A 68,820-nucleotide genomic window follows, 5' to 3' on the forward strand; every position below is an offset into this window, starting at 1 on the left:
CAAATAAAATGCAAAGGGCTGGGGAGAGAGCTCAGTGGAAGACTTGCCTCGCATGTGTGAATCTCTGGGTCTCACACCCAGCACCAACAGTGCATGATAGACCCAGACAGCCCAATACCTTCTCTTTACCATGTGATCAATAGAAGGGATCACTAATGACAATTCTTATTTTCCTTTTTCTTCTGAGTCTCCAAAATCTGCTCACTTGAGTCAGTTTGGGCACTGAATTTTTATCAGAAATCCTCCACTGGACTTCGATTTCATGAAATTCAACAGTGAAGTGCCCACCTAAGTCACCCAGCACACTGGAATGTTTCTAACTGTGGAGCTGAGCACCAGTTTTAAATTTTAGATTTAAAGGATTAATTTTGAAAGAAGAAAACACCTTGTGCATGTCCCCAGAGCTCCATGGCCACCCTGGGCCGAGGCTGTTTGTAGGACGGAGCAGGTGGCCGTGGCCTGGTCACAGTCCCTACAGGCAGGCAGCCCTGGTGGGTCAGCAGCTGCAGCGGGGAGGACAAGGGCTGGGTCACAGACAAGCTCCGCTCCCTGGGGTGTGGCACTGGCCGGCTGGCCTGTGGGTCCAGGCTCCCCAGGCCTCCCCTCCTCCCAGAGTCCTTTCCTGTGATCCCTCCTGGGTTCCGCCATGGACACCATCTGGATGGCAAGGCCCATCGCAAGCCCAGCCCAGGCCCAAGTCCAGGCACAGCCCCGTCTGCTGCCTAGATGACCAGAAGAAAGTCAGTGACCACCCCCTGTCCAGGAGTGCCCTCCCACAGCCATCTCTGGCCTCCACCTGCCCTGGGATAATGACCAGAGGGGCCTCTGGGCCCACCCTGCCTTGGCATCTCCCTGCCGCCGCCCTCTTTCCTGGTCCTGCGCAGCTCCGTCTGGGCCGGGCCTTGGTCCAGCAGCTCACCAGGCCCAGCGCCCACTCTCCTCACCCTCCCTCGTCAGCTCGGAGCCGCTCTCAGGGAATCCCAGGCTCCATCGGCTGAGCTCTGTGGCAGCTGCACCTGAAGCTCCTATCACGGCTGAGGACTCAGGTCTGGGCTTGCAAGCCGTCCATCCGGCCTCTCCGAGCGCTCATCTTATCTGCTGGGATCCACAGTGCCACCGGCTGACCCTGCTGGGCTCTCCACATCCCGCACAGGGTGGGGCGGGAGGAGGGCAGACCCCGCAGCAAGCCAGAGTCCCAGGCACACTCCTTGGCCCACAGCAGGGACCCCAGGCCTCAGTGCTGTCTGTGGAACAGGCAGAGGTGCCCTCGCTGTGCTGCCCACGGGCCCTCACCTGTCCACACCACCTGGGGGGCGTGTGTGCTGGGGATGAACAGGGCCGAGAGGCCCGACCCGAGAGAGACCCCGAGGGGTCAGCCCACTCCCATCAAGGAGGAGCCGTGGGCAGGAGGGCTGAGACAGCTAGTGCCGTCACGCCACAGAGGCCTCACCCCGCAGGGTGGAGTCACCATGAGGGCTGGGTGGGCTGGGGCCATGAAGTCACCATGCGGGCTGGGGGCAATGCCGTCATCATGTGGGCTGGGTGGGCTGGGCCAGTGGCCTCCCCCGGGCAGGCGGATGCTTGGTGAGCCCCCAGCCCTCCTGGACCTTCAGCCTAGCTAAGGCGGGTTGTGGGGGGGCCTTGCCTCCGCCATGAGTCTGCTGGGATTCTAGAAGGAGCCTGCCCCCCAGGGAAGTCCCCGAGGGCTGTGAGCCTCTGACCACAGAGGCTCAGGCCCAGGAAGTCAGCCTCGGGCGTGGCTTCCCGCTGCCCCAGCCTGGGGCGGTGGCTGTCACAGATGTGGTGGGACCTGCAGTCCCTGCAAGCTGAGACCAACCAGGAAGCAGGAAGCGTCTCGACCGCCCCAGGGCAGCAACTTCCCTGGCTTCCTGGCCCAGTAACTTTCCAGTCCCCACCGTCCTCTCCTGGGGCAGGAAGGGCATTCAGACGCACTCCTGCCCAATCAGCAGCCAGGGCCACCCACCGCGGGCCATCAGCTCAGGCGCCTTCGCCCCCAGCCCACACAGTGACGCCCCTTCCCTTCCCCTCAGGTCAGGTGTGTGCCTGGCCACCTATAAGCAGCACCTCTGAGGTGGGGAAGGTCCCAGGATGGGTCTCAAGGGGACAGGGACTCAGGTTCCTGAACACAGGGTAAGAGGGCGGCAAGAAGAGCCGTGCTTCGTGCAGGGTCTCAGGGGAGGCTCAGAGACCCTTGGTGGGGTCCTGGGAGGCAGGAGGTCTGGCAATGAGTGCCCTGGCCACCTCTTGGCCTGGGGCTGAGGACTCAGCATGGAGCGGGCTGTGCTGTGAGCTAGCCCGTACCACACCCCAAAGCCCCAGCCCAGGCGGCAGACACGTTCCTTCTCCTCTGGGGCCCAAGGCCGTAATTCACTCCCCTCCCCTGGGACAGGACAGCCGGTGAGGTACACCCTGCCCGGCAGCTACTGCCCAACCTCCAGATGAGCTTGCAGGGCCAAGGGCTTGCCCATGACAGCCGCTGGGCCTGGGCAGTAATAACCGACAGTGCCCAGGGCAGAAGAGGCCTGGTGCCCGCCCCCACCCCCTCTTCCAACGGCTTGGTTTCCTGGCAATTCTGCGTTTGAAAATATTTTATAGGAAAGCTCTTTTATTATTCAAATATGTCACTATCAAAAAAGGGAAATGACCAACCAAACCCTCCTGCCAGTTTCCCCATAAAGAGCAGGTCACGCCCCAGAACTTGGTCTACAAAGACTGGAACCAGCCCTCCGGTCTAGACAGAGGGGAAGAGGTCCCCAGCTCCAGCGGGAGGACCCTGGTGTCCACAGCCCTGTGTCAGCAGGGAGCTTCAGCAGGCCCCAGCCTGCAGGAGCCACGGCATGTGGGGCTGAGCCCACAGCGAGGCCCAGGGCAGGCAGATGGGTCAGTGTGCTCCAAGGCTCATTGCTATCCAGAACCGCCCGGGCAGAGGCCTCTGCTCTCCTCCCAGGAAAGAGGGCAAAGAAGGGCTGAGCGGGAGCCCGCCCTAGGAGCCCGTCGGTGGAGAGCACCTTCCCTTTGCAGGAACTGCCCTGGGTGTGTAGCAGCTCGGAAAGGGCAGCTGGCTGTAGAGGCCACAGGGGCACAGGAGACGCGGTCCCAGGGTGCTGAGTGTCCCCACGGTGCCCAGGCCCAGCATGACCCACTTCTGGGGCCAAGGATTGTTCCCTCCTCAGTGGCAGGCACTCACGCCATCAGACACCACACTGTCACCTTTAGCTTGCAGGTCAATATCGTCTGGACCAAACCAGCACTGGAGGTGGAAGGCTGTCCTGGGCGGCTGCCTTCCTCAGGCTGGGGCAAGGCCAGCCGGGTGGCTGCTGGACCTGGCTTCCTTGCTGGGCCCTGCCGAGGGCAGCCGTGCCAGGGGGCCACCTGGGGCACCTGGACAGCCTGAGCAGGATGCACACCTGCTGCCGGGGCGTCTGACTGTGACGCTGGACTGTGACGTGGGAGCTTGGACGGGGTGAGAGGACAGGCCTCGGTGACACGGAGCAGCCACAGGCTCTGACGCCTCACCTGCCAGCCTGGCAGGACCCGCTGCCCAGGACCTCGCCCTCACAGGCTCCTCGAGCGGGATGAGGCTTTGCGCGACACAGCAACAGAGGACGTGTGGGCCACGTGGGGCTCAGGCACAGTGGGTGCTGGGTGGCGCTGGGACCCCGGCAGCCCTCCCACCTTCCTGTATGGGTGCCCCCCCCTCCACGGCCCCCTCCTGACACCTCAAACCCAGGTGGGGTTCCTCAGGACTGTGACCAGCTGGCAGGGCTCGGGCTGGAAGAGAGGAGCGGGTCCTGCCCGCGTCCCCCACGGCGGTTCTGCTGATGTGCGTCTTGCTTGTTGGAGTCCCTCAGTCCAGCCCATGGCTTTACGAGCGGAGAAACTGAGGCTCCGAGGAGGGCTGTGACTTGCCCAGGCCTGTGGACCTCAGAGGCTGAGCAAGGACACAGCCTGAGGCTCCGACTTCGCAGCCCCCTTCCAGCAGCTGCAGGAACCCCCTTGCCTGCGCCAAGCTCCAGCTGGCTCTCTCCACCCAGGCCTGGCACATGCCCCCTCCTGCTGATCATCCAGGGTATAGGGTCTGAGACTGGCCAGGCAGCTTTCAGGGTTGGCAGGACCCAAGTGCTTCCTCCTGATGCTGGGCTGCCAGGCAGAAGCTGCAGGAAAACCAGCATCTCCCACTCAGACCTACCCACCCCCCATGGTTCCCTCCCCGTCTCCTGCTTACCAACCCCATACAGAGGCCCCAGCCCTGCTCTAGATAAATGCCACCTAATGCCACAGATAGGCTCCTTCCTGATCTCCAGTATTGACCATTCCCCAAGCCCAGGGCTTGAGTCCTGCTGCTGACCCACATGCACCTCTGGTGTTCAGAGGTACAGAAGAGCTTCTATGCCTGACCCAGAAGCTCTCTGACCTCTTTCCCTCCCTACCACCTCTGATCCAAGCAAGTGCTGGCCCCTATCTCCGGGATATCTCTGTGTCTGCTGAATTCTCCCGTCACTCCCAGCCCCGTCACCACTCTCCAGGTCTCTTTGGAGCCATTCTGGTCTTCTGCCCCCACCAGGCCCTCCACAAGAGGGACTTGGCAAGATCTCCTAAGAATACACAATGACTCATGTCACAGTGCATCCTCTCAATGGCTCTGCATTGTTCTACAGGAAAAGTTCAAACTCTTTACTATGTTCTTGGAGGAGGGCTGTCATGGTCAGGAGGTCAGGACCATACATCATTACCATCATCATGGTCATGACTGTGATCACCACCACTATCACCACCAGCACCACCATGACCATCATCACCACCACCAACTTTATGACCATCACTACCACCATCATCCCCACTACCACCATCATCCCCACTACCACCAACATGACCACCACCATCATGACCATAGCCACCACCACCACCACCATCACCACCACCATCATGATGTCATCACCACCAACATGACCACCATCACCACTACCACCACCACCACCACCATGACCATCATCACCACCACCAACTTCACGACCTTCACCACCACCACCATCATGACCACCACCACCATGACCATCATCACCACTACCACCACCATGACCATCATCACCACCACCAACTTCATGACCTTCACCACCACCACCACCACCACCATGACCATCATCACCACCACCAACTTCATGACCTTCACCACCACCACCATCATCACCATCACCATCATGACCACCACCACCAACTTCATGACCTTCACCACCACCACCATCACCACCACCACCATCATGACCATCATCACCAACTTCATGACCTTCACCACCACCACCATCATCACCATCACCATCATGACCACCACCACCAACTTCATGACCTTCACCACCACCACCATCACCACCACCACCACCATGACCATCATCACCAACTTCATGACCTTCACCACCACCACCATCATCACCATCACCATCATGACCACCACCACCAACTTCATGACCTTCACCACCACCACCATCACCACCACCACCATCATGACCACCACCACCAACTTCATGACCTTCACCACCACCACCACCATCACCACCACCACCATGAACATCATCACCACCATCAACTTCATGACCTTCACCACCACCACCATCATGACCACCACCATCATGACGTTATCACCACCACCATGACCACCACCATCATGACATCACCACCATGACGTCATCACCGCCATCATCACCACCACCATTGGGATGTCACCACCACCATCATCACCACCACCACCATCATGACGTCATCACCACCTCATCACCATCCTCATCATCTGCCCATAAAGCAAGAGTTTCAGCTTCATGGAAGCAAACCTGGGTACTTAAGCTCATCCCGTAGAAGTGGCTGCAGGGACACTGGAAGCAGGATGCCCTGGACACCCTTAGGTTCCATCGAGGAACACCGCCTGGATAGAAGGTAACAGAGCCTCCCAGGCCACTTGAGACAATAATGAGGGCAATGAAGAAGCACTGAAGGACACTCTGGGGGTTTTCCATTTCCCTGATCTGAAGCAACCGGCTGAGTCATTGCTTGCTAGGAGCTGGGCTAACTGGCCCAAGTGCGGGCCCCACCTGGCTCAGCCAAGTATGAAGCCTGCTGTCCGGAGCCTCACCTGGCGCAATGCCCACACCAGTTCTCAGTTGCCCAGGGCGAGAACCAGGCGCAGGTGACCCTCGATCCCCAGCAAGGTCCACAGTGGCCAGAGAGCGGGAGTCAGCCCGGCCTTACCTGGCCCCCCTTGCTCTGCTCCTGCAGTTGGGGCCACCTCTGCCGGCCCTCAGGCCTGTGCTCCTGCTGCTCCCTCATGCTAGAGCACACTCTGGCCGTCCACAGCGTGACCCCTGTCTCTGCCTCAGCCCTGCCCAGCAGGCCGCATTCACTCCCCCTCTCCAGGCTCTCCCGCCTGCCTGCGGCACAGGGTCGCTTTTCTCTGAGATCTTCCCCAAACTCCATGGGAGATCCACGTTCCCAGAGCTAGGACCACCTACTGCAGGGTTCCCTGGACATTCTGATAGACCATCGCCACACCGTGTTACCTGCCGGGCCTGGCGTGGCCTTTTCACGTGTTATCTGTTTCTCCCAACAGTCCTCTGAGATCAATGATTCTAATAACTTCATTTTAAAGCTGAAACCCTGAGACCTTTGCCCGAGGTCACACAGCAGATATTTCACAAGGACAATAATCTGACCCAGGTCTGCTAATCCAGAGCCTGAGCTCTTAGCAGCTGTACACACTGCCCAGCCTGCAACAGACTCAAGACTCGTGCCTACTGCAGGCATTTTAAATCCGTCTTTAAAATCAGGCATGATTCATACAGTTAGGGGCTCCTGTGGGTGGGCTGGTTCTTTGGTGATGGCCTCTTTCCCTTGGTGAGACGCCCTTGAGGCTCATCTCTGTGGGTCAGAATCTCCTTCCTTTTGACGTCTGAATGCTATTCCACCAGTGGGTGACCGGCTTGCTCACCCTGCAGCCCCAGGAGGTGCTTGGACGGGTTCCACCTCTTGGCCGCTGTGAATGCAGCCTGCCAGCGTCTCCTTGGCCACCCGCAGTTCTTTTGCATATGTCCCCAGGCGCAGGACTGCTGGATGACACAGTGGCTCTATTTTTAGTTTTCTGAGGAACTGCTTTTCCACACAGCCACACCGCGTAACAGTCCCACAGCCGGGTGCACAGGTGTCCTCTGGGAGTCCAGAAACAGACCCCCAAAACATGGCACCAGGAGCAAAGTCAGACAAGACTGCCCAACTAAAAGGGTTCCGCCCAGCAAAGGAGCCATCGGCCGAGCAAAGAGGGGAGCTGTGGACTCCAGCACACGGAGAGGCACCTGCACACCACGGCAGCCAGACACGACCCCGCCCCAGGCCACTGGATGCTCGGGTCCCAGGGGGAAAACCCACCACTGCCCATCTGATAACGCGTGTCCAAGACGTTCGAGGAACTCTAACAACCCGCAGGCTGGGGAATAAAGAGCCCACTGAAAAGTGGACAAAGGAGCCTCCACAGACACTTCTCAGAGGAGGACACACCATGGCCAGCAGGCGGATGAAGAAGGACATTTCCACTCATCTGGGAGATGCAAATCAACACCAGGATGAGCAGCCTCTCCTCTGTGGGGTGGCGACTCTCAGAGAGACAAGAAGCCAGTGTTGGCGAGGTGTGCAGAAGAGGGGCCCGGCAGGCGCTGGGGATGGAAATCAGCACAGTCCTTATGGAAAACACCAGGGAGGTTCCTCAAGAGACCAGACAGAACAGCCTGGCCATCCAGCTCCTCTGCTCCTGGGTGGACATCCAAAGGCACAGCAGCTGCCACCTGGAAGGGCCACCTGCAGGGGCAGCGGTCAAGAGGGAATTCAACCGTGGCCAAGGGAAACGCAGGTGCCCAGGGATAAGCAGCTGTGGTCCCACACAGTGGAGTACCTCTCAGCCTTGAAAGGCAAGGAACCCTGTCCTTCCAGAGATGCAAATGGACCTGGTGCAATGAGCCAGACGCAGAAAGGCTCTACATGGTCTCTAAGCAAGTCAGACTCCCAAACAGCGGAGTGGCAACCAGAGGCTGGGGGTGGGGGAGTGAAGGTCAAGGGTACAGCTAAGATGGGGAAGTCCCGGGATCTTGAGGGCAGCAGCAGCAAGGCTGTCTCAATGCCAGGGCACCCTATGCTGGGAACTCACCAGGGGGGCAGTCCCAACCTTCTCACCACGCCAAGAGGCATGCAAAGCATCAGATATGCTAATCAGCTTGGCTCAGTTCATCCGTGTGCATACATGTGAAAGCATCGTGATGCACACTTGCAAACACAGTTCATTTTACTTGCCAACTTCGAGAATCAATTCAGTAAAAAAAAAGAGTCCCCAGCCAGGCACAGTGGCACACACCCATGATCTCAGTGGCTCAGGAGGTTGAGGCAGGAGGATCGCAAGTTCAAAGCCAGCCTCAGCAAAAGTGAGGCACTGAGCAACTCAGTGAGACTCTGTCTCTAAATAAAATACAAAATAGGGCTGGGGGTGTGCCTCAGTGGGTGAGTGCCCCTGAGTTCAAATCCTGGTGCCAAAAAAAAAAAAAGAGTCCCCAGAAGATAGAGAGGGAGGGGGAGGTCATGGTCTCCCCAGATTCAAGCTGGAGAGCGCTGAGAGGGGCCCTGGACACTCACCAGCACAGGGCCTCCTGGCTGCCAGCCCACACCACCTCAAGCAGGGAGGACAATCAGTCCTGAGCCAGGAACAGGCTTCTCCTGGAGGTTCCTGGGGTCCAGCCAGGGTGAGGGAGGCTCCCAGGGCAGGGCCTGGGCTCAGCTCAGGGGCGGAGGGCAACCATGGGCCTGGGGCCTCGATGGTGGCTGGGACCACCAGAAGCCAGAGCCAGGGCCTGGCACGAAGGAACCCCCTCAGGAGGGAGCCTGACAGGGAGCAGCCAGCCCAGCCCAGCAGGGCGTGTGGCCAGGAGCTGTCCCCGCCCCATGCCCTCTGCCCACTCTGGAGATGCCAGGACTTCCCTGTGTCCCCTCCTCCTGGGGAGGGGGTGGAGTGGGGTTCTAGACGGGGCGCAGGGGCAGCCTCCAGCTGACACAAACCTGGGGAGGGAGGGAGGGAAAGGCCAGCTCTGGCAGGGAGTGGGGTTCAGACAGGCAGGGTCGGGCCTGGGGGCTGGCAGGTTGCAGGACAGCTTCCTCCCTCTGGCCTGCTGATGGATCCCACCCCAGAGATCCCAGCCGTGACCAGGCCTGGAGAAGACTGAGGTGCCCCGGGAGGCGGCTCTGGTGACAAAGGCATGCAGAGCATCCCTGCCTTAGGACTGGGTCCACCCTACGAGGCATTTCTCTGCCAGTGGGTCTTTAAGACAGGACCATACCAGCCTCACCTGCAGAGCACGTCAGAAAGCCAGCCCTCACCGCAGAGGCCCTCACCGCAGAGGCCCTCCCCAGCCTCTCCTGCTCGGGCTGGCAGCCGGCTGTGGGAGTCCATGCACCTCTGCCTCCTGAGCGCCCTCCTGCAGGCGGCTGGCTGGCAGCGGCACTGGACTGGGCTGGGCTGTAACAGCAGGCTGCTCTCCCTAAAGGCCCACACCACCTGAGCCCAGGGGCCTCCACCAGCTCGGTCCAGCCCCCGAGGCAGTTCCCAAGAGAATCCCACGGCAGCCTGTGCTGGCCAAGGAGATGGCAACGAGCGTCCACACGGGGCCTCCAGGGAGGGTGGCCACCAAGACCTAAGCATGGAAGACGTAGACAGGCGTGGAGGGAGGCCCACCTGTCACTGACCACAGACGTAAGTGCCCAGGGCTCAGCACGGGGAGCCTGGAGACCAGGAAACCAGCCTCCCTGCCCTTGCTCCCTCCACAGGCCACCATGAAGGCTCTTCCTTTACAAATCCCTTTTATGCTGTTACAATGTTGTTTTTGCAATAAATAAAATTCCAGGGATAAAAGAAAAGAGGCAGAGAGGGAGATGTATGAGAGACAGAAAGATAGGGACAGAGGGAGGGAGGGGGAGAGAGAGGGAGGGGGAGGGAGGGAGGGAGGAGGGAGGGAGACAGGGCCTGCATGCACCAGCTGTCCCAGACAGGGAAGAAGGGGCCCTGGAGGAAGGAGGAAGGTCAGCTCCTGCCACCCCCCCAGAGGCCCAGCAGCAGGAGAGAGATTACAAATGGGGCTGGGGTCTGAGCAGAGAACCAGGAAGAGTCTGGGTCTCCCTGGGAGCTGTGAGGGGCGCCAGGTGTGGAGAGTGGAGGGGCCATGGTGAGCTGTGGGGGCACGGCTGTGTTCCCAGCTGGTGTGGAATGGGATCACTTATTAAGTGCTTCCTGTGCAGGTCTGTGTCAGGCCTGGGACATGGCCAGGAACCACCGTGGAGCTGACGTTCCTGAGGAGCGGGCCACACACACACACAGACCTCATGAGGGACAGGTGGGCAGACAATGGACAAGGGCAAGCTGTTTGGTGACCCCTGGCCTGGGTGGGGCCAGACTGCCTCCCAGGAAAGCCGCGTGCCAGCCTGGAGGGTTCGGGCTTAGGGAAGGGCGCTGGGTGCCCGGAGGCTGGGAGTGGCCCAAGTGGGAGCAGGTAGAAAGAGCAGCCCTGGCCCAAGGACCACGCACAGACAGCCTTCAAGTGACAGTGACAAGGCCACGTGCTGCTGCCTGTTGCCTAGTTCCACTCCTTTCTGCTCTGTAGCTGCGGCTTGAACAGCTGAGGCAGGAGATCCACTGGTACCAACGGGCGAGGGTGGCACCAGCGGGCGAGGGTGGCACCAGCGGGCGAGGGTGGCACCAGCGGGCGAGGGTGGCGGAGGGAACTCCAGCGAGCAGTGGAGAGCACAGCACCGCACGGAAGGGAAGCTCTCGGGAGCTCACGCAGGCGAGGCACCCCGTGCAGAGGATGCACCATGCTGAGGCCGGCACTTGAGCCAGGGTCACTGGCCCTCGGGGAGCAAGTCAGGCCCCAGGAGGAAGCCCTGGGCCTCGGCCTGATCTGGGGAGATCCAAGACCCTCGACACCCAGGCCCATGAAGGTCGTCTGCCAGTCTCCAAGGGGGAACTTGGAGGAAGCCTGGCTCAGACGTGGGTGGGACACAGATGGCCACAGGAACCTGGGTGTGGGACGGTCCCCCAGTGGGTGCTGGGGAGAGGAGAGGAGCACCCTAGACTGGCACTGCAGCTCCTGCCCTAGAGGCTGCAGAGACAGAAGCCAAAGCAGAAGCAGAACTTGAGGGCCAGGGAGACAGCGCCAAGCAGCTGCGCTGGAACTGTGTGGGTGGGACAATGGAAAGGGTCCTCAGCAGAGCAGTCGGAGTTAATGGCACTTGGGATGGGGGCTGAGGCATGGCTGGATGGAGCTGCAGCAGCTCTGGGGAGAGGATGAGGTTGCTGCCCCTCAGGGGCAGGACAGGGTGACCTCAGAAGGCAAACCCCACTGCTCCAGCCAGAAGCATCTGGAAGCCAGGGAAAAGCACTTCTGTGGAATCAGGAGCTGCAGTGGCCTAGAGGAGTGGCCTGGCCCCGGCCCACCCTGATGAGGGGCAGTAGGGGAAGAGACAGCAAGAGCCAGCTGCAGACGCTGGCCCTCCTGAGTGCCTAGAGGAGGCCCGGCCACGGCCACGCAGCCCCAAGTGCCCCTGGGTCCTGGCAAAGCCCCAAGCCACCCTACTTCCTGTGGATGGAACAAGACTTCTATGGTCAGGAAATTAAGCCGGCTGTCCAAATCCCTTCTGGATCTTCAAATCCCTTCAGGGAATCCAGGTCTCTCAGCGAGACAGAAAATCACTTTTCTCCTCTGGACGGGAAAATGAGCACCCTGCATCTTCCAAACGGGGAGGGCCCGGCCAGTCGAGGGTGCCAGCCTCATGCACTGTCAAGACCAGAAGACAGCCCAGTCTCTGGGGCTCACTCACTGCCATTCACACCTAGACCACCCACCTGGGCTCGCCGGCCCATTGGGCAGCACCTCCAGGTCAGATTAAGTAGGCACAAGCTGGGCATGGTCCTGGTGTCCTCCAGGGTCCCTGTGCCCTGTGGACAGCCCACACTTCTCCTGAAGGCTCCCAGAGACCAGAGGGCTCTCTCGCCCGAAGCCCCCTCCGCTCCCCAGTGTCCCTGCAGCCATCCAGAGTAGGCCTCAGGCAGTCAGGTCACACACAGCCAGGGAACTTCTAAAGGGCAGCGCTGGCCCAACATGTCTCCTGGGACAGGGGGCTGGGGAATAGGGGAAAGTGCTCCCGCTCCCTGGCCAAGTCCCTCAGCTGTGGCCCTCCAGGACTTGCTCTGGGAAGTGGGAGCTGAGCGGAGAAGGTGGTAAGGGCTGGGCCTGAGAGGCAGGGAGGGCCTGGCCACTGCCATTGGCAGGTCAGCAGAGCCAAGCAGGAAGAGATGCCCAACAGGGCTGTGGGTAGTCACAGTGATCTGAGTGTTTGTATCTGATGCTTCTTCCAAGAACCCCCCAGTGCAGCAGGACCCTGCCGGTCTCAAAGCCATTACAGGTGGGTGGGCTAGAAGAGCCAGCTCTAGGCCTGACAGAGCCTGCCCGCCCTTCGGCTGCCCACGACTGCAGGGTGTACTGGACACTAATGCATCCTTACCTAACCTGAGGACTCTCTGGAACTCAAGGGCCCAGCCAATGGGTCTTCAACCATCTCCACCCCAGGCCAGCAGGCGGAGATGGGCAAGCCAGGGCGGTTCTGGATGCCCTCAAGCTGGCAACGACATTGCCTCTTTGTAAAAGTCAAGCAGTCAGACCACACAAGTGGCTCACCAGAAAAATTCAAATCACCCTCTGAGGGAACCCGCCGTAGGCCCTGGGAGTGCTTGGCAGTGCCAGAGCTCTGGGGCAGCAGGAACCAGGGCTGGCAGGTTCTGCAGGGCTGCAGCTTGAGGCTGGAGCCACAGAGCCACCAGTGGGCAGTGGCCTTCTCCCCTCTCCCCGGAACATAGGGTGCCCTCAGTGCCTTCGAATCCCATCTCAGGGCTCAAGGAAGTCCAGACTCCAACTATTTTTTACCCCAAGTCTAATCTGCATCAAGCTTTGACACTGAGGAGTCAGCTGTGGCTTCTCAAGTGAGGTGATGCTGAAGCCTGACCTATTGCCCACAGAATAAGCTGGACCCCCCTGCTGTGAACAGTGGTCTCTGTTCTCCCAGTCAAAGCGTCCACAGTGCCCTGAAGAGGGCAGCCTGGCCAGCAGCTAACAGCAGGATGTTCACATGGAGTCCTCTGCAGGGGTACACCTGGTGAGCCCAGCACCAGCCCTGTGGAAGAACGGTGAGACCTAGTGCTCTGGAGCCCGACGGGTAGCTGCTTTACGTGGTGGCAAGTTCTCTGGAAACCACAAAGGTCTGGTCACACTCCATTTCCCAGGGTCAACTCGCCAGGAGACAGCACAAGCACAGGCGGGGGAGGTTCTTGCAGCTCTCGCTGCTCAGGCCCTCCACAGCACTAAAGCAGAACCGGCTGGGGTCCCCACAGCTCCCTTCACACCCGAGGTTCAGCAGAGTGGCATGGACAGAGTGTGGAGAGGAGGACAGTGTGCACAGAGGGCTTTGTGTGGCCTGCACAATGCCCAGTCCTGGGGGAGGCACAGGAGAGGACAGCCCAGCCAAGCTAATGGAGCAGGATGTAGGTCATGGAACAGTGCTTCAGCCACGCCCTGTTCCAGTGGGGCTTCCCCAGGACAGAATCACGATGTTGAAGACATAAAGTGCCTTCACATCCGGGAATCTTGCTGCCAAAGATTCTCACAGCCACCCATGTCCCTCCTTACCCAGCAGTCTTAATTCCTCAAAGAAGTTTGGATAACTCTGGGCTGAATTTTTTCCTGATTTCTAGCTTCTCTTCTCTGGCGGTCCCTATACCTGCTGTCAGCCCAGCGCTGGTCTGTTCTGGGGTGGTCATTCCTTACTGGACACAGAATTTGATAGACTAAAGCATGACCCATGCACTCTCCAGGTGCTCCAGGAGCCTGGTCCCTTTTCACCTTCTATAAGTCAAAAAAGGAAAAATGGGGACAGTCTCAAATGCTTTGACTGATGCATTTCCAGATTCACCAACAGACACAAGCACTGAGCACTGCGTCTCCAATAAAGCACTAACACGGTTGGCCCTCAGGCGCCGACCTCAGAGACCAGGAGTGCTGTCAGCTTTTACAGATGTCACCTTTGCAGTTTCCAGACTAGGGCCAAGGACCCAGGCCATTCTGGCTCAGCCACCAACCTGGTTGTCCCAGTCCTGGGGAAACTGTCTCTTCACTTCACTTCTGTCCTGAGATAAATCTTCCTGGAAGTGACAGTGTCCGTGAGCCAGCAGGAGCCTGTGCAGAAAGGACATGCGTGACTGCAAATGCCCACTTCTCAGTTCCTTGGAGGCACCTCCAAGAGAACAGTGACATCAGAGAACAGTGACCAGCCATGAAAGGTAAAGTCCTGCTCTAAGATGCCCAGAGATGCCCAGTGCGTAGCAACATCCCCACGAGTCCACAGGGAGCCCTGGGACTCGGGTTCTTTCCTTTCTTCTAATTATTTCCTCTCCAAAAGAACCCCGCCGGGATAGATCTTATTGAGTTCAGAATGTTCCAGGGCACATAATCAGCCTGCCCTGTTCCAAGTTGCCGCAGTGCTCTGTGGCTGACCTCCTGTGGGCCTCCTCCCTGTTCCTCCCAATTCCTCCACTGTAAGACAGAAGGCAAAGCAGCCTCTTGAAAGGAGGACACCATTGGACCTCACAGTGCCACACATTCTGTCCCCGGAGGCATGTGGGTTTGGAGGGTGCCCCTAGGGCTCCTCAAGGTACGTGGGTGCCAGGGTTAGCCTTGAGGACAGGACAGGGCCTGTGTTTTGCATGAATCGGCCTGAAATGTTTGCTGTGGACTTACCTTTAAGATGGTGCAAGGAATCCTGGGAAATATCTGGTGGGGTCTGAGGTCAGCCTGGGGCTCAGGCCCTCAGCAGGCAGCAGTATTTGGTGAGAATTTAATACCCTTTTGTTTTCTTTTATCTATTTTTATAGGACCTGTCTGTAATTGACACTGAGTTGCCTTCTTTAAAATAAACCTACCCTTTTAATAAAATACAAGTGGTTTAAAGGAAAAAATTTGTCCAAATAAAAATTTCAGGGGATATAATCCAAAACTAAGCTGAGGAAACACTGAGTCCAGCCCTGCCTCTGACGTGGGAGCCCTTCCTCAGCATCACATCACAGGAGGCGAACTCCTCCCAGGGCTCCTGACAGGGAGCTCACCACCTCTGAGGCTTCTCCGGTCGGCCGTGGGGCTCCACACCTGAGCAGGTCCTTGCAACTGGGGAGACATTTGCAGGTGGCTCCCGCTCTCTCCAGGTGCACCCCACCTCCCCTTTCAGGTGGAAGAGCCTGGCCCCTGCAGTTCGTCGACCTTTACCAGGGTCCAGAACAAAGGTTGGTTGGTTTCTTCTCTTGCAGGGCTGTGCCTGGAGCAGCTGGACCTCACCTCAATTCTGGGAGTGAGGACTGGCACACAGATAGGCTGGGCCCTGTGGAAATTAGCAGGGACCCACAGGACCAGGTGCCAGTGGGCACTCGCCATGCCTGCCGCAGGAAGGAAGACCCTTTGTTAACTAACGGGGCAGGCAGACATTCCCAAGTCCCTGCACCTGCTTCTCTTTTGTGCAGTGACACCCCCACAGGGCCCTGCCTTACCCTCCCGGTTGGGGAGCTGGAGGCTCCTGTGCGCCTCACTGCCCCGACCTTGTCTGCTCATTCCCTCACCCAGCTCATCTCAGGAGTCACAATCCTGTGCAGAGTCGCTTTCTTTCTCTTTCTTTGCAGTGCTGAGGATCCAACCCAGGCCCCCACCCCTGACAAACAAGGGCTCTTGAGCTGAGCCAGCCACACTCCCAGACCAGGGGTGACTTTTATAGACGTCTTCCTACATAAATTTGCCAAAACCAAAAAGGAGAAACTTTTGGAGCGCTATTTCCATCGGCGGCGGACACCTGGCAACTCCACATCCTGTTCTTATGCAACAGCCTCCCTTTTCATTCGGGGCAGTTTCAACCTTCTGTGTGGACGCGCTGTCGTTGCCCCCACTCACAGAGAGGACACTGAGGCCCAGAGGGGTTCTGTGAGGTGTTCGAGGTCGCAGCAGGGAACCACTGGTAGGAATGCAACAGGGCGCACGTCATGGGAATGCATCCGGTACCCTCCCTTCCACGTCAGCGCTAATGTCAAAAGCAACAACGTTTTATGGAAAAAGCTGTGGGCAGGAACCGTGGTCTCCCCGGGAGAGGGTGCGTAGGAGCGTCCTAGGCCGGCCGAGGGGCCGCGCGCCTGTGGGACCTGGGAGCCGGCGGTGACCTTCGCGGGGCCGCCCACTTCCCGAAGCCGGTGGCCTTTTGGACGAGCTGGGAGAGAAACCGTGGCTTCCCTTGGTTCCGCAACGCGCTCCGCGAAACTCAGAGCCACAGCCTCTGGTCCTGCCCCCGCCCCGCCTCCGCCTCCGCCTCCGCCCGCCGGCCCCGCCCCGCGACCCAACGAGCGCGCGCTCCCGCAGCTGTCAGCTCAGGGCCCGGCCCCGTCCGGACCGCGCTGCCATTGGCCAGCGTGGTGAGGCCCGGCGGCCTCCGCGGCGGGGGCGGCCCCGAGCGATGAATGAAGCGGGAGTGGGCAGCGCGCTGCGCTCAGAGCGCGGAGCGCAGCGCGGCGGCCGGGCCCACAGGACGGTGAGTGCCCTGGGGGCGGGAGCGGGCTCCGCGGTGGGGCGCGGCCCAGGTGCGCAGGGACTAGACCCGCTGACGTCAGGAGCACGGCAGGTGCAGGCGGAGGCCGGGCGGGACCCAGCCAGATCGAGGCAGCGTTAGTCCCGAGAGAGAGGTGTGGGATGCTGGCGGGCGGCAGGCCCGGGCATCCCCAGTGCGCCCCGAGCTCCTCCTCCGGGGGAGGCAGAACCGAGGGGAACCGGACGCAAAATTCGCCCTTCTCTCCGCGGCTTCCCAGGCAGGAAGCCCCGAGTCTTGGAAGGCGGGAGGAGGGTGAAGGGGTCCCCCGCTGCCGCGGTGCGTAAGGAAAAGTGGGTGGTGGTTGGGGGCTTAGAGCCGATTGGAGAGCGGAGCTGGTGATCTGGGCAAGTGGCTGCGAGCCCACGCAGGTGTAGACCCGGTGGGTCAGGCCGGGGACAGATGCGACTGCCCAGGGCTTCAGGGTAGCAGCGGGTCACCCACCTGCACCGGATGCTGCTGCGAGGCTAGGAGGAAATCGTCAGGCACAGAAGTTTCTCGTGGGGCTGTGTCCAGGGAGGGGAGGAGGAGTGGGATGGTTCCCACAGCCGGCACCCTGGTGCAGCTCTTGGTTCCCCTGGCCCGGGAGGATGCAAACCGGGGTGCCAGCCGCCCACCGGTGCTCCGTGCGCACATTTGGCCGGGGACCAGGAAACCCGTGACAAATCAGACGCCCCGGATTTCCACCTCCTCGGGGAGACCGGCCCCAGCTCACCAGGTCTCTGAGAGAAGGGGAGGGACCAGCGTGATCCCGCTTTGAGGACGGGGTTCTTCCCGCCTCTGACTCCATGTGGCTCAGTGTGGCCCTGTGAGGCCCGGTGTGGCGTGGGTGGCCTCCCTCCTTCGTGGCCAAGGGGTGTACTTCCCTCTGCAGACTTGGAACCCCAGTAGTTTTCCACAGCGATGGGGCTGCTTTCCATGGCTGATCCTGAAGCGTGTGCTCAGAACTTAGCTCACCTCTGCCTAGTCGGAAGCTGGCTCTTCCCAGCTCTGACAAGTTCCTCTGCACTTGGGGCAGATGGACTTCAGAGGGGAGAGCACCTGGGCCTCCTGGCTCCAGAATCTTGGTCATACCATCACTGACAGCAGGTGGCTGTCCCCTGCACAGGGAGGTGCTCTGTGCTGTTCTGGGCCCCTGCAGCGGGCATTGTTCACACTCCTACTGCCCAGGGAGCCTGCAGGCACCAGGATGCCCAAGGGGTGAGGTGAGATGTTGGCCCAGCTTGCCTACCTCCATGTTAGTCTCTGATCACTCAGGGGGTAGACCAGTACCCAGGGCACCCAGGGAGGGCTCACAGTTAAGGGGACATCGCGTTTGGCTAGGCCAGTCTGTGACCTAAGGAAGCAGGAGGAAGGGTGTCTCTCAGGGAGGGAGGCCACACATGTGCTGCGGAGGGGGCCAGGGCAGGAGCCTCTTGATTGCCATCTGGAGCCAGCTCAGCCTGACTGCCCTGCGTCAGGAATTGTCTTGCTTTCCCGCTGGGCAAGGCCAGCAGGTACTGCCTGGAAAATCTTCATGGGCTGTTCCCCTCCAAGGGAGTTATGACCTAATTGTGCCTCACTGGGCGGGGCCCTGAAGCAGGTGCTGGGCAAGTCCCAACCAGATCCCTGCCCACCACTGCGGAGGGCAGGGCAGGCAGGATGAGGGCAGTGTGGTGTGAGAGGACCTAGCAGCAGGCAGTAGACGCCCAGTGGCTGAGCTCTCACGTCCAGATGCAGAGGCTTCCTGCTCACTGTGAGATCAGAGTTCACTTGCGGAGCTTAGTATTGGGCCTGCACGGCCTGGGTCTAGAAGTGTCTGCGAATGTTACTCTGTCACCCAGGTGGTCCTACTGAGTCCATATAATTTTATGACTTCATAGACTCAGAGGACTGAGTTGTCCCTGAGTTCTCCCCAGATGGTAGGAGATGGGCCCCAGGAGGGGCAATGTGAGCCTGTGCTGTGGACAGGAGGGGTAGGTGGGGAGCCGTGCTGGCACACGCCTGCTCCTCCATGGCTGTGTCCAGTGGAGTGTGGACAAGGGCCACCATTGGACAGTTCTTGAAACCCTCTTGCTGTTTTGTTCTGGGACTTGTTGCTTGTCTGGGCTTAGTGTGGTCTTGGTGACCACAGTGGGGGCAGAACCCTGGTCCACCACAGCAAGTAATCAGAGAGGCCCTCAGGGGCTGTGCCCTTGGAGGTGCGGCAGGGGGAAGGCACCAGCAGCCCACGGGTCAGGGAGCACGGGAAATGGGCTCACTGGATCTTGGGTTGCATCCTCCTGGGGGGTCATGGCTGAGGGAACAGGAGGTGAGGGCAGGGAGCTGGGGCCTGGGGACCTCCTTCCCCTCTGTCAGCCTGCAGCCACTGTCCTCAGATGCCAAGGCCTCTGGCTTTCCTGGACACCCCTTCCTTCCCCTGGACAACCAGGGTGCAGCTTCCTTCCCTCCAGCGTCACGCAGAATCAGCATCTCAGACCACATTTCTGGGGGAGGGCGAGTGCTTTTCAAACCCCCTGCCGGCCTCAGCCAGGGCTTCGCCTGTTAGTGCCAGAGACCCCAGACTCCAGGGCACTTCCACTGTCTCCTCTCCACCCCACCAGCCCAGGCTTCTTCTGAGGCCCCTCTCGCCCACCCAGGCCTGCCTTTCCCTGTGGTTTCATCTGGAAGGTCCTGGGTATCTGAGGTATCGCCCTTGGATGTGAGCCAGAGTGCCCGGACCAGAAGGCCTCCCTTCCCCACCTGCTGAAGGCCACTGGATGTTGTCCTTGGAGTCCATCCCTCAGGAGACCCATGGGCTTAAGAAGACATCTGAAAACAAAGTGACCCAGCTCTGCCAGGCGGGTTCCTTATCTGCACAAAGCCTGGTCCTGCAGAACCCAGGAGAGCCATGAAAACCATGGGGCTGTGAACCCCCACCTTCAGGGAAACCCGGTCATGGCCAGCACTTACATGCTTACTAACAATGGCAGTGCTGCAGTGGGAGCCAGACGTGAGGACAATGCAAGCCACTCGTGTCCCTAGCCATCAAATGAGCTGGGAGGCAGGTGTGGGGACAGGCGGGGGGCCCAGGTGTGCCAGTTCCTGGGTTAGGAACTGATATGTTCCTCATGAGCCCCAGTGGTGCCCAGGCCCATGGGTGTAGAGGGGCTAGACCCTCGCCCTCATGATGTTGTGCCACATTGCAGGGGTAAACTGAGGCCCAGATAGGTCAGTGGCCTGCCTAAGGTGGGAGCACCTGCGTGGTGTGCAGACAGCCTCTGCCTGTCCTCCAGGTCCATGAGTGGTCAGGAAGCAGAGGAGGGACAATGTGCTGGCTTCCCTCAGCTAGTCCCGTCCTCCCCACACTCCCAGGTGCAGTGGGAGGAGCTGGGGGGGGCAGGTCCTCTGGAGCCAGCCCTGTGCCCCAGCATGGGCTCTGCGTCATATGTCCTTCCCTGCTGGCCTTATGCAAAGCAGCTGGCTTCCTGCACCTCACCTGCTGTGGTCACCAGGTGTGCATGCTGGGCTGTGCCAGGTGTGCAGCAGCCTTGAACCCTCCCCGTGCCTGCCCTGGAAGTACCTTGAGCCCTTTCTTGGATGTGGAAGTGCCTCCCCTCACCGCCCAGGAAAGACACCAGGGTGGTTCCGGAGGCAAGAAAACTGTGTTTGGTTCTCCTGAGGGCTGGTGACAGGGCAGGGCAGCACAGGGAGCCAGCTACAGGTCGTTGGCTGAGGCTGGTGCCTAAAGAGAGGAGAAATGGAACCTGTGGTTCTGTCCTGGTCACCAAGGCCCAGGTGGGTCTAGGAACCAGGCCTGGAGCATCCCCAGACATGGAAGGTTCCAGGCCTCCCTGGGCCATCGGGCGGGCAGGGAGTCAGGAGCAAGCACCAGCACTGTGCCAGGTTGAGGGCTACCCTGGGGAGGCCATGTCCTTCATGCCGGCTGCAAGTGGAGGCTTTGCAGGCTCCCCATCTGGTGGCCACCCGCAGGGGCCACTGGCTTCTCACAGGGCTTTCCTGAGGGAGTCACTGAGTTCTTTCCTAGACACTGGCCAGACACAGAGGAAGGTCAGCACTTGCTACCCCTGAGACACAGTGCGGGAGACTCAGCAGGGACCTGTGGACTCCCGCAGCCCCCTCATGAAAAAGCAGGCACAGACACGTGTGTACCCCAGAGCCCCCCGTGAGCCACTGGCCGCAGGCTCCAAGACACGCACCAGGCCCCAGCTAATCATCTTGGCCTAATCTGTCAGGGCTCCTCCTGTCCCGCCAGCTGTCCTGGTCAGAGCTGGGGCAGGCCGAGGGGCGCCCATGCCTCTCCAGAGAGCGAGTGCCCTGCATTCTCCCTCTACCCGAGGAGTGGAGTTTAGTCTGTGCTCTGCTCAGGCCAAGGAGGCCACCCGAGGCACCATGCCAGGTGCTTCCAGCTTTGGCTTTTTCCCTTGGGATGAAGGGCGCGGAGCTGTGGGAGATAGTGGGGCCCAGAGGCCAGCAGCGCCCCAGGGACCTTACTGCACAGAGCATCAGTGGTGGCTCCCAGTTTGGGCACATGAGCAGGCTCCACCCAGGCTCCCTGCTACTGGCTGCTCAGTGGCCACACATGGCAGAAGTCCCAGCAGAGAGTTTGTCCTAGGGACAGGGCAGTGGAGAGTGTACCCAGCTTAGCAGGGGCCATGGACCCACCTCCCACAACGGGCTGCATGTCACAGGGTCTGTGTGCCAGGAAGGTGCCAGCCAGCGTGGGCCCCGTGGGCTGTTCGTAAGTGTGATGGTGCTGGGTGTGCTGTCAGAGGCTCGTCCCCGGTGGGGACCAGGGCGAACTCCCAGTCCTACCTGCTCTCCACAGCCGGGGCTGTTGGGACCCAAGGCACAAGCAGGCTGCAGCCAGGTGCAGGGGCTATGGGACCCTTTTGGGGGACCACATTCTAGAGGGCCTGAACCCCAGTGTCCAGCATGCAACAAAGGAGCAGAGTGACCACTGCATAGGTTAAGACAGCATGTGGGAGAAGAACAACCAGCTGGACACACATAAAGGGACTTGTAAAGACCTGGCTCAGCAATTATAGAGACCAGCAAGTCCTGGGAGTTTAGACAGCCCCCGGAGGCCCAGGACAGCTGGCAGCATAGCTCCAGCCCAGAGGTGGGCAGCAGCGGCTCCCAGCAGGGGCCCCTCATGTGTAGCCTTCTGTTTTGGGCAGCTCCCACAGACCACTTGCAGTCACCTATGTTGAGAGGGTGGCCTGCTGGACCCTGTCCAGAATCAAATGCATCTCAGCCAGAACACCTTCACAGAGACACCCAAATTGGTGTCACACAAATGTCTGGGCACCCATGGCCCAGCCAGGCTGATGCACAGTAGCCCAGGGGCTAGCGGCCCAGCTCCAAGACCACTGCGCTTGGCCTCAGAAAGCAGGTGCCTCTGCAAAGGCCACAGGGAGACCCAGGCTTCAGTGCAGGGGGCTTTCTGGATGAGAGTTCCACAGGACAGGGACACCGGTAGGAGCTGCTGACCCTCCCCCGTGGGTGTGGTCTCCTCCCCCGATGGCTGCCCATCCCCTGGGCCCAGGTCTCCCTCTTGCTGTCCCCAGCTGCCCGGCTGCAGCCCTCTCCTTGCTCAGGCCCCCATCAGCATCAGCCCGGCCTATAACTCAGGCCCCATGAGAAGCAGTATCACCTCAGCTCACCTGTGCTGGCCACAGAGCAGGTGTCGTCCATCTGCGCACTGACCACCCTGCTCCACGTGGCCAGCTTTATGATGAGGGGGCAGTCCTGAGATCTCCATGGCCCTTTGAGGGAAGCCTTTGGGAGAGGCAGGTCCTTTGAATGGGGGTCGAGGGTCAAGGTGGGCTGCATCCCCCAGCCCAGTACCATCTTGAGGGATGCTGCCAGGTGCCCAGAGCACATTAGTGCTGGGAGCCTGGGGGGCTGGGGCGCATCTGCTGCTGTTGTGGGTTAGCAGACCCAAAGCTGGCAGCCCTTTGTCCAATCCCATTCCAACAGGAGAAAAGTTATGGGCCCGCTTGTGCGAGTGTGCACACACAGACTCATGTACACGTGCACATACTCGCTGGCCCTAGAGGACACAGTTCACAAGGGTCAGCCCGACCCAAGCCCAGCTGCAGTGTCTGCCCTCCGCAGAGGGGCTGGGCCAGGGGCCAGGGGCCTCACACAGCCATGGCACCCTCCTTGGCTCACCAGGTTTCCACAAAGGGCCCAAGACCGAGACGAGAGCCAGCGGACACATGTGCTGCCTGCACTTGGTGACCTGAGCTCACCTCCAAGGAAGGCCACGGCAGGATCCGCTATGGCTTCCCAGAAGTTGGCAGATCCCAGGAAGAAGCTTGCTTTTCAGGGGCCAGGCCCTGCCCCAGGCCTCACCAGCATTGTCTTGAGGAAGCCTGTGGCCACAAGACAAGGTGGGGCTGGCCACGTCTGCCCAGCCGTGTCTGGCCACTCTGTCACTGTGTGGTCACCGCGGCTGTGGCCTTCATTTCCTGAATGGGGCTGGTGTCTGCAGTGGAAAGATGCCTCAGGACTCGAGGCCTATGCCATGTGTCCAGTGCGGCTCCTTCAAGTCCAGACCAAGGCAGATGAGCAGGGCAGCTCCCTCTGGCTTGGTCACTCAACAGGGCCACATCCCTGGTGCCAGGCATCTGTGGGAGACCTTGGGAAGGCCAGGGCTTGGCAGAGTCCCCTACCACTCATCCACCCTGCTGGTGGAGGACACAAGCCAGGTCCCTGCAGGGGCTGTGGTTCTGCCCATCAGCAGCAGGACTCAGCCTCCTTTGAGGGGACCGCTACTCGTAAAAAAAAAAAAAAAAAAGAGGCTCGAGCAGAGCGTCCAGTCTTGGGAGAACAGGCTGGACTGAGGCAGGACAGGCTGCAGGTGACACAGGCATGCTCCTCGGCCCAGCCACCAGAGGCCTGAGCACTCAGAGCTGAGCACTCATCCCCTCAGGGATGCTGTGCAGGCCCAATGGTGGACACCTCCAAATGGCCACAGAATGCTTTTCACTGGCCTTCCTAAAAGGAGCAGGTTGTAAGCCCAGAAGGTCCCTGGCTAGTATTTAAAATAGGACTTTAAAGCACTCACTTGACTGTGGGGGCGGAGTCTAGTTCTAGGCCGACCTTCGCACACTTGGGTCAGGGTTCTCAGCTCAAGGTGAAGTTGAGCCCGGAGCAGGGCCACCACAGCCTTCTGCAGGATGGCTTCTTTCTTGAGCAGGAAGTTCTTGGGTTTTTTTGTGGCCACTGCTAGTCACAGGAGCTCTGTGGCCTGACTTCCTCCATAGCCTGCAGACTGGTCCTTGGGTCACCTATGTTGTGCCACAGCCACCCCAAGGCCAGGGCTGAGCAGGCTCAGTAGGCGTGGGACAAGCCCAAAGCCCACGCTGGAGTTGGCGTTGGAAAGCAAAGCCACAGGTCCCCCCCCAGAGTTTTGGGGGACCTCGTGCCACCTCCATTCTTCTCTCCATCCTGAGCCTGCTGGTAGCCCACAGTGTCTGGGCTGGTGCATGGCCCTCCCTGCCACCCTGCCCCGTCCAGCCCTGGCTCCAGCATGCCCTCTGCCCTGACCCCTGCAGCACTGAATGCGCTCACTGGCTTCCCTGGCTGATTGCTGGGTGGCTTGGCGCTGCAGGCGACCACCTGTGGCTCCTCTGGGAGGCTTGTTATTTCCGCTGTGTAAACGCGGCCCCCCTCCTTCCTTCTGGCACTGCCCTGAGGGCTGAACTGGCAGCCAGCTTGCAGAGAGATGTTGGCACTAGGAGAAAAAACCCTGGCCTGGTCACCGGCACTGAGAACAGGCCCCCGGGGATGACTGTGGTCAAATAGTTGCTGTTCTTGGCATCGAAACACAGCTGCCAATGCCCAGCAGTGCCCATTTCCAGTGTCAGCGCGGGGCCTGTGCGCACACGCCTGCCACGGTCAGGGTTCTCTCAATACTGCCTCGTAAGAAAGTCGTGGTTCCTCACACTCCAAAGCCGGCCGCCCGGATCAGGGCCTGATTGCTGCTCTCTGGCTTTGGACAAACCATGCACCCCCTTGGAGAGCTAGGCCAGGCCTGGTACAGTCGGCACCCACCAGATGTCACCAGCCAGAGGGCTTCTTCAAAGTCTGTGGCATTCCGTGCCCTTGAGAGGCAGGAGATGAGTGGGCCTTTGGGTTGGCACTTGTGGCCTCTGGCTGTGTCACTTGTGAGATGTGTGGGCTGAGGGACCAGCATTGGCAGAGGAGGTGGAGGGGGCCCGGGCGCCCAGCCCTGGGGTGCACTGCAGGAGAGGGCATCTTGTGGGGCCCGGAAGGGAGTGAGGGAGGCCATACTGTTTGGTCTCTGCCAGCCTAGAAGCAACCCCCAGTCCTGGCAAGACCCCACTCTGGCTCTGGGGCTAGTCCCTGGGCCTGTCCCTGGGCCTGTCCCTGGTTTGCCTAAAGTTCTACCCTTTATTTAAAGTATAACAAAGCCAGGAATTTGTTGTCCCCAGTGCTGGAGGAGATTTGTCAGTAAAGGCCATCCTAGCCAGGCCTCCAGAAGCACCCCAGCGCCCATGGCCCACAGCATGTCTGTGAGCTGCCACTCTGCCCTCCCAGTGCACTCTGGGCCGCCCCAGGCTCGTCACCCCCTGGGTCCTGGAGGCTCCAAGGCACCTCCTTGCCCCTTATGGCAGCCTGAGGTCCCTGGGACTCCTGGGGCCACTGTAATGAAGACTCCAGATGGTGGGGAGGGGAGGGGAGTGGGACAGACAGCAGAACCTTGTTGTCTCCCGCTGCTGGGCTCAAGTCCAGGATGGAGGGTCTCAGCACTGGGTCCCCCGAAGCCGCAAGGAGCAGCTGCCCCGTCTTGGCCTGTGGCCTGCGTGTGTTCTCACGGCCTCCTCCCCCCAGCAGACTGGTGTCCAACCTTCCCTCCTGCAAGGACCTGGTCAAATGGAATTCCCTCCTGAAGGCCCAGTGTCCACACGTGGTCCTGCTCCGAGGTCCTGGGGCAGCAGCATATCTTCTCTCGGGGCTGAGCAGGAGGCCAGGCAGGCCCAGGAGCCACATGCTGGAGGCCAGGGTCCCCTGAGCCGTGGTGTGCTCTGCCTTGGCTTGTTTCTGGAGGGAAGCCCGCAACAGGCCTTGTACCCTGGAGAGTAGCTGCCACCTGTGCTCCTGGGAGGACTTGGGCCTGGGGGAACCTGTGCCCCTGGACTTGGGCACCTCCCTTCCTGGGTGGCATGGGAGAGTGAGGAGCCTGTGAGCCCAGGGCACACACACGTGGGGGTGCTCCTGCAAGGAGGGCTGAGCCGGGCAGCGGGCTTCCACAGAGCTGAGTGCCGCTCCAAGCATTTCGGAAGACCCACCCTGTAGCACAGGCAGTTGCTGTGACCTTGGCGTAGCCTGTCCCCAGTGTGCAGGGCTCCTGGGGTCTCAGAGGCCCATCTCGGTCCCCATGCCTCGGAGACCTGGAGCCACATGATTGCTCTGTGCCACAGGGCACAAGGGCCACCCATGCATGAACCTCAGGAAGAATCGGGCTGGGCTGGCGTCTGCTGCTCACCCTGGCTGGGTCCATCGGGACGCTGCACCAGCAGGCGGCAAAGGCAGTTTGTGTGCAAGAAGAGCTCTGTGGGCGGGGAGCACGGGTCCGCTGTCCCTGTGCAGTCCTGCCGTGTCCCACTCACTCCCACCTCGAGGCCTCCACCTGGCACTTTGCCCACAGCCTCAGCCCTGCAGGCTCCTCTCCCAGGACACAGCCTCTTCCTGCGGTGCTCACAGGAGCACTGGAATGGCGACCTGGCAGGACATGGGACCAGGCAGGATGCCCCAAGGTTGGGTCTGCTCAGAGGCCACCCTGGATTTGGGAAGGGTCAGGGAAGGCTCCTGTGATGGGACGCCAGCGTGTTCCGGAGGGCCAGGTTTGCTAACTAGCACCTCTTCCCACAGGATCAACCTGGTCACTGGATTTCCGCTCAGCCACTTGGCCTGCGACTGTCTCAGGGACCTACTGAAGCCCTCGCCCTGGGGCAGGATGCCACAGCATGTCACGGTGGACAAGGGCTTCCTTTCCATGCCGCAGCTCCTTTTTCCCAGCATGCCCTCGGCCACTGAAAATGGGATTGACCCCACCCTGCCTGGCATCACTCCCGTCTCCCTGTGCTCCACCCACAGCCCCCTGGACTCCTGCGGCCAGCTCTTGTGTGAGCCCAGGGCTGAGAAGCACAGCAGCCTGGGGTCCCGTGAGGTGCACTACGTCTCTGTCTCCGAGGGTCCCCAGGACACAGAGTGTGGCTGGCGGGCCTTCGCACCCCGGTGCCTGCAGGTCTTCAACACACCCAAGGGCCTCCTCTTCTTCCTGTGCGTGGCCTCCTTCCTGCAGGGTATGACCGTGAACGGCTTCATCAACACGGTCATCACCTCCATCGAGCGCCGCTTCGACCTGCACAGCTACCAGAGCGGGCTCATCGCCAGCAGCTACGACATCGCTGCCTGCCTCTGCCTCACCTTCGTCAGCTACTTTGGGGGCAACGGGCACAAGCCCCGCTGGCTGGGCTGGGGCGTGCTGGTGCTGGGCAGCGGCTCGCTGGTGTTCGCACTGCCCCACTTCACTGCCGGCCACTACGAGGTGGAGGTAGATGAAGGGGCCAGGACGTGCCCGGCCAACCAGAGCGTGGTGTGTGCGGACAGCACCTCAGGCCTGTCCCGCTACCGGCTGGTCTTCATGCTGGGCCAGTTCCTGCACGGCATGGGTGCCACGCCCCTCTACACGCTGGGTGTCACCTACCTGGATGAGAACGTCAAGTCCAGCTACTCGCCCGTCTACATCGGTGAGTGGGCTGGCTGAGGGGCCAGGGTGGGCGCGAGAGGCCAGGATGGCGTTAGCAGAGTGAGGACAGCCAGTCCTGAGCCAGCACCTGTGGAGAGTAGTGAGGGTCTAGCCCTTCATGGCTCCCTGGTTCTTTTGGCCCCAGAGCCCCACCTGGTATGGCAGCCAGTGGTGGCTTCACCCAAGTGCCACGAGGCATGAGGGATGCTTGCCCCCATTACAAGGCCCCCAGCAGGGGCTCCAGGCCACGGGACCTGAGAACCCAGCCAAGGCTCCACATGGGGTCTGCACACCTCGTGGGGCTCCCTTAGGCATGGATGGGGCCCAGCAGGGAAGAGCCCTGTGGGCAGGTGAGGAGGGCAGGCCCCGCCCTGCCAGTCTCCCCCAAGCCCACCCCTGCTCGGCTCGGCCCCATGGGCGGGAAGTAGAGGAAGGGAACCAGGAGAGTCAGGACTTGAGACAAAGTGGCCCAGCTCCTGGGTTCTGCAGCCGCCCGGGACTGGCGTGTTCCCCACCCTGCCCAGGTGGGCCCTCTGCTGGGACCCCGACTGCAGCCTCCAGCTGTCCCTGTGTTGGGACAGTGGACCCAGTCCCCTCCCACGCCTGAGCCTCGCTCTGCCCACCTGGCCTGCTTTTTCATGTCCCCCTCTGGGACCTGGCTTTCCCAGGAGGGGCAGCTTAGAGATGATCTCAGCAGCTGGGTGGCACTTTGGGGACCAGGCTTCCTCAGCCACCCAGAGGTTGCCACCCTGGGTGCCAGGCAGGCTGGGGCTGCATTACTCCACCAGTGGATGCCTGCCTGGCTGGCCCTCCCAAACCCTAGTTGGGGGCTGGGCCCTTCCTGCACCTGGGCAAGGCCGTGGCTGCCGCCCTCACCTACAAAGTGGGTCCTGGGCACATCTGCCCTCATGGGGAGTCTAGGTTCACCTTGGGGCATCTTGAGAAGGTGATATTGCCCAGGTGTCAGGCCTGGCTCAGGCTGTGGACGGACCTGGCCCACGGGCCATGGTGGACAGCAGGTGCAAACACACGGTGTAGGCCCCTGGGAGTGCCCAGGGTGGCTCCTGAGCCCCCAGCTCTTGTCCCCCCAGCCATCTTCTACACCGCGGCCATCTTGGGCCCTGCTGCTGGCTATCTGGTGGGAGGTGCCATGCTGAACGTGTATACGGAGTTGGGCCAACGGTGAGTGACCTGGGTCCCTGCACAGAGCCAGAGCGGGGGGAGCTGGGGACGGCCTTGCTAGGGACTCGGGGGTCTGTGGGCGGCTCTGGGAGCCCGGCCTGGGGGAGGTGGGGCAGGGGGCTTCCCTGTGCCCCACCTGCTGGGTCCAGCCCCTTTCTGCTGCCAGCCCAGGGTGCTCTGTGCCCTCTGTTTCCCGAATCTTGTCTGTGATGGTAGTTTTATAACTAAAGCAGGAGAGTTGGGCACCATGGCCACACCTGTCATTCCCGCCCCTTGGAAGCTGAGGCAGGAGAATCTCAAATTCCAGGACAGCCGGAAACTTAGTGAGACCCTGTCTCAAAAAAATGAGGATGGGGGCTGGGGACGTGATTCCTTGTTTTAATGCCCAATACCAAACAATAATTTTTTTTAAGCTGGAGGGTGAGAAAGCAAGAACGGTGGGGAGAAAGAGATGGGGATGGAAGGGAAGGGGGAGGCCCACCCTTGCCACCCAGGGCCACAGGGCTCTAGGTGGCTCCAGTCCTTTGTCCTGTCCACAGAGGGCACATGTGTCTCGGGCGCCAGTATCCCTTGGGACTCTGCCGATGGCACCTGTTGGGGCCTCTAGAGCTCTGTCCTTCCAGAAGCTCTAGAGGTAGGGTAAGGTGACACATTGAGTGTGACTGGACAGTGCAGGGCCTGGAGGGGCCGGGGCTCATGTCCCCTCGTCTGACACTTAGCTCCCTGTGCAAAAAGGTGGGAGGCAGAGCAGGTCCCCCCCAGGGCAGCCATGGTGTCTCCTGTTGGACAGAGCAGAGAGGCTGCCTGAGGCTTCCTCACTCTGCTGGGTGCCCATGTCCCTCTGCCCCTCCACAGGCCACCCTGCTCCCGCTCCTCCCAGCCTGGGGCTCCAGGGCTGCTGCTTCCCGTGCACTGTAATTGCATGTTCTGTGCAGGTCACAGTCACCTGTGCAGGGGTCTCTGCGGAGCTTAGTGCACTCCAGCTGAGCCCTCTGGAGCCCAGGGGTGCTATCTGTCCCCCTCTGTGCTGGCTTGGGTGTGGGACACTCTGCTGTTGCTTGGAGAGCCCTCCCCTCCTGGGCCCCTTGGGACTGGGCCGCAGACCCCCTTTCCAGGTCCTGAGTGCAGGTTGTACCTGGAGCCAGCTGTCCCAGGGGATGTCCAAGCCAGCGAGTGGCCAGCTTTCAGTCTGCAGCGGATGGCAGCTGCAGTGTGTGGGCCTCTATTGACCATGTGTGGAGGGACTCTGGGGGTCTGCAGAGGAGGAGCCAGTCAGTCACCTGGCCTGTGTGTAGTGGGGAGGGTACCACTGAACCAGTTGGTGACCTTGATGCCATCACCCTCCGACAGGACAGAGCTGACCACAGAGAGCCCGCAGTGGGTTGGTGCCTGGTGGATCGGCTTCCTGGGTGCTGGGGCTGCAGCCTTCCTCATCGCCATCCCTATCCTCGGCTACCCCCGGCGGCTACCAGGTGGGTTTACCCCCTTGCCTCCCCATCCACTTCCTCCTCCAGGTCCTTCTGACTGCTGGGGAGCAAGGGGGGTCTCAGCGTCCTGATCCAACCTCCTGTTGGGAGGAGGGACGTGCTGCAGGCTGGGCAGGCTAGTCAGCCGTAGCTGTGGCCTCCTTCCGTGGCCTCCTCCCACCGCCCCTGGCCACGCAGCAGCCTGTCCTGCCCAGGGCAGGCCCTTGGTGCTCCCACTGGCCCCAGGTAGCCCCAGGTGGCACTGGGTTTCTGGGGGACTGTCTGCCCTCCGAGGAGTTGCTGCGAAGGTGTCAGAGGAGGTGCCCCCAGACCTGGGGTGGAGCAGCAGTCAGGGTCGGCCCACAGAGCCTGTGCCCTCTGGGAGCTGCGGCCACCTGCTGACTCTCCCTCCAGGCTCCCAGCGCTACGTGGCCATGAGGGCAGCAGAAGCACAGCAGAGAGAGCGCGGCCACGAGGCAGCGAGCAACCCGGCCCGCGGGAGGACCATCCGAGACCTGCCCCTGTAAGGCCCTGGGGAGCACGGCCTGGTCCTCAAGACCCCCAGAGGCCCTCCTGGGCCACGTGGTGACCCCTCAGCCCCTCAGCCTCTTTCATGACCCACCCACCCCAAAACATGGGCAAAGATTAGGCAGAGCCTCCTGGGCCAGGGTCACGCCCTGAGTGAGGGCTGCGGCACCATGGCTCCCTTACTAGGGGCCGGGGCCTCAGCCCACACCCAAGGACACCCCGTGGCACCTTGCAGCCCGTAGAGAGCCTACTCCATACCAGCAAGGTTCCCTGTGGCCTGTGTGCCCCAGGGGTCTCCAGGAAGCTGCGTCGGGCCCCAAGACCCCCTGAAAGCCCTGTCCCACAGCCTGGGCCCTGCTGCTTGGCCAGGTGATGGGGATCACCTGCAGGTGGCCCTGGTTCTGTGGGACACTGCTGCCACCCTCCTGGCCACCAGCCCACCTCCCCCCACAGTCACTTCCTCGGCTCCTGTCCTCACCCCACCCCCTCCTCCTTCTCTGTGGTCTGGCTTCATTGTCTTTGTGCATAAAGGGACAAGGCCTGAGCTGCTGGGGCCTCAGAGGGACAGTGGGGAGCTGTGGACCCCTGGTACCCAGGGTCTTCATCTCGCAGGACTCTGTATTCCATGAGGCTCTCCACAGGGAAGGGGGAGCTGTCCACTGAGGAGGGGTGACCCATGGCATGGCCAAGCAGGCCCCATAGACGGGGGTGCTAGAGCAGCCACGCCAGGCCAGGTATGCTCCCCACTCCCAGCAATGATGGCTCAGAGCCAACGGCCGACAGCCAGTTTAGCACAGAGCAGTGGGCCTCATCCAGGGTGGACATGGGCCCCATGGGCCTCTTCAGTGCGTCAGGGCTAGTTTCCTAGAGCAGCCATGGTGGGAACTCCAGGAGCACACTCTCCCCTGAGGTCACAGCTGGTTCTCTGGAAAATTCAACACGAGAGTCTGCCCAGCAGCCTGCGGCTGGATGAAGAGACAGGATGTCTGCATTCCTCCGCACAGAGCACTGCTCCCCAGCCAGGCCCCCCACGGCCAGGCAGGCCTGGGCAACTCTCAGGGCATCACCACCCACTCTCAGTCCCTGAGCACCAGGACCAGCCAGTGCCCTGCACCCACCAGGACCTGCAGGACCAGCCTGTATCCCCACACCCACTGGGATCTGCAAGACCAGCCCATGCCCTGTGCCCACCTGGACCTGCAAGACCAGCCTGTGCCCCACACCCACCAGGACCTGGAACCAGCCCATGCCCTGTGCCTATCGGGACCTTCAAGACCAGCCTGTGCCCTGTGCCTGCCTGAACCTGCAAGACTAGCCCATGCCCCGAGCCCACCAGGACCTAAAGAATCAGCCTATGTCCTGTGCCCACCAGGACCTGAAGGATGGCCTATGCCCTGTGCCCATTGGGACCTGCAGGGCTCCCATGCCCCATGCCCACCGGGACCTGCAAGACCAGTCTGTGCCCTGTGCCCACCTGGACCTGCAGGACTAGCTGTGCCCCGTGCCCACCTGGACCTGTAGGACCAGCCTGTGCCCTGTGCCCACCTGGACCTGCAGGACCAGCCGTGCCCCATGCCCACCTGGATCTACAAGACCAGCCTGTGCCCTGTGCCCACCTGGACCTGCAGGACCAGCCATGCCCCATGCCCACCTGGATCTACAAGACCAGCCTGTGCCCCGTGCCCACCTGGACCTACAGGACTAGCCATGCCCCATGCCCACCTGGATCTACAAGACCAGCCTGTGCCCCGTGCCCACTGGACCTGCAGGACCAGCCATGCCCCGTACCCACCTGGACCTGCAGGACCAGCCTATGCCCCATGCCCACCTGAACCTGCAGGACCAGCCTGTGCCCTGTGCCCACCTGGACCTGCAGGACCAGCCGTGCCCCATGCCCACCTGGACCTGCAGGACCAGCCTGTGCCCCGTGCCCACCTGGACCTGCTCTGGGACGGGGTCTCTTGAGCACTCTCTTCTTCCCCGTGTTGAGCCCTGGGAGCTCAGTAGCTGACGGAGAGAAGCCTTTTTCACCCTGAAGTCATACAATCTTGAAGTCTGGCGAGCTCCTGTTCCACATGGAAGGAGCCCTGCCAGTGCTGCTGGGGCCTGCCTGGCACCTGCGCCACCCCCTCGCCTGCCTGGACTCCGAGAGGTGCCTGCTGGCAGAGTCGGCTCCGAGGCGACGGCGGCTACGCAGTGCACACCTCCTTCTCAGAAGCAATTTTTGTCCTGCGTCCTCGTAACAGGGGCCTTCGGGTGTCAGAGTTGAGCATCGCCTTGACACAGGCTCGGGCAGGGTGCTTCGCCTGTCCTGCTGAGACAGGAGCCACAGGACCACGGAGCCCTGGGCGCCCTGGGACCCTGAGAGGATGCACAGAGCGGCTCATGCAGGAGCGTCCTCAAGGGCCAGCGTGCACGCAGAGGGTTCACAACCACCTTCCCTAGGGCTCTCCGGAAGTTGCTTTCTCGTCAAAAAACGGGAGAGAGCCTACCCTGCTGTGAGCCGGAGACGGTGCTGTGCCCTGTCCAGGAGACCAGTGGCATCTGGGAACAGGGAGGGACCCCATGAGGCTACTGAGACAGCTGGGCATTTGACTGCAGTCCCGCCAAGCCCCACTGCTGGGGCGGATCCGCCCCCGCCCTCTCAAGTGCCTTGTGTTGCTCGGCTGAAGCCTTCAGTCAGCAGTCAGCTCAGCGGCCTCCTCGGGGCACCCTGCTCTCACCCTGGCCCAGGGGGGCAGACTGAGGTGCCTCCCCACTGGGAAGCTGTTGGGGGACATGCACCTGCCCAGGTGCCTCGGGTGCCAGACAGATGGAAGCCGCGAATAGAGGCCCTGTCCTCCCGCATCCTCAGACAGATCCACCGTGGCATCAGCAGGCTGTGTCAGCCCTAGGGCCTGACTTCACCCCACCCCTCCATGGCCACTGTCCCCATGCGCAAGCCAGAGAGGTTGGGAGCTGGCCAAGCCCACCCAGGGCTCCTTGAAGGGCCTACTTCCCGTCCCCAGAGGCTCCCTGCCCCTTCTCCCAGGTCTGGAGGCTGAGACCTCTTGGCAACCCCATGCCCTGTCCTGGGCCCACCCAGCCTGGACTTGGTGACCACTGACTCCCTGTCATTCTCTAGGCCCCTCTGCTGGTTGTGGTGGGCACCACCAGCGGGCACTTGAGCAGTGTCTGGTCACTCAGATCTCCTTGTGGGGTGGCCAGAAATGTGGCCTTGACAGAGCCAGGGTTCTTGCCCGATCAGTTTCAGCAGCTTTCAGGATGAGAGGGTCAGAGGGGCCCTCTACCTTCCAAGCCGAGTCTTATGCCCATTCCTGGCTTCTATGGAATAAATGTGGGGTGCCCCCTCACTGCACTGCACTCCACTGCCCCTCAGAACTGGGGCACGTGGTGCTCAGGGGGGTGGGCAATGGCTTTAGGGTGGATCTGGCCAACTCTGACCCTCTGACTCCTCTCTGGTTTCCATTCCCCCTTCCCTGTCTAGCTCTATATGGCTCCTCCTGAAGAACCCCACATTCATCCTGCTCTGCCTGGCAGGGGCTACCGAGGCCACACTCATCGCCGCCATGTCCACGTTCGGGCCCAAGTTCCTCGAGGCCCAGTTCAGCCTGAGTGCCTCAGAAGCTGCCACCTTGTTTGGTGAGGATCTCGGGGTGCTCTGCAGAAGGGACCCTGCTTCTCCACTAGTCAGGAAGCAAGTGTCCAGGGAGCCTGGTGGAAGGACCATGTCCCTCGGAGTGGGCAGCGCTCCAGGCCAGCGGGTGGGGTGGGCTCCACCAGTTCACCACCCAGGCCACTTTGCTATTTGTCACAGATGGGGTCCGGGGCTGTCTGTCCCTGTGAACCGGGCACTGGTGTCCCCAGGCTTCTTGGTGGAAGCCTAGACCGCTCAGTGGCGAGGCAGCTGGCCTCCAGGGCCTGTGGGGGTGCTCAGGCCTCCCTCAGCGGTGCTCACAGGCACCCTGGGCTGGCAGCTGCCCCAGCCCCATGGACCCCACACAGGGCAGCAGGTGCCCCAGGTGCGGTGCAGCATGGGCAAGGGTCAGCATGCTGGCCTACTGGCCAGGTCCCCATGTGCAGGGCCCAGAGAGGGCATCAGACTTGGGACCCCTCCCCAGACACCACTCCTCACCTGGCCCCACTGGGCTTATCCTACGTGCCCAGACCCACCCGGTCACTCCCTCAAGCCCCTCTCCCACTCCCACACGCCCTCCTCTCTCTCCTGCCCCCACCGCGGGCCTGGGTCATGTAGCCAAGGGCTGAGTTGGCCCCAAGGCCTCCTGGTGCACCTCTCAGCATGGAGGCCATGTGCCCAGCAACCCCAGCCTCCCATCAGACGCAGTCCAGGTTGGCCTGTAGGCTCGGCGGGGCCCAGGGTGACGAGAGCTGCCCTGGGCTACGCCCTCAGACCCTGCACAGAGGCTCTGCCCAGGCAGCAGCTGGGAGCTCAGCCAGTCCCAGCACTGCCCGGCCTGTCTCAGTTTCCCTGCCCACAAGTGGAGGCCAGGACCTGGGCCCTGCCTGACCCTCCCGTTCCCCAGGGTACCTGGTGGTGCCGGCGGGTGGTGGAGGCACGCTCCTGGGCGGCTACTTCGTGAACAGGTTCAAGCTCCGCGGTTCTGGGACCGTCCGGTTCTGCCTGCTGTGCACCCTGATCAGCCTGCTGTCCTTCTTGGTCTTCCTCACACACTGCCCCAATGTGCCCGTGGCGGGCGTGACGGCTGGCTATGGTGGAAGGTGAGACCCAGCAGCAGGTGCCACACCAATGGGCACTGGTGTCCCCCGATGGCTTCCCTAGGGCAGGAAAGGGTGAGGATGGCCCTGGCAGAGCGTCCACTGCACCGCCCACCAGGTCCTGGCTCTGTCCCCTGAAGTGTCACATGCTCTGGGCCTCAGTCTCCTCTGCAGGGGGTGGAGTAGTGCCAGCTCACAGGGCCCTGTGCTGACAGGAGTGTGGTGGGCTCGCCCTGGGGAGGGGATGCCAGGGCCCTGTCCCTCGGGGTCAGTGGGGTGAGATGCTCGCACACGGCCCACACCTGCGCCCAGCCTTTGTCTCCGGGAGCCCTTGAGCTGACGTCCTGGAGCCTGCCGAGTGGCCTAGGCCCCAAGGTGCCCTCCCCACACAGGGCTCTCCATGGAGGAAGTGAGGAGGCCGGTCCTCAGGTGCCACCAAGACTCTTTATTAGTTGGGGACAGAGGAAAGGTGGAGCAAGCGTGCACCATGCTGGGCCTGGTGCTGCTTCGCGATGGCGGGAAGCCTGGGTGCACGGCCTGCGTGGGGCGAGATGAGGCCAGGCAGTTGTGCCTGATGTTCTTTCCTAATACCCTGGGGCCCCTCAGGGAAAGGGAGGCCAGACAGAGAGGGTCAGCGCACTGACGCCAGCCCCCTGGGAGAACCGGAGGCACCTAGCTGATCAGCGACTCACAGGTCGCTCAGGGTGGCACAGACCTGTGGGCGTGTGGCCTGCTCTGGGTTGCCCTGGGCCATGGGCACCTGGCCCCAGCCTCCCTCCCACTGCCCTGGTCTCCCCGCAGCCTCCTGCCCAGAGGCCACCTGAACCTTACAGCCGCCTGCAACGCTGTCTGCCGCTGCCGGCCCGAGCACTACAGCCCCGTGTGCGGCTCCGACGGCACCCAGTACTTCTCCCCCTGCCACGCAGGCTGCCCCGCCGCCGAGACAGGCCCAGGTGGCCAGAAGGTAAGTGGCCACTGCCCCACCCCAGCCCTGGGACTGGGAGGCCCAGGCCTGCTCCCTACCACCAGTGCTGCCGTTGGCTCCTCAGGTGTACCGAGGCTGCAGCTGTGTCCCCCCGAGCGTCTCTGTGGAGCCTGGCCACGCCGCTGAGGGGAAGTGCCCCTCCGCCTGCCCCAGCAAGCCTCTGCTCCTGGCCCTCGTGTTCCTGGTGATCCTCTTCACCTTCCTCAGCAGCATCCCCGCGCTGACCGCCACGCTGCGGTGAGTAGGTCACCTGCCCTCAGACCCCGGCCAGTGCTGGAGTGACACCACCCAGGGAGGTGGCAGCCTGGCGGGTGTGGCTTGGGTGCAGCCACACTTGTGTGTGTGGACACTGCGGTTCTCCATTGCAGGTGCGTCTGTGACCAGCAGAGATCCTTTGCCTTGGGAATCCAGTGGATCCTAGTCAGGACCCTAGGTACCCTGCAACCCTAGAGTGCATGTACCCTGTACGCTGTTCACTGCCCAAGGGCCCACCTGGGTGACTTCTCCCTAAGCTGGGCCGCCTGGCATGACACGGCTAGCAAGGACCCTTTCTCTCACTGACCACTAGAGGGAGTCCTTGGTCTTCTTTTGCCCAGAGGGTTGCCTCCCTCATTAACACAAAGTCCCCCTGCTTGGAGATGGGGCACTCCCGACCCTGTGCCAGTCTGCAGAGAATGGGCCACTTGCGCCCCTTTCGCCCCTGACAACACCAAGGGCAGAGTTGCCTTGCCCAGAGCCCACACACGTTGGTCTCCACTGCCCCCAGTCCCCTGCCGGGTGCTAATCCAGCCCTGTCCACAGGCAGCATCCCAGGGCCCATTGCCTTCGGCTGGGTGATTGACAGGGCCTGCCTGCTCTGGCAGGACCAGTGTGGCCAGCAGGGCTCCTGCTTCGTGTACCAGAACGCGGCCATGAGCCAGTACATGCTCATCGCAGGGCTCACATACAAGGTAAGGAGGCCCAGGACTACAGCAGAGGGCCCAGGGTGGTTCCCCCCAGCGAGCTAGGGCTCAGGCCAGTCCGTGTATCCAGCTCTTGCCTCCACAGACCTTCCCACAGCTGGTTTTCAAAGGAGTGTCTTCCCCATCCCACAAGCTGGGGCTGGAGGACCAGCGTACTGTGGAGGGAGTCCTGGCCAGGAGTCAAGGGCAGCCGCCCCTGGACTGCAATGCGCTCCCAGGCCAGGCCTCATGGGTGAAGTCCCTCATGTCCCAGCCTGACCCTCTTTCTTCTGCTCTTAAGAGAGCTCCCTGTCGGCACTGGGGCTCCCTGGGGGGCAGCGCAGTATTGGTGGGTCCTCCCTGAGGTACAGAACACTGAGCCTCCAACCTGCCTCCGGGTCTGGGTTGAGGCAGGGAGTCTTGGCCCCTGAGGATTCTCAGCCACCTGTGGTTTTCCTCTTGGGATTAGCATAAAAATAGCCAAGTCAGAGGGGATTGTGCAGCTCTGCAGAAGAGCAGGGTTAGCTCCAGGGCACTGCCCTGCACTGCTCCTGCTGCCAGGGTGCCCCAGGGCTCTGCAGCAGACAGGCCCTGGGTGGGCCTCGGATGGTGTGTGGGGGGTGCAGACAGACTCCAGGGAACACTGGCCTTGGGCCACTAGAAACAGCCCTCCCAAGTGCTGTCTCAGGCCTGCAGCCCGGGGGGGTGCCCAGGAAGCGCAGTGGGTGATCCCCTGAGGGTGTGCCCACCCGTGATTGCACTCTGCACATGGCCCCTCACACCTGGCAAAGTCCCTGTGGCCCCAGGCGTCAGGCAAGGAAGCCCAGCTCCACCCCGACACAGAATAGAGGCCCTGCATGGGTCACTGCCCCTGCAAGGTCCTACAGACCAGCCCCAACAGCAGGACACCTCCATCAGGGCTCTGAGGCCAGAGTGTGAGGTGCCAGCAGAGCAGCCAGCAGCTGTCGCCTGGGCTCAGGGAGAGCCGCCCACCTCTGTGCAGCAGGTCTGGGTGCAGATGCCTGCCCCGCACCCCCAGCCTCCAGCGCCCTCCCCTCGTGCACCAGTCTCCTATGGGGACACCAGTGATTGAATTTAGGGCCACTTAAATCCAGGACACCTAGTCTTAGATCCCTCAGTTAATAACCTCTGCTAAGACCCTCTTCTAAGTCCCCCCACATGTCTGGGTTGGGACCTGCACATGTCCTTTGGGGGACACTGCCTACGCCCTCTGCAATACTCCCTGGCCCCATCCTCTGCCTCCCCTCACTTCTGCCTCCCCTCACTGACAGGTGGGAGTCACCCGGGAACCCTCTCTCCAGAGGGGGTTGGGCTCTAGGGTCCTTGAGAGGGGCAGCAGCCAGGTCCAGCAGGCCCCTGCTGTCTGTCCCACAGGTTCTGGGCTTCCTCTCCTTCGCGGCCGCCTGCTTCCTGTACAAGTCCCCGTCGGGATCTTCTGACGGCACGGAAGCCTCCCTGCCCAGCCACTCCTCCGCCTCCGAGAGCCCCACAGAGCCCCAGCAGCAGAGCAACCTCTGACGTCCCCTCGGAAGGGCCAGCACTAAACCCCCAACCTGGATCCTGGCCTCCTAGGGTTCCCCAGCTTCGACCCAGCAACGGCTGGGGGATCACAGCCTCCGAGGCAGGAGGCTGTCCGAGGTGGGCCTGGTGTCCAAGCTGGGCCTTCAGGACGGCACACCCCGTGGGTGGCTGGCCTGGCCCTGACTTCCTGCCTCTTCCGAAGCCTGGAGTACCTGTGGGCTGTGCCAGGGTGCCCCTACTGGACCTGTCGCCTGAGCTGCTGTCACCGCCTGTCCTCGAGCTGTGGCCTCTGCACTGGAGGGGGAGAAACTTGTGTAAATATGTTTGTGGACCCACATTTTGCATAAAGCACATTTATAGATGTTTCATACCTGGTCACAGGGGGTCCGTCAGGGCCAACTCCCGTGGCGTGAAACCTGCAGGGAGAGGCCAGTAGTCAGCCAGGAGTGCTGCTCTGTCCCCTTCAAACTGTGCATATGTAAATACATTTTAATATTTAAAGCTTACATCCTGTACCAGAGTTTTATTCCATGAATCTGCAAGGGTTGGTGGCTTTGTCCATTCTTCATGTAGTTCTGTGTTGCAGGCTGTCCCTGGCACTGGCCAGGCCCACAGTGCCCTGCTGGGCACCCTCCTTTCCCCTGCAACCTGAGAACAAAGCCACAGCGGCCAGACTCCACCTCAGGGCCCACCGTGGACAGGCCCACACCGCCTGCCTCCCCACCCACAGATGACCTGCCCCATCTGTGCGTGCCCAGAGTTAGGGGGCAGACGCTGCTAACAAGGAGGGCTACACGTCTGTGTCCCGTGTGACACACGGTGCGAGGGAGCCCACAGGGCCCTCCGGTGTGCAGGACCACAGCACTCCCGACAGACAGAGGAGACAGTGGGCTCTGCCATTTCGGGGAGGCTGTCAAGGGAGGCCTGGGGGCGAAGGGCCCCACGGCTGCTGCTAGGAACCTACCCAGCGAAAGCACGGCTCTCCTCACAGAGTTCTTGCCTACTGCATGCCCACCTTCTCCTCCCACAAACCAGACAGAGGACAGATGCTCCCTGAGTCAGCTACACCCCAGGGTCCACTTCTGCACCCTGGAAACCAGGCCTCAGGAGCGTGGATAGGCGGGTGGGGAATCACATCTTTAGGGCAGAGCAAGACAAGGAGGGCCAAGGAGCCCCAGGATGCGCAGGTCCAGGCCACATCACTCTCCAAGGAGGGTGCCTAGGACAGACACTGGAGCACGTTCCCCAGCACACCAGCTCCCACTTAGACTCTGGCTGGCCTGAGCCAAAAGACATGGAAACAAATGCATGAATATGTTCTTAAATTTATGTGGCACACAAATACTTGGAAGTGGTGCACTCCATGTACCTCTCCCTGGTCATCAGCAGGGCTGAACCATGACCTGGGTTCATGCGCAGAGGCCTCACCTCAGGGTGTGTTTGGAGATGGGCCTCTGAGAGGGCCTTAGATCTGTGGTCAGCCTCCTCACAGGGAGGCTCCAGGGCAGCGGCTCGTCCTGCCGTGTGAGCCCGAGAAGCTGCAGCTCTGGGGACACAGTACACCTGTGCCCTGAGTGGCCAAGTGCAGGCAGCAGCTTTTCTCCCTGGCTCCTCCTCCAGAGCCACTTGGCCACTTCCTGTGTGTTCCCTGGGGCCAGGCCTCATGCTCCTGACCCACAGTCACTCTTCACTTGCCCAGGACACAGTGACACCACCGTTCTGTCCAGCCACCCTCCCAAGCGCAGGTTACCTTTCCACTTAGACAGATTTTAACACAAATAGCTCACGTGCTCTCACTGGGGCTCAGGCTACATGTCCACTTGAGGATGTCTGGCTGCCCCTAAATTTTGGGGTCCTGGAGTCTCCCTAGCCTCATCTTATGTACCCCACACAGTCCAGGCCACACTGCCCCAGGTCCCATGGGATTCCCACAGAGCCCACCTCAGCCTCTGTCCAGGAACCCAGCTCCGTCTGCAAGCCCTCATCCAACATCCAGGCTGACCATGGTCCACAGCCTGGCCAGGTCACCTGCTCCTCCAGGGACACCTCCAGCTCTCGCCCCTGGGAAGGCCAGAGGCAGAGGCCTTGGGCATGCCAGGATGTTCTACTGAGCTGTGCTCTGTCTTCCCAGCTTGAGGCTGTTGGATCCCCAATTGGAGGATCCCCAGCAAAGGTGACCTCATGCTCCTACCCCCAAAGGGCACATGGAACCACCCTGGCCAAAACAAATGAGTATTTTCTGAAGATGATTCTGGCCAGGTGCCCAGAGCTCTGGCTGTGAGCTCTGAGCAGGGGCCAGGTCCTGGCTCTTAGTGGGCACCCAGTGCAGGAGCATTGGGCAGGACCACAGTTACTACCAGTGGGCACCAGGGGGCAGGACAGGCCTGGCCTGAGCCTGCCAGCAGGGACAGAGTCCCCTCCACAGCCAGGGCTCCTCCCATCCCAGTGGGAGCTGGCAGCCTGGTTCCCTCCCCCAGCCTCCCCAGAGGTGTTTCTGCACTAAGCTGGATGGGGCCTTCCCCAAGTTCTGGGCCAGCCCCTCCTTTCTAGGAAGTGGGCAGGGCCTGTGACCAGCTGTGAGCCAGAAACCAATGGGCTCCCTGGCCACAGAAACCACAGCTGAGAATCAGTGCTGGTCCTATTCAGAGCCCACGTGGTGACCAGGAAGGTCACCCAGGTCAGAAGGCCGCTTGGCTGGACTCCCTGGAAGGAGCCTGGGGAAGCAAGTCCTGTCCAGGGAAATCCCCAAGCAGAAACTAGACACTCAGCTCCCTGGCATCCTCTCCCTGAGGGAGAAGCCCCTGACCTGGCCCCACAGGGTGGACCACCTGCAGAAGCTGCCCTGCCTCCAGCTCCCTCTTCCATTCCTTTCCTCCCATCTCTGCCCTTGACAGGGTCTGGGCCCCTCCAACCAGAGTGTTGGCTTAAAAAAAAAAAAAAAAAACAGATTTATTAACATGCATATCACATGGCACACAAGCCTGCCACTCCAGGAGCACAGTCCCTCAGGTTCTGGGTGTCTGTGGTTGCAGGACCACCGCACATCTGCTGGAACATTCTCAGGGCTCCACAAAGACACTGGAACCCTGTGCCCTGGCCCTGCTAGCCCCCAACCACTCAGCTGGGCTCTCCACTGCTATGAAGTCTTCCTAGAATGATAAGACTTCCTGCCAGAGAAAAAAAGCTTCCTAAAAAGAATGAGAACTTCCTAGAACAGATGAGGACTTCCTGTCAGTGAATGAAGACATCCTAGATCAGATGAGAACTTCCTGTCAGTGGATGAGAAATTCCTGTCAGTGAATGAAGACATCCTAGATCAGATAAGGACTTCCTGTCAGTGGATGAGGACTTCCTGTCAGAGGATGAGAACTTTCTAGAACAGATGAGGGCTTCCTGTCAGTGAATGAGGACTTCCTGTCAGTGGATGAGGACTTCCTGTCAGTGGATGAGAACTTTCTAGAACAGATGAGGACTTCCTGTCAGTGGATGAGGACTTCCTGTCAGTGGATGAGGACTTCTTATCAATAGATGAGGACTTCCTGTCAGTGGATGAGGACTTCCTGTCAGTGGATGAGAACTTTCTAGAACAGATGAGGACTTCCTGTCAGTGGGTGAGGACTTCTTATCAATAGATGAGGACTTCCTGTCAGTGGATGAGGACTTCCTGTCAGTGGATGAGAACTTTCTAGAACAGATGAGGACTTCCTGTCAGTGGATGAGGACTTCTTATCAATAGATGAGGACTTCCTGTCAGTGGATGAGGACTTCCTATCAGAGGATGAGAACTTTCTAGAACAGATGAGGGCTTCCTGTCAGTGAATGAGGACTTCCTGTCAGTGGATGAGGACTTCCTGTCAGTGGATGAGAATTTTCTAGAACAGATGAGGACTTCCTGTCAGTGGATGAGGACTTCCTATCAATAGATGAGGACTTCCTGTCAGTTGATGAGGACTTCCTGTCAGTGGATGAGGACTTCTTATCAATAGACGAGGACTTCCTGTCAGTGGATGAGGACTTCCTGTCAGTGGATGAGAACTTTCTAGAACAGATGAGGACTTCCTGTCAGTGGATGAGGACTTCCTGTCAGTGGATGAAGACTTCCTAGAACCTATGAGGACTTCACATCAATAGATGAGGGCTTTCTGTCAGCTTAGTGGCTCCTCCCTGATTGCAGGGCTTCTGAGGCAAGTGGGTGGCAGATGGCTTCCTCCCTTTCCATGGCTGAGTAGTTGCACTAGAAGACAGACCACTTGTGCTCCCCCACTGTTTTACGGAGAGGAGGAGTCCCTTGGCTCCCCCAGCTGCCTCAAAGCCAAACTGCCATTTGAGCTGCCTCAAAGCCATTAGTGCCACCCTGGAATTAGGACAAGGCCCTCCATGGGACTCAGGCACACCAGGGGCCTCTCAGGGGGAGGGTGGCAGGAGGGTCAGAACACCAGGCCGTCCTCCTGTACAGGGTGCTTCTCCAGCAGCATGGCCCTGGGGGGCTTTTAGGCCCTGGGCAGACCTGGAGGGCCTGGGGGGTGACTAACCTACCCCTGCCTCAGTTTCCCCACTGATGCAACAGCCTCAGCTTCATCCTGGTTGCTGAAGCCTGGAGCAGCTGGTTTACAGCCAGCATAGAGCAAGTGTGCATTGCACAACTAAGGTCCCCATTGTCCTGTTGGACAGGAAGGGGATTGAGGCAGACGGCAGTGACGCCTGCCCTGGCTTGACCTTGGAGGGGTCTCTGGTGACCCCGGCAAAGGCTGTGGCTGAAGGCCTCTGATACTTGCCAACCCCCACCGAGCTCAAGTCTCCAGAGCAGGCAGCAGCCCCACCCAGTCATTGATTCCCTCAAGAGCAATTTAGGACTTTCCAGGATTAATTGCAGCAGTGGGTAGCTGGGCCATCGCCACACCTGGAAGTCACTAATTAGGAGCCTAATTGGCCTCAGGTCCTCCACTTCTCACCCAGGGCTGGTTTGCAGTTAATGACTGTGTCCAGAAAGCACGACACAATAATGACGATTGGTACTTACACCTCCAAGGCCCAGGAGTGCACCAGAGGGCTCTTCTGACTCCAAAGCAATCTAGACCACCTAAACCAGGATGCTCGGAGCAGTGGGGGCTGCCTGGGGGACAGACTGAGGGGAGGGAGGCAGCTGGAGGTGGTGGAGGTGGGTGGCCTGGAGGGCTGGGAGGTGGCCTGGGGCGCTGGCAGTCTGCTCTGCCTGCTGTGGCCCATCAGTAGGTCCTCTCTCATTCTGTCTTGTTTTGTTCTTAAGGAAGAAGAGTGAATTTAGGAAGCTGTAAACACAGTCGGTGACTTACAGATTGTTCTCCTCTAATTGGGTTTATGCCAGGGCCGTGATGGATGTCCACAGCACGCATTCCAGAACGCTGGCCCCGGAGGGCGAGCTGCCTGTCCTCTGGGGAAACAGCGCTTGTTGCCCACGTTCCAACGCTGGCCGCTGGCCGAGAGAAAGGGCAGCGAGGAGGGCAGTGGAGGCTGTAGCAGGGATTCCCCACCTGGGAGACCCCAGCAGACTGTGGGAGTGAGCAGACGCCTTGTTGGGCAGACAGGGAGAGCCCCTCCCCCAGGAGCCCAGCCCCAACCCATCGCCTCCCCTCCTCACTGTCCTCTCTCTCCCCTGCTTTTCCCCTCCTCTCCCCCTCCCTCTCCCCCCTCCTCCTGCCTCACTCTCCTCCTCCTACCCCTTCCCCTTCCCATTCAGGAAGCCCTCCTCCAGAAAACTGCTTTCCCTCCCCTCCCCCTCCCTCTTCTCCCCCTCCCCCTCCCCTTCCCTCCTCTCTCCCTCTCCCTCCCCTCCCCCTCCCCTTCCCTCCTCTCTCCCTCTCCCTCCCCTCCCCCTCCCTCCCCTCCTCCCCCCTCCCCCTCAGTCTCCCCTCTCCCCTCCTCCATCTCCCCTCCCCTCCCCTCCCCCTCTCCTCCCCTCCCCCTCTCCTCCCCTCCCCTCCCTCCCCTCCCCCTCTCCTCCCCTCCCCCTCTCCTCCCCTCCCCTCCCTCACCTCCTCCTCCTCTCCCCCTCAATCTCCCCTCTCCCCTCCTCCATCTCCCCTCCCCCTCCCCTCCCCCTCCATCTCCCCTCCTTCCCTCCTTCCCCTCCTCCCCTCTCCCTCTGAGCTCCAATTCCTGGCCCATGCTGCCCCCACAGCCTCTCTCCACTTCTGTGGCTGGGAAGGAAGGTTCTTGGATCTGAGCTACTGAACTGAGAAGACGTGGGGAAGGTGCCTTGCGGGCAGGAGGGCTTTGGGCTCAGAGGCTCGGGCTGTAAACCAGGGATCTCAGCCACACTCTGGGCAGAGTGACCTTCATCTAGGGAGCAGAGCAGAGACTGCAGGGGCCACAGAGCTCCAGGCTCTGCTGCTGTCCCAGTGGTGGCTGAAGGTCCTGTTCTCCAGCATCTGAGATCAGAGAACCACAGCAGAAGGGGCCGCAGCAGTCCTGCCCGAGGGCCCTGGCCTGGCCTGGCCCTGCACACCTGTCCGCCTGCATGCTCCACATCCAAATCTTTGCTTCATTTTGTTTTTCTTCTTTCTTTTTAAAATATTTTCTTATAAGATAAAAGAACAAAGAAGCTGCCTTTCTTGGCCGTCCCTTACCCTTTAGTCTGAGTTACTGTGCAGCTATTTCACCAGAGCCCATGGGGTGTGCAGGGAGAGGAAAGAGAGCTTCAGACTCAGGGCACCACGGAGCACAGGCAGCTGGACAGGGTCCCACACAGAAGCTGGACTCTGAGGGCTCGTGCCAGCTCACGCTCACAGGGCCCCAAAGGTCCAGGATGGCCAAGCCTGGACAGCCAAGCACCCATGGCTCCTCGACTGACTGCACGGGGTCTGGGGGCTGATTGGGGAGGGAGTGTGGGCATCACCAGGGCCACCCAGCAGGACACTGACCCCTGGAGGAGCTGAGCACTGACCCTGGCCATGAGCCAGTCGGGGCCATGAGATGGCAGAGGAGAGCTACATACAGGGCAGTGTCTTGGGGTGACAGTGCCACCCCTGCTCTGGTGTCATCTCTCCACTGGCCCTGTCCTCAAGGGCAGGCAGGGTCTAAGTCGCTCACAGGCCCTCGCCAGGGAGGACACTCCTGGACACAGAAGGAGCACACCTGCTTCCCCTGGCCTCCACAGTGCTGCTAGGCCAGGAGGCCAACCTGGCACTGGCCCCCAGGGTCCTCCTGGCCCTTGGGAGCCCTGAACAGGTGGCAGGGCTGAGGCACTGGGTAGCCCACCAGGGCTGTGACGGCTCTCAGCTGCCCACCCCACTCTGTCCCCCTCACCTGGGCGGCTACAGCCCAGGCCCTCCTAGAAGGGGCTGACTCCTCACCTCACACCAGCCGGGTGCTGGAGGCTCCGGGGCAGCAGGGACCTGCGTCCCGGAGGCAGGGGATGACATGGGGCAGGGCATCAGTGACTCGGGGCCTTGCTGGGAGGTCCTCCCCACAGCCACCACCAGTGTGCTTCCCACACACTTGGTGTGGGGTTCATCTGTGTGCCCGGCACACCCCATTCTGCACTCCTGACCCGCACTCCAGGCCCTGGATCCCCGGGAGCCCAGCCTGTACACACAGCAGGCCCAGCTCTGCTTCTGCTCTGGGGTCGCAGGGGGCTCCCCGGCTGGCCTGCTTGTCAGCTTCAGGCTCTGGAAGTGGAAAGGGCCAGCCCCATGGGTTTGGTGTCAGCAGGTTCCAGATCAGACGTGCAGGTCTGTGGTCTGGGGTCCTGGCAACGCCCAGAGGATCAGGGAGGACCCAGTCAACCCTGCCCTGCTTAGGCTGCCTTGGAACCAGCAGGGCTGGGCCTGAGGGAGGGGCTACCCTGTGGAGGGCACGCACAGCAGCCTCCTGCTCTTAGAAGGACAGGGAAGACGACTGGGGCAATGGCGGGCGGGGAGTAGGGATCTGCCCTGTCCTGAGAGACTCTAATGACGCCCTAAGGCGCAAGTCAGCGGGTGCCTGAACACGTACAGCAGTTTGAAAACCAGCGTCACCAAAAGACTCATTTCACCCCAAATCCCTGGCCTTTACCAGTCTTTCCCTGCATGCAAGGACCCTGAAGGACCCGGTCAGGCCTTTAGCTGTCTGGGTAGTCCCTGGGTGCTGGACTCCTCCCACACATGGCCTTCCCCTCACATCCATCTCTCTCTGATTCTGGGGGCCTAGGGCGGATGGGAGGAGAAGGCCCCGAGTCACTGATGCCCTGCCCCATGTCATCCCCACCCACACTCGGGGAGGAGCCAGGGGAGGAGGCAGGGCCTGGGGACCTTGCCCACTCCCTGCAGGGAGCTGAAATCCCACCACCAAGGAACAAAGGGAGCCTGCTGTCCCTGAACACTTCACAGTCCTCACTGTCCTGCTGCAGAGTCACAGGGAGAGAAGCTGTGAGGGGAGATTAGTCCTGCACCCTGCAGGAGCCACATAGCCAGGATTTTGGAGGATCCTCAGGAATGACAGGGCCTCCAGCTCAGGGGAAGGGTCCCTCCAGCTGAGGCAGGGGAAGCGTTTGCTCTGCCCCCTTCACTGGGGGAAGGGGCAGGCAGAGTGCGAGGGGTGAGGCCAGGGCTGAGTCCACTTGGACACTCCGCAACTCCTGCCTTCTCTGCTCAGCGGTAGTGATTCCAAATCACAGCCTAACAGTCAGGAACCCGTCAACCCGGTGGCAGGTTCAGAGGCAGTTCAAAGTCGGCCTCAGGTCAATTTCCTCGGGTGTTGAGCTGGAGGAGCCCCATGCCCCTAGCTCCTGGCCTCCAACATGGACAGTGGGGCCTCAGGGGCAGCCACAGCCTGCGGCCCTAGGCAGGGAGGGCTGTTCAGAGCCACTCAGAGCTGGAATGCCCCACAGATCTGGACTGCTCTGGAAGGCACAGCGCTAAGGCCTTGGGATTATGTTTCTTGAAGCCATTTCTCCAGTGCCTGGCTGTGTAGGCAGATCGATGGGAGTCAGCAACTTGCTATCAGGAAGCTAATCATTAGCTGTCGCAGGAAGGAGCAAATTATCTCCACTCGGCTCCCCCCGGCCCGAAGCAGCTCAGGAACAGAATGAATGCCTCTATTATCAGGCCTCGGGATTTCCAGAGAAGACGAGAACGGGCCGGGAGGCTGCCAGAGTGTCCAGCTGGTCACAGAGGATGGAGCCCTGACCCGCTACCTGACTGCCATCCCGGGGCCCATACATCTCAGGACAAGGGCCAAGTGCCGTCAGACACCTGCTCTTGCTCAGGTGCATGGTCACCGTGTTTGGCCCCAGGGACAGGAGCCAGTTGGAGGAGAAGCAGGGCTCAGGAGCCTCTCTCCACCCCAGCTCAACCCCAGACCACGGGAACTGACCACAGCAGCAGGGGCTTCTCCTCCCAGCAAGTGCAGCAGAGGGGCTCTGCCTGGCCACCTGGGTGCTGTCCAGGGCCATGGGAATGTGGCCTCTGGCTGCCAGAGGCCTGGAGGACGGAGCCAGTGCACCCCAAGTCCTGCAGACAGGCCCTCCCTCGGGAGCAGAAATCCTCTTGACGCAGCAGGAGGGGCAGGAGGGGCAGGCAGCCGGGATCTGGGTGGGTGAAACCCCCAGACGTGGCTCCTGGTCTGAGCGCCGCTGTCCAGGCAGCGCTGTTGGCCTGTCGTGAAGGTCAATGGAGGAACAGCCACTTCCCCTCCGTGGCAGGTTGTTAAACAAAAGTGGCATTTGGAAAAAGATTACAGAGCCAGGCTGGATCGAGTCCCGGATTATTCACTCAAGATGCGGGAGCTCGGCCTCCTCAGAAGGAAAACAAAAGATATGAATCTCGGTGCCATGCAGATGGTGCCTATTCAATGCATGGGGGAGATGATGCTGCATGTGTGCACCCCTGGGCAGGGTGGTAGGGCAGTGGGCTGAGCTCTGCACCCACAGTGGAGCTGATGTGCTGAGGGTGTGAGGGTGTGATCTCTGGGTGCAGCTGGCCAGCCAAGTGGTCACTTAGGTGGAAGCACCGTCCCCTTAAGCCCACGTTCCTTTCTCCCTCAGGGTGATATTCTAAGAGCCAGACTGAAGGGCTGTCTGGTGCACTCAGACCCCCCTGGGAGGCAGCCAGCTGGCACCTCCCAGAGTGACACCGCCAGGGGCAGGTACTGCAGCCCCAGCTTGTGGGACGGAGCACGCCTCCCAGGGCAGGGGCCAGGAGGGGCCACGTCGGCCCCCCCCAGCCTTGCAAGGGGCTTTGTGCACACACTGTGTTCCCAGGTGGAAGGCAGATGCCTGTTGTCCCAAGCCACCTAGTTCGGGGTCATTTGTCGTGGTTCACATGGAGAACTTGGAAGTTGACCACCGGTAGCCCCTAACCCCTGGTGGACGCTGGCCTGCTCTGCCACCAACCCCTCCATTGGTCTGAACACCTGGGGTCTCTACTTGGCGGCCACCTTGGCCGAGCCTCCCTGAAACCTTGAGGTTCTTGAGGGTTTAGATTCCCTCCAGTGCAGCAGCTGGGTGCTCGTCACACAGACTCTGGTGGCCTTCCTGGGCCCTTAGCTCTAGCTCTGGACAGGCTGTGTGCCAGTGGGTCACCAAGGTTCTCAGAGGGGACGAGAGGAGGGCAGCAAGGACACGGACAACCATGAAGCCTGCCTCAGCCTCACTCTAGAGAGGCCTGGGGAGCAAATGCTTGGAGCCTGTCTGTCTCGAGGGGACAGCGTGGGCCTCTGAGCTGTCCACACGGTTAGCCCAGGGCTGCAGATCCCAGGCAGGTCCAGCGGGCACCCTGGGAGGGGAGCTCCAGGGCAGCCCTGTGCTGGTCTGGGCTGTGCCCCGAGCCTGTGCTAGGCAGGACCTCAGATGTGCCCACTCCCCATCCTGTGACATCCAGTGTGATCGGGGCACCACCTCAAGGCCGGCCATGAAGAGGACAGACCCCACTGCCACCCAACCCAAAGTGGGCCAGCTGGTGGCCTCCAGTCCAGTCCAATCCTGGCACGACCTGCCTGGAGTGGGCGCAGGCCTCGGGATGGGGTGTCCCTGTGTCTGTCCCCTCGGGGCTCATGGATAGCAGTAAACCGGCCCCTCCACTCTGACGACTGGCCACAAACCGGGATCAATTAATCTGCTGGAGCGGCTCACAGAACTCAGACACCTACACTTACTGGTCTGTCATAAAGGAGCTGGGAAAGACACAGGTGACCAGCCAGGTGGAGCCATGTGCGGCATGCGGGTGGGCGGGCAGAGCTCAGCGTCTCCCTGAGGGGCAGAGAGCAGGGCACGCCACCCCTGGCACAGGATGCCACCACCAGCTGCCATCCAAGCCCATGCTCCTGGGCTCTCGAGATGGATCAGGCCACCAGGCACTGGTGGTCAGCTTGAACTTCAGCCCTCTGGTCATATGATTGTCGCTGGTGGCCAGGGCCCACCCAGAGTCACCTCACAGAACCCAGGAGCTCCTGCCACCCAGGAAATCACAGAGTTCTTGGGGCCCTGTGTGGGGAACTGGGTTCAAAGACCAAATATCAAATGGAATGCTCTCCTGGATGCTGACGGTGGCCAGGTGGGAGAGGGAGTGTGTGCCCTGAGCAAGGACAAACCCAGCCCCCCCGGGGGCTCGCCATCCTGCTACCTTAGCTAACGAATTAATCTGTAGTTCTGGGGATCGAACCAGGGCCTGGGCCTGCTGGGCTACGGCTGCGCCCCCAGCCACACCCCAGCCCCAGCTGCACCTGAAACAGAGAGGAGGGCAGTCAGCAGCTCAGCCGCAGTTACACTCGCTCACCTGTAGGAGGTGCACCCCGAGGGAGGCTCCAGGTCTCCTCACCCCCTTCACCTGGGGACTTGAGAGAAGAGAGGGTCCTGCCACCAGGGTCCAGGGGATAACTGGGACAGGCTGTGCCCCAGCCAGTCCTCAGGAAGCCTCAGCCCTATGTCACTCTAGGAATTATCCTGGGGGTAGAGGTCACAGGAAGAAAGAGGGGTCTCCGGAGAGCACAGCGTCCAGGAAGACCTGTGGTCCAGAATCACGGGGTCTCCGCAACGAACTTACTGTGTGTCCCTTCAGATCCACAGGCTGCAGCCCCCAGGGTGAGGGTCAGGAGGTGGCCCTGGGGGAGGTGTTCAGGTCCTGAGGAGGTAGTATCTGACAGCCCTTGTGAAAGGGGCTGGTGCCCTTTCAAAAGAGGCTCCAGGGAATTCCCTTGTCCCTCCCACAGGGTGAGGACACAGATGGCACCATCCCTGAGTCAGAGTGGCCCTCTCCAGACACCAAACCCAGGGCCACCGCTGCCACAGCCTTAGCCTTCAGATCTCCAGGACAGTGAGGGGTGACTGTCACAGCACCACGGCTTTGGCGTCATGTGGCAGAAACCTGAGTGGACTGAGAAGACCCCCCTTCACCCTGCAGACCTCAGGCTCCTGCCACCACTAACAGGTGCCACCAGTAGGAAGCCAGAGAGGATGTCTGGTGGGGGGACACCAGGAGTCCTCCAGACACTGCAGTGGGAGCTGAGGGGAGGCTGAGAGATGGAGTCTTCAACAGGGACTCGGGGTGAAGGGTGGGGGGACATGGGGAGCACATGGGCCCTGCTGCAGCCCAGCCCTCCAGAGCCCAGATGGTGTGGCCTGCTTGGAGTCCACTCGCCTGCCTGGCTGCTGCAGACCCTCTGGTCTCCCGAGGCTCCCATGGGTGGTGGGATGGACAGCGGGCACAGAGTTACCGGCCCTCGGCCCTCTTGCCCCTGGGGTCTGTCCATTTCCAGGTTTCACTCTGGGAATTCTCACAAAGCCACTAGAAAGCGGGAGACCTTCCTACTTACATATGTAAGCAGCTGGAATTCATGGGTGCAGACTCAGGAGTGGTGGCAACTCCTGGAGACGTGTTTGTTCAACTCCAACCTCCCCTAGAAAAGTGAAAGGTCAGGGAGAGAGAAGGTGCCGAAGCCACCTCTCCTGCCGAAGGACACCACAGGCAGGAAGGCCCAGGGCTGCAAGACAGCTCAGGTGGGGTGGCAGTAGGAGAATGATGGGGGTCCCTCAGTCCCTCCCAGCCAGCATGTGGGGAATCTGGACTCAGACCAGCGATCTGTGAGACTGTGTAGTCTCCAGAATCCAGGAGCTGCCCATTGCCACTGAGACCAAGAGGAAGACAGCATCAGCAGACTGACCAACTGCCCAGCGTGGCCACAAGCACACCCGGGACGCTCACCGAAGCCAGGCTCCATGTGAGAAGCATCAGCCCACGCCTCCCTCCTGGGACTGAGCTCAGGAGCACTGCTTCTTTGCAGACTGAACCCAAGGAAGGTGTCCCTCTGTGCAGGACACACCATTAGGTTGACTTCTCCTAAGAGCAAATCAAGTGCTGGGCAGGGGTGGAGCTCAAGAGTTGGAGCATGAGACTGGTCAACACCAGGCCCTGTGCTTGATCCCCTAAAAGAGAAAGAAAGAAAGTGCTTTTTCCCTGGGGCTCAGGGACCTCTTCCAGCGTGACAGGGGCCGGGCTGCCCCTGCTTGGACAGTGCTCAGCCTCGCTGGCTCTGGCAAGCTGCTCTGCTGAAGGCATCTGGGAAAGGGCATGGGGGACCATGTCGTTGGGAGGGCCAAGTGGTGGCTGAAGCAATGGGGACCTCACTGTCTGGCCCCCATCCTGACACCTCCCCATCTGCTGCTAAAGGTGGGGGTCCATCCTGACAGCCTGGTGGGCAGTGCAGGGCAGGCTGGAGTCAGCCTTCTTCAAGCACGCCCCCTGGGAATAGACCCTGCACTCCCCGTGTGGAGCTGGGGGTCAGGAGGCTCTGTCCTCCACACTGGCCCAGCCCTCCCACCTGGGGCTGTGCCCCCTCCAGGCTTCTAGTCAGGTCCACTCCTAGTCAGGTCCACCCAACTCCCCAGCCCCATTCTCTGCCCCCCAGGATGCAGGTCCACTTGAAGCTCCAATGTAGGGGCTTCTCTGCTGCCTCCAGGCGCCTTGGGTCACCAACACTGACCACACTTGGTAGTGCTGGACAGACGGGGGGTGGGCAGTGGGGAGCCAGGCCTCCAGCAGGGCACTGAAGTGCCCAGAAGCGAGTTCTCAGTGGAGTCTGCAGCAGCAGGAAGGACCTGGAACCCAGCCGCCCTCCTGCCTTGTGAGGGGGGCCTGCTCCCAGCCAAGTGACCGCCAAACCAGCCTCCAGGTGTACAGCAGCTGCGGCCACCTGGACCTCTGGCTCCTCAGTCCCTGTCCCTGGCGAGCCTGCCCCTAGGAGTCCCTCCCTCTGTCCCCCCTGCACCAGAGCCTGGGCACCTGTCCTGGGGAGAGAAGCAGGAGACCTGCTGGCCAGGAGGGGCAGTGACCAGGGCTGGGGCCCTGAGCCTGGCAGCTGGGAGCAAGAGGTCTGAGGCCAGCTGCCCACCGCACACTCCTCCCACCTGGCCAGCCCTTCCCATGCCCTCGTTCATCCTGTCACTGAACCAGGCTATCCAGACACAGCCAAGAACAGAATTGGGGGTGCTCTGCACTCCTCGGGGCTCCCCTGTGGCTTCCACCTGCCGCACACTCACAGAGCCGGAGGGACTTCTGGGAAGAGCCTGGTTTATGGGACAGGCCCCTGGAGGGCAGCCTGGACCTTTACTGCCCACAGTCACTGCCCACCATCCCCACTAGTCCCCTCCCTGAGCACTTTCCCTGCTGACCCGTGAGTGGTGAGGAAGAAAATGGACGCCACAGGGGCCTGCCCCTCTGAGGCCCTGCCATGTCTGTGAGGCACGAGGCAGATTGCTTGACCTCTGGAGCTGAACACCGTGGGCAGGCGTGTGGAACAGACTCCTCACGATGGACCATGTAGAGGCTGGAGGCAAATTCCCAGAGCTCCAGCCAGGGCCGGGGCTCCCAAGTGGAAAGAACAGAAGGGTCAGCGGGCAGGGCTGCAGGGACACTCCTCCCTCCCCACTCTGGGCACAGCTTTCACGGCAAGGTGGATGCCCAGTCCTGAGAGAGAAAGAACAGGGCATCCTCAGGGGGTCCCCAAGCAGGAGCAGAGGGCTTGGAGGGCCTGCGCCCACCAACTGGCACCTCTGCAGCCCTGGTGGGGGCCCAGCACATCACTGCTGTAGCACGCACTCACCCGCACACGCACGAGTGCACACGCAGACCACAAGGACGGCACCAGGGCACTGGGCAGGAGAAGCACCAGCTGCCCCAAAAGTGCTCTGTCCGCTCCACACACGCCCACCTGCCCGCCAGGCGCCAATCCTGATGAGCCTCCAGGCAGGGCCTGGGGACCAGGAAACTGGGGAACTCCATGCCAGGGTGCCCCAGGAAAAGTGCTCTGTGGGGTGGGGAGGGCTTGGCTTCCTGCAGATGGCAGAGACACTTGTTGATAAGTGTTGGACAACTGTGAGGCAGACCATCGGGCAGAGGGGGCTTGGCAGAAATAGAGATTTAGACGCCCTGCTTCAGAACAGTCAGTGACGCTGAGCCTCCTCAGGGCAGGGACTAGAAGGTTCTGGGCATTTGGGCACGAGAGGGAAGGGGGCCCTGGAGACTGGATGGGAAGGAGAGGCACCCAGCTGCCAGCCACATAGGAACCGCGCCATCTGCCCCACCCAGACAGGGAAACTGAGGCTCAGCTGACTTCTTTCCCTTGCCCAGAACCCAGGGTCAGGGCGTGGTGGAGCCAAGACTCAAAGACCCTCCTACCCCATCCATGGCTCCAGGACCCTCACACCCCTGTCATAATATTTGTGCTAAGTTGCCTTGACGATTTTTAAACCCCTGGCCTTGGGGCACCTGTCCCTTGCAGGCACCATGAACTCACATGGCCACCCCGCTCCCCTCCTGACTCTTCCACCAGAACACAGCTCACATTTCCAGAGAGCTGGCCAATGGCAGAGCACAGACTGGGAGTACGAGGGGCAGGGATGCTGATATCAAGGCTCAGCAGGCCTGGAGCTCGACCTCTGGATCCGACAGCCGGGAGATGCTGTGAGCACAGGCAGGTGCCAGGCAGAGGGCCCCTCCTCCTCTCACACAGGCACATGTGTTGCTCTATTTTTAAGATTCCTTCTTGGAAGGCAGCAGTCCTGGAACATGTGCGATTTCCATGTTGTGGGAGCTCAACTCTGAAATATGCACATTGCATCCCTGCATCTCAATCACAGTCAACCCCACCCACCTCCCCATGTATAATAACAGTGAAGATAAAGGACGCAGGTTGAAGCCACTGAGTTCTGGGTGCTTTGTTATGCAGCAGCAGGTAACTGAAGCAGCTATTATTATGAACTTGGTTAATGTTTTAATTTCCATAAGAAAGTTTCTTGTCCAGTAATAGGCTGGCAGTCAGTTGAGAGAGGGGAGGTGCCTAAAGAAAGTGGCATGCCTGTGTGCGGGAGCCCTCTGGACCTGTGCCCAGGAGGAACTCAGCTGTTGACTACTTGTCCTATTGGTTCAGCAGAAATCCACAAGGCATCAAGTGTGTCCTGGGCAGTGTTGGGGACATGGGAAAAGATAGAAAAGAAAACAAACAGGTGTCCCTCAGCCTCCGTCCTGATGGAGTGGCCAGCATCCCCTCTGCTGCGAGCTGAGTGGGCCCAGTTCCCAGACCTTGGAAAACCAAGGTGAGGAGGTGAGGACCTACCCTGACCTTCCCCGTCTGCCATTCTAGGTGTCCGCAGCACCATGGGAGGAGCTCCAGGGCAGCACTGGTGGCCCTTGGGACTGGGATGTGACCTTGCTACGTCACACAAGCACACAGAGTAGAAATCACCCCTGGACAGCTGCATCCAACAGACACAGAACTCTGAGGGGATCTTGGGCCTTGCTGCACAAGGGACAGGCCAGCTCCAGCACCTGAAGGGCCTGAGCCAGGGCAGGAGGCGGAGACCTATGGCTCTCCAGAGGTCTGGAGCAGCTCACTGCTCAGTGCTTGCACCCCAGAGCCATGCTCTCCAAGGCTGAGCCAGGCTACAGTGGGCTGAGTTGGGGTCCTGCAAGCTCCTCGCCACCACTTTCCTAAAAGAATCAGTTGCTTGGGGGCTGGCATGTGGCTCAGGGCTAGAGCACCTGCCTACTACATGCAAGGCCCTGTGTTCCATCCAGAGCACTGGGAGAATCAGCTGATTGTGGTGCTGAGCCTTTCTGGCTCGACCAGGGAAGAACAGCCCAGAGTATGGTCACCAGGTCCCAGGACAGCCTGCTGCCTACTTTGTGTAGAGCAAACATCCTTCTCCAGGGACATTTTTCTAGGTGGCTTTAAGCAAATGCCTCGTCATAATATTTGTGCTAAGTTGCCTTCATGATTTTTAAACTCTTGTGTTAGCACCGAACAAAAGCTTCAAGAGAAGCTCAGCCAAAGGTCAAGCTGTTCGCCTGTGCAGCTGCAGCCCCGGGGCTAGAAAGGGCTGGGGTTTCCTCTAGGGGCTCCTGACAGATGTGGCCAGATGGCACAGTCCTCGGGCAGACCCAGCTGTGACTGCAGCTCTGAGAGGCAGTGAGTGGCCAGCACCACCACCTCTAGTGTTGGTGGACACTCAGGTCCCAGCCCATGCTTGCTTCTGTGGCCAGTGGGAAGTTCTTTCCAAAGACAAGCCCAGTTTGATCAGTGGAGCTTTCAGGCCGATTTTGCTGGACTGGGCATGTGCCTCATATCCTGCAAAATTGATGCACAATCCACTCAACACCCTTCACTCCAGATGAGACCCATGAGCATCAGCCTTGTCCCAGGGAGTACTAATTTGTCACTCCCCAGTTCTGCAGGTGAGTTGAGGCCCAGAGAATTTAATTTTTTTTTTTTTTAAATGAGGGATTGATCCCAGGAACATTTAACCACTGAGCCACATTCCTAGGCACCCTCCCTCTCTATACACACACACACACACTTTATTTAGAGACAGGGTCTCACTGTATTGCTTAGGGCCTTCCTAAGTTGCTGAGGTTGGCTTTGAACTTACCATCCTCCTGCCTGAGCCTCCTGGGCTGCTGGGATTACAGGCATGTACCACAGTGCTCAGCAGAGAAGTTAAACATTAAGGGCCACAACTTGATCCTTACTGTCTATCTCCAAGCCTGTGATATGAACTGTGAACAAGGGGACCATTTGTGTTTCCTTTGAATTGAAGATCAATTGTTTACGTGCTTGTTTTTATGTGCTAAGACACCTTGACAGGACATCACACTTTGGTAGAACAGGCAGGCTCAGTGCAGGTAGAGCACAGAAGTGTGCACATGGGCCAGCAGAGCCGTGGCCAGCAGCCGGAGTGTTTCCCTGATGGCCGAATCTGGGCCCATAGTCTGAGCAGGGTTTGCTGTCCACCTCCCCTTCTCTCAGTACCCAGCCTGCAGATTTCCAATTTCCAACACAGCAGATGCAACCAGCTGGCCCATGAGGGACAGGGACAGACCCATGGGCTGTCCTCCTGACCTTGGACACCCCAGGATCCAGGATAGGTTCTTAGGAGGAGGGGAGCAGGGGAAGGGGCAGGGAGGGTCCAGGGGAAGACATTGGTGTGGCCCTGGGTAAGCTCATGCCTGGTTGCTCTTGCCAGAACCCCTGCAGGGGAGGACTTGGGGAAGCTCAAAGAGCTTGCCCTCCAGTGGCCAAGCTAGGGGGAGAGGCAACCTGTGGAAGGCTGGGGGTGGGGGTGGAGGGTGCCCAGGGTTGCACCACTCCCCAAGGCAAATACCCCTCCCCATCACACACTGTCCCCTAAACCCTGCAGGGCAGGGCTCTGACCAGATCCAGGTGGGTGGCAGTGGCCCAGAGGGTGCCCACTCACACCCCTCCAGCACCAGACGGCCCAGAGGACCCCTCTTCCCGCAGCACAGGACTGAGCCAGCATGGTGAGGAGTGCTGCTCTGTCAGCCTGCTTTGCGTCCCCCCACCCTGGGACCCTGTTCAGCCCCTTCCAGACTGAAGAGTAGTGGAGCCTGTCTGGTGCTCAGCCTCTGGCACCCATGGGCACTGGGGAAGGAGGAGGGCTCAGCCAGCCAGTGAAGAGGCCCAGCCCCGCCAGCCCAGCGGGAAGCCTCCTCACCCAGCTCTCCCCACTAAGACCTCTTCCTGCTCAGCCAGCTGGAAGCCACGGGGGGCTTTCTGGGAGGCTTGCTGGGGGGCTGAAAAGTTTGAAGAGACTGGAAAGAGGCTGTGCTGCGTGGGGAGGTGTGACTGGAAAGACCCATTCCCCAATACCCCTTCGCACCGGAATCCCGGTTCCTTGGGCTCACCGAGTCCAGACTGCCCCTGACGGCACGCAGGGGCGGCCGTCAGTCTGCGGGGAGGGGACAGCGGCTGGGGCTGCCTCCCTCCTCCTCCACCGCCCCTCACCGCAGGGCGCGCCGCGCAGCCGCCAACTCAGTGGAGACGCGAGGAGCCGGGAGGGCGCGGGCGCGGCAGGAGGTGTGCGGAGCCTGGGTGCGCGGAGAGCGAGGCAGGAGAGCGCGAGCGAGGGAAGCGAGCGCGCCGGCAGCCGTGCGTGCGTTCCGCTGGCGCCACGGCTCTCCCGCGAAGCCCGAACCGGGCCTGGTGCTGTGCTCGGGGACCGCGCTGCCTCCCCGGAGCCCCGGTGACCGCAGAGACTAGAGATCGCAGGCAGCCCCCAGCCCGGCAAACGCAGAGCCTGGAAGGAGCCTGAGGAACCGCAGAGTGCGGACCCGGGAACACAGAGCTGGGAATCCGGAGAGCTGAGCCCCGAGCCCGGGGAGCCCCGGGCGAGCGCCAGCCGAGCTCTCCCAGGGCGGCGCGGTCGGCGTCCAGCGCTTCCTGACTGGACGGCGCACCTCCTCGCGTCTGCACCCTCCCCCAGCTCCTCTTCATCTGCCCTGCCTGAGGCGCGCCCACCCTTGCCTGGACTTCCAGCCCCAGAGGCGCAGGACAAAGCCGCGGACCCCGCGCCCACCATGCGCCTCAACAGCTCCGTGCCAGGCAGCGCTCGTGCGCCGGTCGCCGACTTCTTCCAGCAGCCGCAGTCAGAGGTGGAGGCAGCGCTCCTGACCCCGAGCTTGGTCAACGGCTCCAGCAACGTGTCCCAGCGCAGCCTCCCTGCGCCCAGCAGCGACCTGGACGTAAACACCGACATCTACTCCAAGGTGCTGGTGACCGCAGTGTACCTGGCACTCTTCGTGGTGGGCACCGTGGGCAACTCAGTGACAGCGTTCACACTTGCCCGCAAGAAGTCCCTGCAGAACCTGCAGAGCACGGTGCACTACCACCTGGGCAGCCTGGCGCTGTCGGACCTGCTCATCCTGCTGCTGGCCATGCCGGTGGAGCTGTACAACTTCATCTGGGTGCACCACCCCTGGGCCTTTGGCGATGCTGTCTGCCGGGGCTACTACTTCCTGCGGGATGCCTGCACCTACGCCACCGCTCTCAACGTGGCCAGCCTGAGTGTGGAGCGATACCTGGCCATCTGCCACCCCTTCAAGGCCAAGACCCTCATGTCCCGCAGCCGCACCAAGAAGTTCATCAGCGCTATCTGGCTGGCCTCAGGGCTCCTGGCCGTGCCCATGCTCTTCACCATGGGCCAGCAGAACCGCAGTGCTGACGGCCAGCACCCCGGAGGCCTGGTGTGCACACCCATCGTGGACACTGCCACGGTCAAGGTTGTCATCCAGGTGAGTGCCTCAGGAGAGAAGGGCAGGAGGAAATGGGCCTCATAGCCCCTCTCCGGGAGCCTGAGCACTTCCCTTTCTTTCCCCAAAGTAGTTTCCCGTGGTGTGCCCTCTGGGTGCCAAGGCCCAGAGAGCGGTCACTGAGAAAGGCCACTCCTGGGAGGCTGGGAGGGAGCAAGGGTGCCTCAGAGCAGCCCAACTCCTTCCCACTTCTCAGGCCAGCGTGGCCAGCCCCACACCCCTCAATCCCTCCTTCCATTGAAGGGGCGTGGAGCCCCAGTCGGTGACCTCCAGGGGGTTCTGAGATCTGGCGGAAACCTGAGTGTGCTCTCAGGAGAGGTCCCTTCATCAGCTTTTCTAAAGGCTTTGTGCCCTCAAGGGCTACACCCCAGGACTCTGCAGCAGGAGCCCCAGCTGGGCTCCCCCTGGGCTTCTACCCTGCCCTGGCCAAACCCAGGAGGTGGGGCTGAGGTTGATGCCACAGTGGGCTGCTCCCCGTTTAGCCACAGTCTTGCCATCTGTGAAGTGGGGTGATTACAAAGCTGGCTGTTTGAGAGAAGCTGGAGGTCTGCAGGGCCAGGAGCAGAAGCACTCCCCACTGCCCTGATGCTGCTGTGACGGTTGCTGCTGGGAGCTGGAGAGGACTGCGGGGAGCGGGCAGGGCCAGATGGCTAAAGGGGGGCCTGAAGGTCTGAGCAGAGCACCCTGGATCTCTGGCTGGAGCCCTCCTTGGAGTGGGTGTGGATGAGGTGGCAGCAGGCTGGGGAGTTCTGCTGGGCCCCAGGTGTGAAGGCCCGAGGTGTGAGGTGGGCGTCCACAGAGGAAGTTGGGCAGAAATGACATTTTGTACCGTGTCTTGAGTCTAAGATGTAGGTGGCACAAGGTACAGGCTTTCCTCCACCCCTGGGTGGGTAAAGAAGGCAGGGGTTGGGGGCCTGGGCAGGGTCTGTGTGCTGTGCCACACTGACAAGGGGCCGGCTGACTGTCCCCATCTGGCTGGCCCTTACCAGCGGAGGCAGCCTCCAAAAGAATTCCACAGTTGCCTTGGAAGCCCCAGTATGGTGAGGTGCAGCTTAGGGGACAGAAGTGTCAGGGCAGGGACAGCTGTCATCTGGCTGTCAATCCCTGGGTTTGACCCTCTGCCGGCCACTTCCGACAGGCGTCATAGGGGCAGAATAAACTCTTGGTCCCCAATGGCTGCACATAGAACTTGTGGCTCCCAGTGTCCACACTCAAGGGGCCCTCACTGGGATGCAGGGGACGCATCTTCTCCAGCAGGGCCCTCCACACCAGAGGCAGAAGCAAACAGGATGCCCCATGTGGTGGACGGTGAGAATTACCTTCCCCCTCTGTTTTCCTTCCCCAGGCCCTGTCCATTGTGGGCTGTGCCCGGGGGTGCCCTCTGCCTACTCAGTACCTTCCCCTGCAGGTTTGACTTGAAATGTCAGTGGCACCTGCCCCAGGAGCTACCTGGGCATAGCACAGGCCTCCCAGCTCCTGGGCTCCGTCTGGAGCAGCCTGGACTATTCTAATCACCAACAGCAGAGGAGGGATGGGGGGACTGCCTCAGCCCCCATCAGCTATCGGTCCCCAGAAACATCCTCTCTCTCCTGATGCCTGGGGACCCTCCACAATATCCCTTGGCCTCTCCAAGTGCCATTCATCTGGTTTTGTTGCTGGGCAGGTTGGGAGGCCTATTCAGCCTGGTCCTGGTCACTGGTCCCCTTAAGGATGCCTGTTGAGCCTCCACCCTGGGAGGGGCTCCGACTTCAGCAGAGGCAGCTCTGTAAGGTCCACTTAGCGCTCACTGACCTCCCCGGCACCTCCCTTTCTCTCTGAAGGCCTGGCTGTGTTCTTGTAGCGGCTGATTACAAGGACGCTCTTTCATCTGAGGCTCTGACCAGGCTACCAGAGTCCAGAGCACAGCACAGTGTGCTTGAAAAGCAAGCTCCTGAGAAGAGGCTCTGACCACCCCTCCCAACCGCACCACCGTCCACCGCCTTAGGAGTGGTTGCGGGAGGATCACTGTGCCCAGTGCCCATGTGAACACCACTCTCTACAGCACCTGGCCCAAGCTAGGGCATCCTTACCCATGCATCTCCCTCTCACTGATCACGTTTGGAAGAGTTAATGTGTTGGCCAATAAAATGGCCCCACCTTCCAAAACAGGAGGCCTCTCCCAGCTTGAGTGTCCCCCACAAGGTCTGCCGTCCTCCACATCCATGAGGCTCTGTCCTGGGCATTTGCAAGCAGAAGGCATGTTTGGAAGCAGGCTGGGTGTTGGTGGTGGAGTTTCTAAGCAACTTGGAAGCGTCACTGCTGAAGAGAGCCGGCCAGGTGCTTTCTGAGTGCAGCCTGAGTGTGGGGGGGTGGGGGGCAGACACAGGGCAGGGTGGTGGCCAGGACATGATGCCAGGCTTCTCCCAAAGGCCAGAGACCCGTGCTGGGGCCAGCAAGGTGTCTGGGAAGAGGAGCTGGGGAATGGGGGACCTACAGGGTGCCCAAGGGTTCCTCTAGGATGGTCATGTGGTACTGACCACATGGCTCCACCTTGAGTCCAAAGTGGTCCTGACATAGTCCAGGCCAGCCTCCTGCTCTGACCTTAGATGTCACAGCTCTGTGTTGCTGGCCTTGGGGCTGGTGGACAGGCAGTAGCTCAGGCAGGTCTTGGGCTCACACAACCAGGGAGTGTGTACTAAGTGTGCACACCTGCGTGGGGAAGATGGGCCAACTGGGGACAGATAGCAGCGGTCTGAGGGAATTGGGTGTCTAGTTCAATCTGCCCAAGGCCTCACTGTACCCCATCCAACCCCCAGCCCCAGGGCAGTCCCAGCACAGCCACCAGCTCTAAGTTCCAGGCACAAAACTTGACACATGCTGCCCCTACATGGGCTCTCATTTACCTAAGGACAGTGCGAGGGCCTAGGAGGCCCTGATTACCTCCAGCCCAGTGTCCTGAGGCCTGGGGCATATGCACGCACGTCGTGTGTACACACACACAGAGCACACACATGCACTGGGCACCATGCACTGCGTCCAGTCTGGATTCAGTGTCCCTCTGCAGGCAGGGCACAAGCACGTTGCTGCCTTTGTTGTATAAAGGGTGCTCTGGAATAGCCCTCCAGTGAGGGGTAGCATCTGAGTATTGCACACCCGGGTTAATAAAGGAAGAAGGAAGCAGAGCGCAGAAACCACCACATGCAATCCTGGAGCCACCAGCGCAGGTGCTGGTTCTCTGCAGCTGACGTCGCAGAGGACAGAGCGGGTGGACTGAGTCCAGGTGCTTGTTCACAGCCCTCTCAAAGCCTTCGAGGGAAACATGGAATTCAAGCCTGGCAGAGCCCTTGGATACAGCTACCAGCTCAGAGGACAGGCAGGGGACAAGGAACAGGGGAGACCCAGCATTAGGATGCCCTCAGCAAAATCTAGGGGCGAGCAGTGCCTGGGGCAAATAGCCAGCTTCCCCTGCGGAGAAACCGAACTGGGAGCTTGCAGTGAAGGCTCTGGGCGGGTGACGGCACCTCCTGGGTGCCCCTGGCTGTTTGTCCTGCAACTACCTGGGTAGAGTTTAAAAACGGCCCTTATCTCTTAGAGGCACATACAGAGAGATTTACAGACAGAATGCCGTTTACTGTCTGGGCACAGGGACACGGGGGACTGTGATGAAGCAGACTGGCCGCGAGTCTGCCATGGTGGAAACTGGGGATTGATTTTTTGTATATGTTTGAGATGTTTCAAGCTTAAAGTTTTTAGAGCTGGGACAATGGCCACATCTAGTCCTAGCAATTGGGAGGCTGAGGCAGGAGGACCAAGTGGGCCAGAATTCAAGACCAGTCTTGATCTAAAAAGGGTTTAAAAAAGCCTAAGATGCCCTAGGTGGAGAATCTGGTGTTTGGACAGCAAGTGTCACTGCAAGGCCCTGGGGAGGAGGGGCCATGTGGGGAAGAGGTGGGCTTGTGTCATGGCGCTGGCCCTGGCCTGCCTGTTGGGGCCAGGTGGTAGACACAAGATGTGCAAGGCAGCCAGGCAGGGTCCACACTTGCATCTGGTGTCCAGAAGGTGGAGCAGAGGCCAGAGCCACCTGTGCCCACCGCGAGGCTGGAGGGGGACACAGCCCAGAGGTGCTCAGGCAGGCAGGTCCAGTCTGATCCTCTCAGGTGTGCCGGGTGGAGAGTGGGGCACGCAGGCCCAGAGTTGGTGGGGCTGGCTCTGGCCCAGGGGATCTCAGGCGTGAGTGCCTCAGAGCAGCCCAGGGCCTCAGGACCCAAGCATGGGGCACTCCTGCAGTCAGACAAGGCGGTGGCATTCCAAGGACATTCGTCTCCAGGAACAAAGGGTCTGGAAGCTCACCCTCGGCTCTGCGGCACAAGCCCCCCAAGTGCCCAGGACGGCAGCCAGGACCGTCGCAGCACGAGCATGCACCGTGTCAGTGAGGCCTGGGACACCGAGAGGCTGGCGGAGAGCCCTCGATGTGACCGGTGGAGCTCCCGGGTCACAAGCAGGACAGGCAGGCCCCTCAGCCAAGCAGGGCAAGGACAGAGGGCACTTCAGACCACAGAAACAGTCCCATGTGGTCACCTGTGCTGTATTTAAGAGAGGGAAGGTCCTGAGCTTCTTATTTGTTGGGACAGAATCCCCAGTGTCAGGTGTCCTGTAGCCACCTGCAGACGTCCGCATTGACATGGACACTGGTGCTGTTGCTGCCTCAGTCCCAGAAATTGTTCCCTCCCCATCAAAAACACACCCTGCCCTGCTCTACAACCCTGCTCCTGCCTCTGCTCCTGCCCCTGCTCCACCCCCTGCCCCACCCCCTGCTCCTGCCCCTGCTCCACCCCCTGCCCCACCCCCTGCTCCAGCCCCTGCTCCAGCCCCTGCTCCTGTCCCTGTTCCAACCCCTGCTCCACCCCCTGCTCCACCCCTGCTCCTGCCCCTGCTCCAGCCCCTGCCCCTGCCCCTGCTCCACCCCCTGCCCCTACCCCTGCTCCAGCCCCTGCTCCACCCCCTGCCCCACCCCCTGCCTCACCCCCTGCTCCACCCCCTGCTCCTGCCCCTGCTCCACCCCCTGCCCCACACCCTGCCCCTGCCCCTGCCCCTGCCCCACCCCCTGCCCCACACCCTGCTCCACACCCTGCCCCACACCCTGACCCTGCCTCACCCCCTGCCCCTGCTCCTGCCCCTGCTCCACCTCCTGTTCCTGCCTCTGCTCCACCCCCTGCACCACCCCCTGCTTCTGCCCCTGCTCCACCCCCTGTTCCACCCCCCTGCCCCACCCTCTGCTCCAGCCCCTGCCCCACCCCTACTCCACCCTTGCTTACCCTCCTGCTCCACCCCCTGCTCCAGCCCCTGCTCCTGCCTGTGCCCCACCCCCTACCTCTGCTCCTGCCCCTGCCCCACCCCCTGCCTCTGCTCCTGCCCCTGCCCCACCCCCTGCCTCTGCTCCACCCCCTGCTCCAGCCCCTGCTCCTGTCCCTGTTCCACCCCCTGCTCCTGCCCCTGCTCCAGCCCTTGCCCCTGCCCCTGCTCCACCCCTGCCCCACCCCCTGCCCCACCCCCTGCCCCTGCTCCACCCCCTGCTCCACCCACTGCTCCTGCCTATGCTCCACCCCCTACCTCTGCTCCTGCCCCTGCCCCACCCCCTTCCTCTGCTCCTGCCCCTGCCCCACCCCCTGCCTCTGCTCCACCCCCTGCTCCAGCCCCTGCTTTTGTCCCTGTTCCACCCCCTGCTCCACCCCTGCTCCAGCCCCTGCCCCTGCCCCTGCTCCACCCCCTGCCCCTGCCCCTGCTCCACCCCCTGCTCCACCCCCTGCTCCACCCACTGCTCCTACCTGTGCCCCACCCCCTACCTCTGCTCCTGCCCCTGCCCCACCCCCTTCCTCTGCTCCTGCCCCTGCCCCACCCCCTTCCTCTGCTCCTGCCCCTGCCCCACCCCCTGCCTCTGCTCCACCCCTGCTCCACCCCCTGCCCCTGCCCCACCCTGCTCCACCTCTGCTTACACCCCCCCACCCGCTCCACCCCACCCCCTGCCCCTGCCCTGTCCCTGCCCCTGCCCCTGCCATGTCCCTTGTCCTGTCTGGACTTGGCCACCTGCTCTCAGGTAACCGCAGGCCTCTTCTCAGTTTTCCTTCAGACTCAGGTTTGAGGCACACCTCAGGCTGAGTGTAGGAGGGCAGGCCCAGAGGCCACTGTGGATTCCAACCATGTGACACCTGAAAAGGCACAGCTAGAGGGACAGGCACAGAGGGATGGCCAAGGGCCGTGAGCCTCGAGGGGCATCCTGTGTCCCGGCTGTGGGGGCTGCGGGGGCTGCGGGCTGGGTGTTCATGGAAGCTCCCTGAGCGGAGGCCAGGGGAGGCCATGGAGCTGCAATGGGGCAAGTCTGAGGCCCCACCCCCTAACAGCTTTCTGCAGGGTCTTCTACCCTGGATGGCCACCAAGAGCCCAGTGCCCAAAAGAACCAGAGGTAACCAGGGGACAAGAAGCCCCCAGGTGGCCCTTTCATGCCACTCTCAGCTGCTGTCACCCGGCTGGGGGCTGCAGATGGAGCAGGCCTACCTGGAGGTCGCAGTTACTCTGTGGCTGACGATGAAGGGCTTGTGATGGCACCTGGGCTGAGAAGGCTCAGTGTCATGCACACAGGGCTCCGGCCGCTCAAGCTGACAGCAGGCCATGCAGGTGCCACCACTCATACAGGGGGCGCCCAAGCAGTTTTCCTCCCAGAGGTTCCCCAGGCTGCAGGTGGCGTTGTGCCACCACCCACCCCCAGTGTCCTGCCATAGCTCCCACGCCATCAGGCCCGTGTCTGTCCACCTCCACTGAGAAGCATCTGCTGCCTGAGGCGAGGCCCAGGCCAGGCCTCTCCAGAACCACAGCTGGGGTTCTCCTGCAGGTCTGAGACGCCCCGTCCTTCCCTCCCTCCCTCCCTCCCTCCTTCCTTCCATTGTCCATGGAGCTCCCACTGCCTACAGGTCACATATGGCCACCAACTAAACTGGTGAAGTCTCTGCCCCGAGGGAGCTCAGGTGAGCCCAGGGAGTGGGTGCAGTCCAGCAGCAGAGAGTGGGAGGCAGGAAGGGAGGGTCGACGGCTCACAGGTGACAGTCTCACGTGGTCTCAGGGACGCACGCAGCATCAGTGGTGTGGGAAAGGAGGACTCCCCACAGAGGGGCGAAATACACCAGGGGCAGCTCTGTGCTGGTGTGTCCAAGGAATAGCAAGGGAGCCTGGGTGGCAGAGCGACTGGGCAGGTCAGGCCAGGCTTAACACCAGTGTGGTTCTTATGCTAGGAAAATGAGTGGCTCCTGAGCTCCTGCAGCGTGGCTGCCTTGTGGGGAAGCACTCCTGGGTCAGAGAGATTGGCCAGGGAGCTGCTGCAGCGCTTGGTCAAGGCGACGTAGACGGGCAGGGCAGACCAGCCAATTCTAGACCCGTGTTCCTCTTTTTCGAGTTTGTTTTTCGGTTTACATACTGTAAACTTTACTTGCTTGTTTCTGTGCTTTGACAAATGCACAGAACGTGAGCCCCCGTGGCAGACACTGGAGCGTCCCCTGCGCAACCTTGCTCTGTGCTCTGTAGCCGACCACCTCTCCTGGCCCCTGGCAACAGCCAACCCACCCTGCTCTCTGCAGCCAGGCCTTTTCCAAGATGGGAGCAAATGAAGCCCGGGGGCTGTGGCCTCTGGGGTCTGGCATCCGACGCACACAGAGGCCCTGCCACACAGGCACATGCGGCCTTGGGTGGGGTGTTCTTGGTGCTGTGGAGTCGGGCTCCATGGGGTGGAGGCTGCACATTCTGCTCTTCAGTTTGTCTGCTGAGGACCCTCAGGCCATTTCCAGTTTGGGGTGGTCTTGACCATTTGGGTGTGTGTACCAGCGTCTACCAGTTGGACTCCGCACAAGCATGAGCTTCCATTTCCTTAAGTAAACACGCAGGAGTCCCACTGCGGACCCTACAGGGAGCAGGGCTTGGCTTTCTGGGACACCGCCAGTGTTCTGGGAGTGCTGTCTGCTGCCGGGTCACCTGGCACTGTGGTCTCTGGTTGGTTCCCATGGGAGTCCTGCCATGGGTCTACTTTGCACTTGCCGACAGGGTCACTGCCCATCTCCCGGGTGGTCGGCAGCCACGGGTCTGGGTCGGGCTCTGCCCCAGGCTGGGTGGTGGTTTCTCAGGGTTACATCTCCATCATTCCTACGTCCTCTGCATATATGTCCCTTATCAGGCTCATGATTCCATTCCAAAGAGGGGCTTGTCCTTGCCCTCTCCTAACACTGTATCTACACAGTGAAAGCTTGTCACATTGACAAATTCCCACTCATAGGAACCTCACGGATTGAACTTTTGGCATCCGTGTCTCAGACCTCAGTGCCTGAGCCAAGGAAGTGCTACAGTTTTACGTTTGTGAGTTTTCTATGGTGTGTGAGGTATAGACACTTCAAGACCTGCATATCGGTTTCCAAATGCCCCAGCGCCCCTTGTGAAGAAGTGACGTTTGCCCCACTGAAGTCTCTCTGCAGCTTGGTCAGTCTGAATCAGATGAGCACAGCCGAGTGCTCTGTGCCCAGACCCTCACCTGCCCCTAATCTGTCGCTGATTCCTGTAGTTTGACAGTCAGTCTTTTGGTTAGCCTGGGCCTTCAATTTTGTTCTTTTTTTTTCAATTTTTTTTCTATTTTAATTTCTTTACCTTCTACCTGCTTTTAGAATTAGTTTGTTAGTATGTGTGAAAATCCTGCAGGGACTTTTGTTGGGATTATGTTAATACATAGGGGAGCCAGCCTTGGCATCTTTACATCAACCTCCCAATCTGTGAAGATGGTACATCTCTCTACTTATTTGGGTCTTCTTTGATTTCTTTCACACAGCAGGAATTTTCAGCATATAAGTCCTAAATATATTTTGTTAGGTTTCTAAGTATTCTTGTTTTGGGTGTTACCATACATGACTTTTAAAAAGTGTATGTATTTTTTATTTTTCATGGCCAGTATACATAATAGCCTTTGTATACTGACTTGTGTCTCACAGCCGTGATAAGCACACTTCCTGATCTAGACGGGTTTCGGGTTCCTTGGGGTGCCCCATGGAGAGGGCTATCTGGAGGGGGCGTTTTCTGCTTCACATGACCCATTGGTGGGACTGCGGCTTCCGGGGAGTGGTCACTAGGAGTGGTAGGAGCAACCTCCTAGCTTTGCTCTGGAGTTTTTCTAAATATGAAGATTTTGGTTTATATAAGTTTTGATGAGATGCTCTTCACCAAGTGAGTCTCTTCCTTTCCTGGTTGGCTGGGAGGTTTTGACCATGAATGGGTGTCGGGGTTTGGGCACTGATTTTGTGCTTCTCAAGTGGCTTCTCTTGGTCAGTCAGCACAGGGAATCGTCCTGACCACTCGTTCACGG

At 60.7% G+C, this 68,820-nt stretch overlaps 2 protein-coding genes across 6 annotated transcripts in view; both read left to right on the forward strand.

The window, feature by feature from the left end:
* The first annotated feature begins 16,664 nt into the window (after window positions 1-16,664).
* On the forward strand, window positions 16,665-39,304 carry Slco4a1 (solute carrier organic anion transporter family member 4A1). 5 transcript variants are annotated; one of them, XR_013090849.2, is made up of 13 exons: window positions 16,665-16,701; window positions 26,641-27,521; window positions 28,612-28,702; window positions 30,053-30,174; window positions 30,583-30,691; window positions 34,184-34,338; window positions 35,241-35,436; window positions 36,235-36,397; window positions 36,483-36,655; window positions 36,787-36,851; window positions 37,220-37,368; window positions 38,755-39,018; window positions 39,104-39,304. XR_013090849.2 is itself a non-coding variant. In XM_076852088.2 (12 exons), exons 2-12 carry the CDS (start codon window positions 26,726-26,728, stop codon window positions 38,896-38,898), a joined length of 2,163 nt encoding a protein of 720 aa, XP_076708203.1. In that variant the 5' UTR covers window positions 16,665-16,701; window positions 26,641-26,725; the 3' UTR covers window positions 38,899-39,304. The 5 variants fall into 5 exon arrangements, 4 of the variants coding, with proteins under 4 accessions (XP_076708203.1, XP_076708206.1, XP_076708205.1 ...); XM_076852088.2 differs by having other exon boundaries at window positions 38,755-39,304; XM_076852091.2 differs by lacking the exon at window positions 39,104-39,304 and having other exon boundaries at window positions 37,282-37,368; window positions 38,755-38,921.
* Window positions 39,305-58,721: 19,417 nt separating this feature from the next.
* Ntsr1 (neurotensin receptor 1) overlaps window positions 58,722-68,820 on the forward strand; it is a 25,915-nt gene continuing 15,816 nt past the window's right edge. Inside the window, exon 1 of the mRNA XM_076849242.2 lies at window positions 58,722-59,435. Coding sequence (XP_076705357.2) covers window positions 58,722-59,435 — 714 coding nt within the window. The remainder of the gene's footprint in view (window positions 59,436-68,820) is intronic.

The sequence above is a fragment of the Callospermophilus lateralis genome, chromosome 3 (genome assembly GCF_048772815.1).
Source record: "Callospermophilus lateralis isolate mCalLat2 chromosome 3, mCalLat2.hap1, whole genome shotgun sequence".
NCBI classification, from domain to species: Eukaryota; Metazoa; Chordata; class Mammalia; order Rodentia; family Sciuridae; genus Callospermophilus; species Callospermophilus lateralis.

Coding starts and splice junctions, on each gene's coding strand:
- Slco4a1 (XM_076852088.2), top strand. CDS start 26,726: ATGCCACAGCATGTCACGGTGGACAAGGGCTTCCTTTCCATGCCGCAG. Junction 30,175..30,582: donor CTACCCCCGGCGGCTACCAG/GTGGGTTTACCC, acceptor CTCTCCCTCCAG/GCTCCCAGCGCTACGTGGCC. Junction 36,656..36,786: donor GCGCTGACCGCCACGCTGCG/GTGAGTAGGTCA, acceptor TCTCCATTGCAG/GTGCGTCTGTGACCAGCAGA.